Consider the following 72,089-nt stretch of genomic DNA (forward strand, 5'->3'; position numbering starts at 1 on the left):
GGGGTCTGGGAAGGCTTTCCTGCTCTTGGCTGGTTGATCCCTGTAGCATATGCCCCATCCTATTGAATCGTTAAAAACTGGCATAATCACGGACAAAGACCCTGTAACTAATTAAAGTTAGAAAGTGGTATGTTTATTCACTGGCAGGCAGCACGGGAGTCAGCTCCAAAAGGTGTGACTGCCCTGAACAAGGTTCTTTGCCATCTATTTATTCCCCAAGATCTTACATACAATACATATGCATAACCCCAGCACCTCCCATCCCCATCCAATATTAAAATGATCCCATTAGTCCTTCACGTGTGCGCAGTTCTTCTCTTGATTTGGGTCAGTGGTCTTGAAATGGGTCAGTGGTCTCGAAGGATGAAGTCAGGAGAGTCTTCATCAGGTCTCAGTGACCCTCTGGCACGATCCAAGGCCCCGTGCTTCATGATTAACAGTTTACTTATTTTGCGTTCTTCTATACGTATGTTCATAATGGCAGATAATTATACCAATTAGCTCTAGACTAAGCATCTAGTAATTATTAAACTACCATTTACCTACCTAACTTACATCTTGGTCATGGAAACTACTTCTACCCTTAGCAAAAATCTTAACTCTTTAAAACCATGATTCACTATTGCTGCACAGAAATGAGGGTCTCAACAGTTACAGCCCTGTAAGGAGGCTGGGTGAGAGCTGGATTTATGGGTGCACCTTCACAGTGAAGCAGGGATGTGCTGGTATGAAGGGGTGGTGGGAGATCTGTTTGTGTCTGGCACGTGTCTTGCCTGCTGGGACACAGAAATCCCTGTGACTGGAGCGTGCATCACTTGGTAGAAACATTGTAGTAGCTGTTTTACCTCAGCTTTAGCTGACCAGTGAATGTTTTTGTAGCACACTGATCATTGTGTTTGCCTGAGCCCTGTGGGAGCTCCTGGTGAGCAGACTCCCATCCCACCTGTCTCACTGAAGCATTTGTCAGTCCTGGGAAGGTTACTTCAGAATGATCCATGAAAGAGATTGGTGTTTGTGCTCTAGGTGGATTCTTCATCATGGTCCATTACATGAGAGCAGAGGGTAAAGATAAGTTCATGCTTTATCTTCCCTTTGTCTTTTGGGACAAAAACTTGATTTCAGTTGGAATAACACCATTTAGATGTTCCTGCTCCCCCTACTCTCCTTTCTCATGCTGCAGAGCACCATCAAAATAACAAAATGCAACCACACTGGGATTATTTTAGGGCTGCACTGGAGAGTTTAGGAGATGGTATATGAGAAATTTTAGCAATGCATCTTTATGGAAAGAGTAGCATCTTTCAATAAACAGCATAAAGACACTTGCAATTCAGGTAATCTTGCTAGCAAGGGCTGAGAATCTGGCCCAGAATCTGACCAGAGGGTTCACTTGTGCCTCATACCCCTCACTTCAAGGAGATCTGTGTGGAAATGTGCAGATCTTTATTTTAGCAAAACCCTACCACCTTCTTCCTCAGGCAGCACATCCCTGGAGGATATTGCTCTCACCTGTGCTGAGCTGTGTTCAGAGCCTGGTTGTTGCTACAGAGCCCTTACTGAGCTTTTTGAGGCTCCTTCAGAAAAGTAACTGCAGTAGCTGCCAGATGGAGTAGAATTCAGGTGTGATAGCGTGAATATATAGCAGATCTTCTGGGACAGCAAGGGATTCTTTTGCTGTGCTGTGCACTGTGGGATCAGTGAAGATGACCTCTGGTTTTGTTGCTTGACCATGCCAAAATGGTGCCTCATTAGAAACAGGAATTCAAGGAAGAAACCAAGGTAATTCTTAGGCTGAAGGAATAAAGCTCTTTTTGATTTTGAGTACAGCAGAGATCTTGAGCTGCCAACCCCTGAATGATCTTTAGACAGCAAATCTCCCTCTCTCTGTGATATGACAAACATAACTTTCTCCTGCTATGCTGAAAGCTCCAGGTTAAGAGGTGGAATGTGGTTTTAAGTTGTAGTCTTGGTTTTTCTGTTTAATTCCCATAGAAAAAGGGCAAACAGTTTTTGTGATAGGAAACAAAATGCTGTTCAACTGGTGCTGGGAGTGAGGGTCTGCAATGTTTGTGTGTGAGGTGGACAGTGAAGGGTCAGAAGATCTCAAAGGCCAGAAGTCTGATGCTTTAGAGATTGATTTTCTGTTTCTTGGTCAGCTGAGACCTCTTACAGCAGATCCTGCTACAGATGCTCTGGGGGAGCCTCTGTACTAGGTGAAGGCAAAGGCTGGCTTGTTTGCTATGGTGAGCCTGGGGGAGCCCCTTCAGATATGCCCAAGGCCATAAGGAGCCTGGTGAATTTGGTTAAGAGGATCGTGGCTATTATGGGATGAGTTTCAAATACAAGCGCTTGAACTAGCACTATGCCTGTTTTTAATCTGCTGAGACTTTCATAAGATAACAGACCAAGAAGCTTGATGGCAGGAATTTGGGTTTTACTCATGCTTTTGTTGTGTGATTGCAGTGAAACAGAGCTGAGCAAGTGGACTTTTTTTGTGAATGCTGCTGCTGAATGGAGTTTTGTAAGCTTCTCCTCAATGTATGGCTCTTCTGATACCTCATGGGAATCATGGGGGTCAGATTAATTTGAAGAGCTGCTGGTGTGAGGAGGAAAAAAAAAGTTCCTGTATTTGTATAGTGATACTATTTATTGTTTATGTGGAAGTAAAATGCAGGAATGATGGTGTCTTAGATGAATTGTTTCTAAAACAGCATAATTTGAATCCTGATTAGGGGAGTGGCAGCCAAAGCTGTGATGAACACCTTGGCCTTCTCTCTTTTCTTTTTTCCCCTCTCCAAATCAGGGTGCAATAGAAATGGGCTGAAAGTGCAGTACATTTAATGTGTTCTACCCCATCTTGTGTGCTTGCTGGTTCATGTTCAGCTGTGATAAGCCTCCCTGTGTGAGCAGGTCTCAGACTTGTTCTCTGTTGCTGGGATAGCAGGTGAGAGTTTTGCTGCACAAGAAGAAAACAAGAGACTCTCCCTTTGCTGCTAGGTCTTCGCTGCTCTGAGGTGTTGGTCATCTGTGCACCAGGGATTCTTTGGCTGCTCAGGAATTTGTTTGAGCTGCAGAATGTGGGTGTGTAGGATGGAGGCCATATGTCAGAACTCTTGGGTGGCCAGATGTGAGCCACAGCTGCCCTGGCTGTGTATGCTGAACCTCTCCAACATGAGGCATGCAGCCCAGTGCTTGTGACCAGCTTTTGTAAACTTGTGCTCAGCTCCAGGAGCCTCCTGTGTCACTGATTCCTGATACTTTTTCAAATCATAACTCAATCCTACCCCAGGGCGGGATCCCAAACAGGTCTCTACACTCTCCAACCCAAGATCCTAATCCCATGTGCTGCCCTATGCTTGGTTATCTATCTACCCATCAGCTATGCCAGCTACAAAGGCTCCTGGAATGAGATGGTTTGTGGATGTGCTGCACTTGGAATAAAATTTGTGTTACTTCTCCTGGGGCTCCAAAGCAAGGAACAGTTTGTCCTCTGAATATAAAATATGTGTAAACATGACTGATAGTTCATATTTAAAATGTGCTCTTTGAACTTGTTTCCCTCATCAACCCCTTCCCCACTTAAACTTTGGAGAGATCCTAGAATCATGACAAAAAATGAGAAAAAACAGTCTTTTGTTATGAATTTATTGAGAAGCAAGAAGAGCACATAGCCTAGGTACAGAATGATTCACACATCACTTAAAAGACATTACAGAACAAAAAATTCCATGTAGACTCTAGAAGACTAGAATGATATGAGTGCAGTGACAGGACATCGATCACTGGAAAAAAGGCATGTTCATCCTACTTGCTTTTGTTCTGTGGTTATAACAAAAGCTGTGCTAGTGGAATCTCCAGACAGGCTCCAGAGAAGATTTAAGATGTTGAGTTCTGTAACTGCATAATATGTAATATATGTGAAAGTCATCTTCTAGCCTGTTAGAAATGGATACCTCGATAACTTACTGCAGAAAAAAGTGTTTAGGCTCTCGCCTGTTCTGCTTCATGCTATTTTCATCCTAAAATGAGAGTGTTGGTATTGGATACTTTCTTCTTACAGCTGTGTATATTAGAAGTAAAAAGTAGGCTACAGTGTGCATTTAGAGATAAAATTACCACTCCAGGATCTAGTAACTTCTTGAAAATAGGAAATCATAAGGAGGAACAGCATCAGAATCACCATGTGAGGACTATTTTCTTCAGAATCATTGTAGCATGCAAGCAGCCTACTTGACTTGAATAGTTTTGGTAGTCTGTAGCTTTCATGAAATTGGTTTGTTGCTAATAATAGTCTAAATTATTTTTCACAGTAAAATCGGCACAAGCGACAGTGACGTGATCTTGATTAGTCAGCTTTGCTGAAATAGTGTAATCTCCCTGTATGAGAAAAATGCAAAGCAAGAGATTAGCCCCTCAGTACTATATACTGCTTAAGTTTCTGAGTCCTCTTTCTAGAAACAGAACAATGCTTTTCCCATCAAGCTCCTCCAAAACCTTCCTGGTCCAAATGTTTCAGAGGTGGTAAAGGACGTACCCATATTTTCTGCCAAAATACTCTCCTCAGGGATATCAATGCTGACAGCACAAATTGAAAATAAAACAATGCAAGGGGAATGAAATATTTTGCTGCATAAAAAAATCCCTTCATATCTATGTAAATTCTCATGATTCTTATAAGCAAGCACAATATGGTCTGTGCTGTTTAGTAACTGGAAAAAGAGATGCTTAGTTCTCTGGCACTTCTCTTACATGGAACTTGTTGTTCACTGTTATTGATATGAATTTTTATAACAGAGCACACTGAGGGAAGTGTGTGTAAAGATGACTCAATTTATAATAAATTCCTATGTAATAAAACAAGAAGAAGTCTAATTTCCGATTGTGTAGTTGAAGTTATGAATTGCGGCTTTGGGGAGAACTTATATCATTACAGTGCAAAAAAAAAAAAAAAAAAATCAGAACCTTAAAGAAGCCATGGTTATCTTGTATTGGTCAAAATGGCTCTCTCCAGACACTTGGAGAAGCACTGTACAGGGAGGTGATCAAGGCAGCTTTAACAGATTTGGAAGAAGAGGTGAACTAGATTTTATTCACTGTATATTGCTGGCACTGCAGTAATTATTTCTGGTTTTTTTGCTGGAGCACAGAGGGGAGCAAAATGTGGGGTAGGAGAGGTTGGCAGCAGTGACCTCCTCGCTTTGAACCACAGAATGCTTTTGCCTTGTTTAGAGCCCTTCTGGTTGTGGAGTAGAAGGAGGCTTGACTAGAATGAGTCAGGCTTCTTGGCATTTGCCTTTTACAATGGGATATTTAAAGCAATATCTGGCTTGTGTCCTCACAGAGAGGTTCAAGTTAAGAGTAAAATCTAAATTTAGGGAGAGGCCCAATGACAATATGCTCTTGAGAATAGAGCCTGGTTGTAATTCCTGTGTGGAGCATGCAAACATCCCTCAGGCTTCTCAGATGAGGCTGTTCTTTGCAATGAACAGAAGATGATTGTTGTATGGAATCATTCTTTTTTATTAGCATGGGAGGATGGTGCTATTTGCCTGATTGATCAATTAACAAAAGAGGCTTCCTATTCCTTTTCTCACAATCACATTAACTCTCTAAAAGCTTATAGTTTAATTCATGGAAGAGACTTCTTAATAACTAATTTCCATTGCTTATTAGTGATAAGATTTCTTTTTTCTCCTTCAGAATAATGTTTTGCTTATGGTGATAAATGTTATTAGAGTCTTGTGATCAGTCTTGGAGTTTCTGGCTCCAGAAACTAGCTGAAAATTCAGCAAATTTGCCCAGAACTGGAGTTTTACTAGTCTGTGAGTGTGTTTCTATGGCTTCTTCTTGGTTTAAAGACCTATTCTTCAGTTTGTCTTGAGGCTTTACTATGTAAGTATGTTAGTAAAGCTGCTCCTGGAGCAGGATGCTGATTGATGTGAGCTCAGGCATGCCTGTGTGAGACATCAAAAAGCAATGCTCAACATGGCCTCTGTAGATATAGCTTTTAGGGAAGCAGGCTAGTTAGGGTGGGATAACAGCCTGCATAAAGGGGGTCCAGCTCCCTGCATGAAAACCCTGGGAAAACCAACGTCCTGGTTTCTGCTGTGACCAAAGGAAGATTGAGACATATGAGATGCTAGCACTTAGCACTTAGGCTCGATCCTCCCAGAAGCCAGCTATCCTTGTTATCACCTCTGCAGGTCTTGGCAAGCCTGGTTCTTTGGGACTTATCTTTGTTCTGTATTTCTGTTCTGATCCTGTTTTCTTTTCCTGCCTGGAGCAATCCAGTGCTGAGCAGATCCCAGACCTCATTTTTGAGCCTCTGACATACATTTTATGTCTGCTGCTGAAGAACTGAGAGCTCATGCTGTGCCTCTCTGAGTAAATCTAAGGAGTATTTGACTGACCACCTGAACTCAATGCTTTTGCAGTGGTGACTGTGATCCTTTCTTTGCCACATTCTCAACAAGATGCCTTGATAATCAAAGACTTTGCCTTCTTCCCTTCAATCCAATATCTTAGTTGTATATCTCTAAAAAATCCTTTGTGATGTACTGATCAAATATATCTTCATGCTGTGCCTAGTTAAGAGACTGTTGCATTCAGCGTTTGAGCTCTATCTTTTCTTGCAGTGTGACTAGGTTGAACTTCGAGGAGGAGACTTAGCTGTGTGCGGAGAAGGCTGCCAGTAAAAAGCATCTGTAATGGATGACCAGGAAATTCAGAGCAGTGCCTAGAGTACTGCCTGTTTTCTCACCTTCCTAGGAAATGATTTTCTTATTTTAAGGCTCCATAAATCCAGAGAAAGTGTTGACCTAATAACTTGTACCTTCAGTTGCCACCTAGAAGACCTTGGTCTCTGCCTGACACTATGTATGTACAATGGAATGCGTTCAGTTGTAATAGCTATCTAAATTGCCTTTATAGCAATGAGCTTCTCCAAATGGCTCAGTTCCCTAAGGATTGAGCAAGATTGCAGCCTTTGTCTCTTGGGAGTCCCCTGGAACTGCTTCTTTTCTTGCTATTTTAAGAGTATGAGAGAGGGAGCCTACTAAAGAACTCTATGTCTGTCTGACTTAATGCTGGTACAGAGATCTGCTATCCTGAAAAAAAACTTTGTTTGTGGATAGTAGTGCCTCTATAACTCTTTATAAGAAAAGTCACTTAATTTCATATTGAAAAGGATTATTCATATGAAACACTATCAGATCCAGTGTGCCATCTGGGGAAGCCTGGAATATGCTGGTGTGATTGCTGGTAGTCCTCTGACCATATCTCATCCGGAAAGCCCTTCTCCTTGGGAACACAGCTATGACCAACTTACCTGAGGGATTTCTTTCATTCCCAGTGTGACTGGTCCCTCATAATACAGATGTTCTGGAAAGCAACAATGGTGATGGATGGTTAGGCATGCAGCACATGAAGGAAAAAAGTCAGCTGATCATAGATGCTTTTTTTTGTAATGGCATTTCAAAGCCTCCAGTGACAAGTGTTATGGAACTGCAAAATGCTCCATACACAGTCCTGCAGCAACCCTCTTGAGGGAAATATCAGGATATATACTGCATTATGGGGAAAGCAAGGCAGAGCTTGGGCTCCAGGAGCATCTGCAGCCCTTGTGAATGGAAAAGGGGGGCATGTCTTTGCACAGCCAGGTGGGTGTTCCTATGCCATCACACATCCTGAAAATGAAAGGGGTGGGGGACTGCCAGACTCAAGTCCTTTAGCATGAACTATTAAACACCTGCAGCTGCAATAGTTGAACTGTACTCTTTTGGTAACTTTAAGAAAAACCAATCTGAGCTGAGTGTTTGTGTAGGTGTGGACTTCTGACTGCTTGCTGAGCATGACTTTAAAGCAGTAAGAACATGTCTATCTCTCTGCTGAGGGAGCGTTCATCAAGAAGTTACATGAGGTATTAAAGTCATCACAACTGTGTTGATGACTGGAATAGAGACTGGGAGTTCCACCTTCCAATCCTCATCTCCCTAACCGTACGAGGCATGCCTGCTCTTGGCTGTTGAAGAAAGGGCAACTTTGGCATTAATGGAGAGAATTAGCAAGCTGTTCTGCAGTTCCTCCTACTTTTTCATAGCTTACTGGGCCAAACTGTGCAGACTTGACTGAAAATAAAACTTGTTTCAGTATTTCAGAATATTTCTTGCACAACTTGCCCCACACAAATCATGGAAAAGTCTAAGAACTGTTTAAAGATTCTTTTTTGTAGGTGTCATGAAATAGTCCTTACTTTGACAGTGACAGAGGAGTAAGTGTTTCATCATGTTTATATGAGTATGTGCTGGCATTTTGATGCTTGTCACTTCTAGAGAGTCGTTTTAGTCTAGTCTCACTGTTGGTTTAAACTGCTTCTTGTGAAAGATTGGATAAAAGCTTTGTAACGTCTTTAGATCGTATGGTCCATCTCACCATGCATGGACTTTGAAGACAGTCCACAAGTGATATGAAATGTTAGTCTTGTAACAAAATTTTGTGAACGAATCATGACAATAAGATAAACTAGGAAAAGGAGAAACCTGAGATCTCACCAATGTTCTACACCTTTGCATTTATGAGAAGTTTGTATAATGCAATGCTCTGATGATCCTGGGAGGTGGAGAAGATGTAAAAGAACTCAGTGTTGCCCTGAAAAACCTAATCCCAAAATAGAGAACAGAATAAGTATGTCTTAGCTTGTCAATCTCAAACTGATCAACTATGCTACAGAAATTGTGCTGTGCTCATTCCCCTCTGCATCTCTGGCTAATTCATGTGGACAGCAAGAAGTCTTGTTGATTTCAGACAACAGTCACCATTGTCACTCACTTCTGTGCATGAAGCAAGAGCCCAGGAGTCTGACACATCTCCACTGCAGAGAGCGGTGACTCAAAAATTTTAAAAATACAGTACAGCCCACCTCTTGGTTCACAGCTTTAATAGACTCTAAATGGGAATTAAAAGCACTGAAGTCTGCATAACTTAGGTGATGAGTGACTCCCCTGGGACTTGAGCTGTGTGTGTCGGTGTGATCCTAAGGCATATTGGGAGCTGCCTCCTCAGGGTGGTGTGGACCACGCAGGGGTGGGGGCTCGTGCTTTGCATGTCCTTTTGTTCAGTAGAGAGCCTTGCAGCACTACCTTCATTCAACTCACAGCCTAGCAAATCTTGGATGACAACAGAGGAGAGTGGAGAGGAAACTGGGCTGCGGGAAATCACCCAAAGTCCTTCTGCACAGGGACATGGAAGCTTCTATTGAATCATGTGTCTTGTTAGGATCTCATCTAGGCTCTCAGAAAGCCATCCAGAATCTAAAAACATAGATGCAGCATTCAAGCTTTGCAAAGCCTGTATTTTAAAATGAAGTAGGTGTCATCAGGCCATAAATTTGCTTCTGAAATGATGGCAATGCTAATCTCTCATCTAGTGTAGGTAGAAGCTATTTTTCCCCATACACTTCACTGTGATAAAGTAACTAGATGAATGCAGTCTCAGGGTTCTGCCTCAGCCCACTCTGAGAAGATTTCCTTGATTGCTCTGATGTGTTGTAGCTATGCCTTTGCTCAGTTATCAAAGAAATTACTGCCATGGGCTGTATTATCTTTTAGGGAACCTTCAAATATGGAGTAGCAGCTGCTGTTTGTTCAGCTTGAGGTTCACATTTAGTGCTTTATGCTTCAGTTTTACCCTTATTTAGCTCTTTTTAACCAGGGGTCTTGCAGTGGTCCACAGCTGAAACATATGGAACTAGTGGTAAAGGCCACCGATATAATTAAGGGACTAGAACACATCTCTTCAATGAGGAGATAGAAAGAGCTGTGACCGTTCAGCCCAGAGAACAAAATCATTAGGGGACAGCACATCAATATGTACAAATACCCGAAATGGGACTGTAAAAGAGGATAGAGCCAGGTCTCTCTACTGGTGCCTAGTGGCAGGGCAAAGAGGCAGTGGGCACAAACTAAAACACAGGAACATCAGGAAAGACGTTTTTTACTGTGAGGGTGACTGAGCACTGGCAGAGGTTGCCCAGAGAGGTTGTAGAGCATCCATCCTTTGATATATCTAAAAGCCCTGCCCTGGACATTGTCCTGGGCAGCTGGCTGTCAGATGGCCCTGTTGGAAGTAGGTGGAACTGGATTAAATGAACTTCAAATGCCCTATCCAACCTCAAAAATTCTGTGGTTCTGTAACCAGCCCTTTGGAAAACTCCTGTGAGCTTCCTTGCTTCAGTGGGAAGGGGGAAACTATGGTGCTTTGAAAGTATGCCCTTATAGGAAAGCAAGGGCAGTTGTCATTTTCAGCTAGTTGAGACCTATCAAAATACTATGGATTCGTAAATTTGCTGAATTTTATCACTCATATTCGCTTTGGACCATTGAAACCTCCTCAATGGATCAGGCTTTTCAAAGACCATTCAGTATTTCAGTTGCATGGAGAATTTCTGCTACAATTCCAAAAGTGTAAACATCCTCCAAGGCTTGAAGGACTGTAGTTTATCACAGAATCCTTAATATGCATTTTTTCTCCACATATTCATACGTTTTTACATTCCTACATTGAAAGAGGATGAACACATCTGCTGCAGTAAGTCTAACTGTCACAAACACTGAGCCTCATTTCATTGAAAGATTTCTGTGGTCTTCCTAGAGAAAAGCCCAATTGTGGTTGCAAAAAATGCTCACACATTTGGAAGAGAATAAACCATGAGTGCATTTTCCCAACTAAATATTCCCTTTTTTCTTTTTGGTCTGCTGGTAATTTATGGTACCTGTCAAAAATGCTGTCATCAGTGATGTGCTTTCAGCCCTTTTTCTTATAGATTTTTCTGAAAGTGGTTTCTGTAGAGCTGCCTAGAAAGTATTTCTAATGTACCACTGAATCAAGGTGATACTACTGTATTTTTGTAGCAGCTTTTCACTGTTGTTTCTACCAAAAGTGACTTAGTCCTTTTCATTGCTAGTGAGCATGTCTTTAGGAGCTTCCAGTCTGAGGCAGATCTTTGAAATGTGTAAGAACTTCCTGAGGATTACTTCAAATTGCTAGTTATCGTTTGTCATGAAGATGCCTCTCCTTCCTGACTAAACACCTATAATGAAGTTCTCACTCCTCTTTCTCAAATCTTCCTTTCACTGAAAATCTTTATGTGTTCTCACACTCTTGTACTATATAAAGGCCCTGTACATCTGCACCCACCTCTTCCTTTTTCTAGGTTTTAAATATTTTTAGAATTTCAGTGCTCCGTGTTGGAGTTCTTCTAGGACAAATCTTGCACCCGTGCAACTGACACACAGCTTCTGTGGGTGCTATGGATGTAGGAACGATGTGAATAACTGCCAGCTATAGATATAGAGTTGAGTGGGAAAAAACACATGTAAATACATGGCCAGATGAGAAAAATTCGTGCTTTTACCTTTTCCTGCAAGGTGAGATGAAGGGGCTAAGCAAGATGGTGTTGTGTGTCAGCCCAAAGACCTAGCTTTGTGGGGCAGCTGCTTTCTCAGAAACAGCTATCTACATTCTCAATGTGATAGCCAGTCTTTTAATTCATGTTATATTCTCTACTTTTATTCACAAATACTATTTTAGAAACTTGCTCACTGTAACACCTACTGAAAGGGACAATAATATAAAAGAATGGAGGTCTGAAGCAAGGTGGGGGTTTCTCTGTGGTTTGGGGAGCGTGCACTAGGAATTGTGCAAGTGCTCTGATGGTGCCTCTGTCAGTTGAGCCCGAAAGAAAACTTGCAGAGGGTACAGCTCTCTTTTTGTCAGGTAGATTTGCTTAAGCCTGCAAGCTGTAGTTGACACATTGCTTAATATTACCCTGGTAGATCTTCCACTCTGATTTTAGTGATTGCATTGGGAAATCTGTTAAATCTTATGTAACCGTTTTCTTGGAGGAAATGGGGAATAACCAGCACTTTCTACTCAAAAAGAGGAAGCCTGAGTTCATGTTATGCCACAAAGAATTTAGCAATTTTGTTGCTATTGTTCTTAAGTAGACAATGGCAAATTTCCTTGTAAACTTTGAGCTAACAACTTCACAACATTCATATAGCTCAAAGAAAAAGATCTTGGAATCTTATTTATGAGTCTGAGTGAGCAATGCCAGACATGACCTTTGGTTAACAAAAATAGTAAATACTATGTGATTATGATGAACATGAAATCTCCAGCTATATTAAGTCTTTCCAGCACAGAGAGTATGTCTAGTCATGAAAAAACTGTAGCATTATAGGACAGCAAATATAAATAAAGAAGAAAAGACTTCCCTCAAATAACTAAGACTTTGCCACATCCGTCTCTTAAAAGTCTCTTTTTCTTCTGCTCTGCTTTTCCCACAAATAAGTGGATCAACAAAACCTGTAGAAGTTCTGTCTAATTTTGGGAGAGGGAGGAGCAGGCAATTTTTGGCCTCCTTGTGAAAGGCAAGCAAATTCTGTGTGAAACTATATTTAAACTCAGGTCAGGTCTGGCCAGATGTTGGAAATGTTGCCCATACAACAGGGAAAAAGAGGCTCTCCATGAAAAGCTTTAGTTGTAAGGGCTCTCTGCTCTCCTATGTCTTAGTAGTCTGCATACTTGGCCATTCACAAGTTGTCCTTCCTGTGCAGGCATTAGGTCAGATTTACAGCTGTGCTAATATGGTAAATTATGCCTGAACTGCCTTAAATTGGTCTTCAGCTCAATCCTCTGTCCTAAAACATGGGGTAGATTCAACTGTCAACTAATTAAGAAATACCCCATTTTCAGTTTGAACCTGTCTGAGAAAGTTCACTTCTTTCCCACTGTGACTTAATTTCTACATAAAAACAGCTACTGAATGAGAGGGTGTGAATTAAAAAGTGCATGGCAGATGTCTTCACATTAAAGTAGGGATACTTCTAAATGAAGATATCTAGATTTATTTAAACAACCAACTCTGTGTTTATATCATAATGTGCTTCAATTAGCATAAACAATCACCTGTCAGTTTAAGATTAAGAGACATGGAAACCCCAGGAGGTTTTGGTTTTGTAGCTTAATATGTGAATAGCAGTTTATGCTCAGTCTAGGACTGACTCTACTTCTTCTGAATGTATTCACTAAAGGATGTTATTGAGTACTTCATCAGAATAAGACAGTTTTTCAGTAAGTCTGTGGGTGGGTTTTCTCCTCTTGTAATTCAATACACAATTGAAGAAACTTCTGAATTTAATTTTTTGTCTATCTGGCTTACAGGATTTACATAATTGGTTCCTCATGCAGCATTTCTCTATTATTCTTTGTGATAGTTTTGTGCAGTGTGAAATGTCTTAGTAATTTTCCAGGGGCTGTCTTAGCAGTAGTGCTGTGCATGGTCTTTAAACTCATGGCCTTTGCATATGAGTTATTGCAGCGTTATCAGCTTGAAGTGAGTGAATGGAAGGAAAGCAGAGCTTCTGTAACTAACTGGTGCTCTGACAACTCAAACTTCTCTGTGGCTCTACCTTTTTTTTGTAAAATCAGCCGAAATAGATGATGATGATGTAAGAGGGGTTTAAAAATTACTGGATATGTGGTTACTGCAGTCCAGAAGCATGACCATAGCTCTACCAGTCATGGCACAGCTACCTCGGCCCTACCTGGCCTGGGTTGTGGCAGAAGGGGCCTTGAGGTGCCCAGGCTCACCTGGCCCAAAGATGCCTGTTTTCTGGGGGCAAGTAGTAGCACTCTAAACTGGAGCAAGTCTTCACCAGTTGGCAGTGTGACTGCCATGAGCTGAATTCATCTGACTGCTGCATAGGCACATGTTGAACCGAAACAAGATGATGGTAGCAAATAGTATCTTCTTCCAAATATTCTTATTCAAGCCTATTTCCTTTTATAGTGAAGAACATGTTCAGAATGGTTGTTTGTTTGCTCAGCCATTTCTTTTGCAGAACTAGCCTTTATTTTTACCATACTTCTTTCTCACATAACAAGCACGTGCCTCTAAATAGGGCTTATGAACCTCTCTGCTGGTGGATGGGGGTCACATAACCACAGTTATTTTTAATGGACTTGAAATCCCATGTGTGTGCAATATTCTGTGATTAAAAGTAAAGCAAACAAACAGGCTGGGGGGAAAAGCAGGCCTTTAAATTTAAATGTCTCTGTCCTACTGTGTTCCTGTCACCCATTAACATGCTGGTGAAGTAAACAGAACATTACGATGTATTGGTGCAGTCAACAGCACAGCGGGTGCATCCTGCTTGGAGTATTCAGTAGCCATCAAACACTTAGAGTGCTACCTAAATTACCTCCTTTCTTCTTTCCACAGAAAATCAACTTGGAATGACCAGGCCCACAAAGTGTCTCCGAGTAGGTTAAGACAGTCTTTCCATTTATGATCATGTCCAGCTTGGCATAGAGTTCCTCGATGCTGTGTCCTGCACAAAAAGTAGAAAGAGAGCTCAGAGAAAGTGAAAGGATAAGCAGGTTTATTATTTTATTTTTAAAAAGATTCTACTTTTTCCTCCCTGTTGTTTGAGCCATTAGAAGCTTTCTCTTCTTGGAGGACTCCTGATACATAGAAATCTGTGTTCTTAGCAAAGGGATCATATCCAATGGGCCCCTGGGAGCAACCTGTGACCTGTAACTGCTGCCTGGGAAAACAGTAACTGGCCTGAGCCAAACATGTGCCAGGGACCAGCACAGCAGCTTGGCAGTGCTAGGAGGTTGCCTGCTTATGCCTGGCTTGCTGACACAGGCAGAGCCAGTGAGGCTACTGGATTTAGACAGAGGTCCTGTACTCTGACTTGTGGGAAAGTATTTGCAAATGTCTGTAGTGTGATTTTTTTTCAGGCTTGTTTACCTTTACAGCCACCTGAAAACTATGCTTCCTGGACAAATAGGCTGCATGTCTCACAGGAAGGGAGACCTTTTGGATGCAAGGAAGCATTCCCAGGTGCTAAAAGACACTTGGAACACAAATTTATTTTCAGCACCAAGAGCATACAGCAGCACTTTCATATTTATGCTCTGGTAATACAGGATCTAGATCAGCTTGAGGCTCAGGTTTGCAAGAGATGGCTTTCCTGTGAAATAATCACAAAGCAAGCTATGGCTAATATGAAATTTTGCACCCAGTTTTTACCTTTTTTTACTGATCAGTCAAGTGCCGAAGGGTATAATTTCAGCTAGTGCAGGTGGCAAACTGATGGCATGGCTGTTGCCTCAGGCCAGCATTTTCCCAGCACACTTCTCTGTATGCCCAGGAGGGACACAGGGGTGTCCCTATGTTGCTCCGTGGGAGTCCATTCAGTCCCCTACCTGCAAGCATCGCAGCCGTAGAAATTTGCTGAGGTACTGACACAAGAGTGTGGTGCTGTAGCTGTCTCGTTCAACAAGACTCTTCCTAGAAGACGATGATGAGCTCTAGAGCAGCCCCCCACCTTGGCTCTCCATGTGTACAAATGAAGAGCAGGAGCAGAATAGGGGCTGAAGGCTGGTATGATCTGTTTAGGGTGACATATGTAGTCTGAGGCTGAGCTGATAACAGAACTAACATTTTTGTAACCCTGCACATGTTTTGAGATTTCTAAGAAATGAAGCTCATTCATATTTTATAGGAGATTGTCACCCTTGCTTTCTTCTTAATATCAGCACTCACACATTAATTACCTGTGTATGGCGTGAGAAAATAGGAATTCACTTACTTAGGACGATTGCAGCTCTGATGTTAAAGGTATGGGTTGCAATATCAGAACAATGATCAATGCTGAGAGCAAAATCTTGCTGGGGATCTGTTTGAAGACACAAAGCAGTGGGTTACAAGTTGTATCTTTAATGAGATACTGACTGTATAGAAGAAAATAAAATATAGACGTGTAATAAAAAACAAATTACATATTCTTTAAAAGTTCTCCAAGAGATACTCTGCCTTCAATAGCTACTTCTGTCCTTCCTGCCCCTTCAGTCTGAAGCACATTCCGATGATAACCTGTGTAAGGCTAGAATCTACTGTGTAGGAAAATTAACCAAATTCAAAGAAAGCAAGTTCTCCACAATGGTGGGTAGCCAATACTTGTTCAATGATGAAGTCTCAGCATAACTACTCTTCCCAGAGAGCTCTGCACATTGCCATTCCTTCCTCAGCACCAATGAGCAATCGGTTATGAAGATGTTTATTAATTAACTTGTATCACAAGACAGCTTGGTGAAGCTGATTAGCAAACTGAATTCTGGAGTGGGATGGAAAGTCCATAACTGAAATAAAATTGTTTTAACTGAGATACTGCAACACTTTTTTCTGGGTCTACCATCCTGTGATATTTCTAAGCCAGGAAATATTCTACATTTCTCCTTTTCTGGGAGACTTTAGCAGAGATATGGGGCCAAAGGGAGCCCTTTGACTGGTAATTGTCATGAACATGATTCTTTCCAATTCCTGTAGTATCCCTTTCTCTGCAAAAATTCTAAAACTCTTGTAAAAACATAAGTGTTTTTCCTGCCACTTCCACCTTCCTCCTTGCTAGCCTCCATGAGACTTGATGCTGTGCCTGAAGGCTTGCTGACATGTCACTCTCTGGTGACAGGCAGCAGCAACCACTGACAGCTCAGCTGCCACAACCAATAGAATGTGCAATTGTTTTCCAAAGCTGTGGTAGGAGGGGAAAGATTTGGCCAATTTGGAAAAATACCTTGAGCCTCAAACTTGCTTTAGGCATAGTTTTGTTCCTTATTATGGCTTCCCACCCAGCCTGTATATCCAACATTGTTCTCTGTGGAAAAAAGGGAAGCGAATGTGGCATGTGCAGAAGCAGCCATAGGCTCCTTGGTTTACACAGATCTGATAGTGACAAATATAGATTTAGGAACTGACTTCTGTTTATAAGTTATTGTTGCTTGAGCTAATCTTCTCAATGAGTTGAAAATAACAGGTTGGGAGAATTTTCTTTGACGTTGTGGTGAAACTTGAGTCACAAGTGTTCTCTGTGAGGCTGAGCCAGCATCCCCGTAGTCTAACCCTTTTTTTTCAAGTAGTGCCCCATAGGATGTAGCAGCTGGCAGTCAGCAAGCCTGTGTGACCAATCCCTGATTCTTAGCGGGGAATCACAGAATAAATGAAAGTGTTGAGAAGACCTGGAGGGCTTTAACAAGTCAGGCTTTGTGAGCCCACAGATTATCTGTGTAGTCTAACAGGAGTACCTGAGCCCTAAATTCTGGTAAATTAAAATGACTACTCAAAGGAAGGAAATAAAAAGCACCGGTATTTCCAAAGCTGTGTCCCTGTGCTGGATTTTGTCCTCCACACCACTAAAGAAGTCTCTGCAGTTGCATAATCTGCTTGGGACAAAAAGTTAGTGCCTGGAGTTGTTTATCAAGAGTGACCACAGTCAGAGGGTTGTCTTTCCTCTTTTTTCTTATTCCTGTCAGTTCCAGCTTTGTTTTTGCAGCTTCAGAAGCTGTTGGAATCGGTTAGGAGAGCAGTTTCCTGCTCCAGCTGGAAAGCATGTCAAACTTCTCTTTTCTCCAGGACAGTTACTCCTGCTTCCCCTCTGGTTTCTACCATCTCTCAGGGCTTGGTTTCCTCTTTCCTCTGGACTTCTGCTCGAGCCCCTCTTGTTTCTGTTTTGTGTATGGTGTGATGATCAGGTTCAGGAAGCAGCTGCTCAGATTCAGAGCAATTTGGGCATTGATGCCTACAAATAGTGCTGGTTGTCAAGTTACTAAAATTGTTGGTTCTGCAGTTTCAAGAGAGAGTTATGGTCAAACATGGCAGTAGAACATACATGATGGTCTTCTCTTTTAAAAAGACTAGGCTGTACTTTAATGAAAAAAATATATTGTGGTGTTAGGGCTAAAATTTGAACTTTTAGTTTAAAATTTCTCATAGTTAACCAAGTTTTTTTGGAAAGCTTGGGCTTCTTACACTGACCTTGATCTCAGGGTTGTTTTAGTTTGGATGTCTGTGTACTTCTATGGGTTGAGCTCTAACAGATGACACGTTTCATAATTCATTGTAGCCATAGATGTCTTTTACTGCACTGCTAGTGATGCAGTATAGGATCCTGATATATCCAGGAGGTGGAAGCGCTCACATGAAAAATACCAGAAAAAAATGTGAATTGGAGCACTTTGATTTTGTGTTGTTACTCTGTTGCTGAGAAATATAAAATTTTCCACTGCCAAAAGCACCCCAATTAATTATCTGACCATCCCTGTGGAAATTTCTGCTCAGATTTAGCAATCCAACTTTGCAATCTTAGATATTGTGGAATACATGGATTTCAGCCTCCTGCTGAAATCAATTGAAAGAATGGCTGTGTTGCTAAAGCTATGGTGCCCAGGAGTCTGGATTCCCAAACATGTAGGGAGAGTCATTGCTACTGTAACAAAATTAATGAAACTAACGGGGTTTCGCCACATGATAAGTGAAGGAGTCAATAAATTCAGCTGGGCTTTATGCACTAAGGGGATTGTGCTGTACCCCTCTTTCTTTAAATTGTGAGGAGTCCCTCCTGTGGCCAAGGCAATTGCCATTTTTGTTTTTCTTCTCAGAGGTACAACTGTGAGTCACTGTGTATCTCTTATGGAGGTTTAATACTTATTCTTCCTTGTTTGCCTCAATCTGAAGTGAGCTCGTTAGACTGAAAAAAATACATGTTATGTCTTTCACATGTGCAGAGCAATAACATTTACTGTTAGATCTCTAAAATACGTGGGGCTGCCCTTCAGCCTTCCACTTCCCTGCAACATTTCATGGTGCACAGTACTGTATGTTCCCAGACTTCCCTCCACCTACTCCCTTCAATCTGCTCCCTCTCCCATAATTAAAGCTAGAAACTCTTTAACTGGTTGCAGAATTTTGCTTTTCCAGTTCAGCTTTGATATATCACCAACACTCATAATGTTGTTGGAAATTTTGCAAACACATTGAAGTTTATCAGTGCAAATCTGCTTACTGAGGGGGAAAAGGGCATTTTTTGTGTATCTAGTGAGAAGGACTTGGGCTGCAACATATTTACAGCTAGTATGAAAGGTGTCTGGAAGCAGAATTTTGACTGAAGTTTCTCTCCAGGCAGTACTAAATTTTGGGCAACTGCTCTGCAAAACGGGAAAGTCTTTGGCTTTTGTAAACAATCAATGCACTCCAAGAACTTTCAGACTTGTTATTTGAACCTGATGCTGTGGCTGATGCTGAACTCTCAACTGTATCTAGCATTGCATGTCCAGCTTTCACTGAAGACTGACTTCTGTAGTACAATCCTGCTTTGTGAGAGGTGAATTTGAGATGTACCTCGCATCTTGCTACTGATCACCCCTTACATGGCTTAGTGTTAGCTGAGCCCATGCATCCCCACCTCCCATTTCACCCTTACCTAAGTACCCTTGTGGAGATTTGTTCCTGTATTGACTTGGGATGTGGTTTTCCATGTGCACTGGCACTACAGTGCAAGATTCCAGCCTGACTTACTATTTCGAGGTGTTCACAGTGATGAGTTTGGCTGGGCTTTTCTTAGAAGACTGAGCAGGTGTGTGTAGCACAGCCTAGAAGCTCAGATGAGTTCCTGAATGTTTCTTTCTAGAGTTTTTTCCCCCTGCTTTTGTTCTTGGCTGAAGGGTCATAGGTAAATTAGCTGAGACATATTTACAGCAGTGTGGCCTCAGTGACAAGGACAACAGATGGGAGCTCCTTTTTGTGCCCTGGTTACTGCAGCTGTGGGGCCAGCGGCTCCTGCCCCTGCTGAACATGGGTGTGCACAAAGGCACCGGGCTGCGAGCTGGGGCTGCCTTTACAGCCTCCTGGGAGGGGATCTCCAGAGCACAGGATGAAGTGGACAGCTGGGAATGATAATGTGCTAACCCACTCTGGCAATGTCCCTCAGAGCCCGAGCTGCTAGATGGCTAAGCGGGCATTACAGAAACGGCATGGCCAGATGGGAAGCACCTGCTCTAGGAATTTTGCTGTGTGATGTACAACACCCTCTGTCTTTTATTCTTCCCTCTCCCTTCCTCCCTCCCTCTCCCTCCAATCTTTTTAACTATCCTGTACTGGCTTCCCTCTCTTCTGAATCTGCTCTAAAATCACATTGTTTCCATATGAGCATGAAAATCAGCGGTATGAGTGAATAGCAGCAGCAAGCAGATGAGCTTTGCTTGTAAAAGTCCACATCTGTGAGCCTTGGAGTGGTAAGAAGACCCTTCAAACTGGTAAGCTTTGAGTGCTTTAAAATAATACTTTTAGGAGCAGATAAGCTACAGAATGGACTGAAATGGCACAACTGCACTGGACTAGGGTCATGTAAGGATAAGCTGGTGCTAGAGGAGATGGAAATTAGCACAGGGAAGAAACATTTAGCAATTACCCAATACTCCTCACCTTCAAAGCTCTTAATAAAATTAAATCATTAGTCTTTACAACATTCAAGGTGATGAAAGGAGAGGGAAAGAATGAGGAACTGTTTGGGATTTCAGACTTTATGTGTTCGTTCAACAATTTCCCTTTAATGTCTATTTAAATAAATTAACCCGAATGCTCAAGGTTATATTTGACACTGGAATCTACTTACAAGCTACTGAGGAAGAAGCATCAGGTGAATTAACAGCTCTCCGGTTATGCATCTGCATTTCCCCAAGCACCTTCAGCTTAACAAACTTCTTTTGGGCCTGCCTTCACTGCATGCCACTGCCACATCCAGACATGTCTGGGAGGGGCAGAGTGACCCTCTCTTCAGAGGACAGAAGAATAAACTGTGGGACTCACACTGGCTGTGTCTACTTTATTGTGAGAATGCTTCATCCTGAGACATTTGCCTTAGCTATGACTAGCTCCAGGCTTTTGCCTAATTCAGACTGGAACTCTGGCCTCATTTGCAGAAGTCAGTGTATGTTTAAACTTTTTTGGCTTGCTAAGGCAACGTAGAGGAGAAGGAATTGGAAAGATTAGAGTTCGTATATCCTTAATGTCCTGGGGTTAGAGATCGTGGGAGTTCCCTTTTGCAAACAGTGCTATCAACTTGTGGTCTCTGAGGTTGCTTAAACCCAAACCTCCAAAGCTTTTGGAGATGTCCAATGGAGAGAATGACTCTGCTTCCTTTCTGATAAAACTTACATGGCTGTAGAAGAAAGCCTGAAGATTTGGTTTCAGTATAATCTATAAACTAAAAAAGCCCAGGACACTTGCAAAAGAAACTTAAAATATGACTTTAAAAAAATGCATGCAAGTTACATAATTCCAGCCCTCTCCAAAGAATACTGAACACTGGTGGTAATGCATAGAGCAATTATATATGTATAAATATATATATATTTATATATTTATATATTTATATCTTGGTTAGATTAAGGCACAGGCATTACTGGCTGGTGCTTATGGCCTTAGTTTTGGAGTAAGGTGATTTCAGTGTCTTACAAAATTAATTTAAATAAAGGACAAAGATTTTGTCTCTTGCTATTTCAAATAAAACTCATTGCAGAGTATAACTGATGTCCAAATGTGCAAATATTAAGAAACAGTAACTCAGAAGGCTTCCCCAAATGTCAGGTGGAGAAGAGAGGAAGAGATTTTCTGTCACGAGGCTGATGTGATGAGGTGGAGGGAAGCCCCTGTGCAGACAGAAGGTGTGAGGGGCTCTCTGCAGCTGCAGGCCTGTTTTTGGGGATGGAGGTGTCATTAGCATGCATAAAACAGCCTTGTCAAAGATGTGCCCCGAGTCTCCCTGCCTTTTCCTGTATGAACCACCTTTCCTGAGAGCAGGCTTGTTAGAGATGTTTGGAGTCTTTCCTTGCTTTTCCCAGAGGAGGTATTTGGAAAGGGGGGTTTCTGTGCTTTGTGTGGTGTGACAAAGCTTTATCCAAGCCTGTTTAAGAGGACAAAACTGAAAGATGCATGTTTTGAGAGATAGCACATATAGATTTGTACTTGATAATTCTGATTTTTCCTAGTTAGCTTGAGAGAGTAAGGCAAACAAGGCAGGCTTCAACTACAGCAGTGTAACAAGAAAATACTGCATTAATTTGGGCCCAGCAGGGACTGTATTAGAGAGAGAAAGTCTTTGTTCTTCTGTTGGTAAGAAAACACCATGCACTGGATGAATAAGATGCTTACAGTAACTGCCTGTATTCCTAACCAGAGCTGTCTCTTCCCTCTTCAGTGTGTTTTTTTTGTTGTTGTTTTTGTGGGTATTTTTTAATAATTTTTTCATAGTGCCCTACTTGAGACTGAGATCTCTGGACATCAGTGCTTGCCAGAATGACTGGGGATTCACAACAGACTTTCAGACTTGTGTCAGAAATAGTACCAAACATGGCTGGAAACTGCCCTGCTGTCAGACACATGCCATGCTCTGGCATAGCAGCTATACCACTGATTATACAGAATAGTAATCAGCAGCATATAAATGGGATAAATGCTCTCATTTTCCCATGATGGGTTTAAATCCAGTACAGGAGCATGGCAGTAAGCTACAGCTGGAATGGCATGCTCCCTCTTCTGAGGAAACTAGCTGGGTTCCCACCTGTCTGATCACTGCTGGATCATCTGACAGAAGCAATCCATCTTCAGGTGAAGAGGAAACTGAAGCATTGAATTAATTTCTGGTAGTTTTTAAAATGCTAGCTTTTGGCAACTAGAAGCTCTCCTGAGTCAAAAAGCAGCATCCGGAGCAGATCAAAGGGTTTTGATTCGGTACATGGTGAATCTGTAAAGGGCATTTGGACATCTTGTCCCTGATGGCCACTGTTTCTCCCTAGGTTTAGATTGCCTCCTTAAAATTGGTTCAGTGGCATCAACACACAATAATACTGTAGTTTTTTTTCATTTAGAGGTGTTAATTTTTCTTAGAATACTTTGGTTGTTTTTCCTGATGGATTTTAAATTGCTGCGAGCGTCTGATCTCCTGCCTCTGTTTTCTTTGCTAAGCTCTAAGCATAGTAGGGTCCAGAGATATTTTGAGGCCTTGATGACAGCTCTAGATGAGATGATGTGGCATTGTCAAGAAAGTGTAGCAATGCTTTATTGCTTAGAGGAGAAAGCTTTGCATAGGAGCACTTATCATCAGTTGTGGTTTGTTCTTGCTCCTGACTTTATTCAGTTAATGTGCCTTTTGATAATTTCTGCTTTATGTAATACAGGACCTAATCTCAAATTGTTATCAAATTGTTGAAATGGCTGTGACTCACCTGTTTAGTGTATTAGAGTGCTCCCTCCGTAGGCTCAGATTCAGTATCCAATAGCAAGTGACAGTATTGCCTTGCCCACAGTATTTCTTGACTGTAATGTAATATACCATTTTTTAGGTATGTCTCTCCTATATGTTTCCAAAGGGGAGAACATATTTTTCTATATTTTTGCCTTCTGAACTGTTACCAATCATCCTTACATTTACCTTAATGACTCAGTGGCTACAGCAACCAAAGATGAGGCAAAACTGAGTAGGTGAAAAACATGCCAAACAGATTTATCAGCTGCAGATAAACAGGAGAGGCTGTCACACGTAAACAACCCTCTTTTGCAGTCCATGGTGCAGGACCTTAATTGATTTGGTGAAGAATTTGGCTCTGTGAGGAAACCACTGAGAACTAAATTAGATGGGAAAATTTAAAGCCTGGTGGGAGAAGTTCAGCTGAGGTTAATTCTCTCCACTACTAGTCTCACTGAAAGCATTAATATTGATTTTACTGAAAGATTTAAAGTCTAGGTACCAAATCTAATGTTTTTGCCAGAGTACCTTGGAGGTATGAAATTGTCTCCTGCTCCTCTCTATCATTTACATTTTAAAACTTACTAAGTACTCTCTCTCCCCGAAAGAAGGGTAAAATGATGTTCAGAATCACCTCAAGAGTTCACACAGAAAAAAGAAAGTTTAAATCCTCTAATGAGATGTGGAGAATGAAATAGGTGGTATAATTTTAATTCACAGAGGGAGCAAAATTTTAAAAGAAGATTTGCATGTGTACTCATAACTATGCTACCTTGATTCTGATGATAGTTTCAGTTTGTTAGGATCTGGTGCCAGAAATATACATGTACACATCTGGTCTTCCCCTTGGAATAAGTAAGTTATACCAGATGAGTACAACAGCAAAGCTATGACAGTAAGATGGCTTGGACAGAGTAAACAAACAAAAAATTGTTTTCAAGTGGAATTCTTAAGTTCTTTGATTGTTTGCCCATTAGCAATCTATGCAACAAAAGATCAGAGAAGAGTTGGTGTCGTGTGGCTTTAAATAATTTAGAAGCAGAAGCAATTGCTGAAGACTGTTTGAGGGAAATAAATAAATAAGTCCAAGAGAAGCATCTGGCTCAATCTGTCTGCCAAAAACCCAAAGAATAATGGAAAAAAAAATCCTCTTTTTACCAAGTGTCTAGAAGAATTTTTGCCCTGAAGAGGCATGAGTGAGAAGCTTTTCACAGACCTTTCTTTCCTAGCTGAAGCTATCAGATTACTTATATCCTTTAAGTAAAGAATGTAAGTGTGTGGTTAGGGAGGAAAAAGCCCTAGTTACATTGGTTGACATAGAGAACAGAAGGTGATATGCTGTAAAATTAGTGCTGCAGTGATGCCAATTTAACAGTACTGTTTACAAGTTGGTATTGCTGATTGAGCAGGGCTGCATGCGACAGGTGTATTTTTACAAAAGGAACAAGTCGAATTTAAGAAAAATAGTATCTTTGATCTCTCAGTATGTAGGAGAAAGTATAATGAGTGCATGAGGGGGACCCTACTAAGCCTGAAACTCTTCAGAAAGGAAAGACAAATCATCAGGAAATTGTGAGGTAATTGGTCTCTGTCTCTTCTTGTATTTTAAGCACTAAAAAGTTCCCTCAATACAGAGTTTAACAGGAGCATGTCTACAGTGCACTATCTGACCAGAGTGGGTTCTACACCCTATTGAGTTCAAGGGGCCATTTTACAAGAGATCCAAATCTGAGCTAACACATTTAAAGAAAAGCCATACACATGAGAGTTTCTCTATCTATGAATGCAATTTAATGCAAGTCTGTACTGAAGTAGGCAGTGCTACTCTCTCCTATTGTGCCAGTGGAGGCCAGGAAAAAGATTTATAGAGAGAACACTGCTTCATGTGTGACACAGAACTGTGCAAGCAAACATGGAGCTCATTGGACATAAGTTCAGCATGACTTTCCTCTGTTTTGGAAGAGGTATTGCCATGTAAAAATAATTTTATAGAAGACCAGATTGTCCTGGTTCTTTGTCTAGCAGAAGACATGAATTATAGCAAATGTTTGCCCATAGCCCCATATATGTTTTATTATTTTAAAATTTGTAGATATACAGATATAAAACTTATGAAGGGTGAAGTCAATTTCATATTTAATTCAGAAGGTTGAAATGAATACTGATTGTTTGCTCCTTCTCCTGAAACTTTAATGGCTATTAACCTTGCTTCAGACGAAAAACAGAAGGAAAAAAATCAGATATGAATTGGGAATATAAGTTTGTCTGTATTTAAAAATCTCATGTGGTCTGAGCAATGTTTTATATAGTCTTGGGAGTATTTCTGAAGATGTCATCTTTGAATACTACTACTTTGACTCTTCTGAAGATCTACATGAAATTCCCCATTATTTGCTCCAGTGCACAGATAACAAAGGCCTAATCAACCTAATGGTTGATGGTGTCCATACCCTTTTTTAGAACCTTCTGCCTTATCACTGTTTGTTTCTGCACTGTAAAGAAACCTACACAGGCAGTGGGGAGCTCTGAAATCTTCCAGGTCCTAATCTAAATAACTTAATTAAATAATCAGGAAGCTTGCAGGTCAAAACAAAAGCAGGCATTCTGAAGCACTAAAGTGTTAATACAGGCCCACCTAACATTTCAAGAAAGAGCTGTAAAAATAGTTGGAAAATATTTTTCATGTGTCTGCAGGAGCAATCACCTGCTTTCCCCTATGAAGGGGGTCCCATTTGAACACTACATAGTAAGAATGTTTTCATGGCTAATTAAGACAATTAGGCTTTACATGAATGATCTAGAAGCAGGTGCTGGTAGATGCGTTTGGGAATTATGTTCTCTGCATTGCACTTTGCACTTTCAAGTGGATGCCTATTACTCAAATAACACTGGAATCTGCCCAGGGCACTTTGTTACCATTGCCTACCTGCCCTTCCCTTCCCAGACAATTGCCTTTTAAAATGTAGCTGGAAAGATCAAAAGCATTATTACAGTGAAATTAAAAGGGCTAGAAATTGACCATTTATGTAGCAGGTTCTTTTCATGTCTGTGCATAGACTTGCCAATTACGGTTCTCTTTTCTCAGTCAGAGATGTTAACCTCTGCTGCTTTTATCTCGGGATCTCTGCCCAGGTTTCTAAAGTGATTTGTGGTCATTTGAGATCTTCCTTCATTTTTGTCACTTGTTCCTGGGAGGAAGAGTGGCCCTAATAGGAAATGTCTTGCTATTTATAGACTGTCTCAGTGTTATGTCTCCTGCGGTTACATAAAGGAGGCAGCGCACTGTCTATTTACTCTACTTTTAGACTACCTGTCTCTCAGCTTGATTTTCTTACCATGGACTTGCTGCTGGCAATTTTTGTCTGATTTCTTTTAGACTACTTCTTTACAGTTGCATTATACTGATCATGTCTAGCCTTTCTTTTGATGCATGGCTTGGAGTCCTGGTTCCAGAACATTTAGTCTGATGTGGCTGAGTGTGAATGGGGATGCTTTCTATAGGATCCAGAGCTTGAGCTGAGGCTGGGGGCATGATGCAAGCCGGTATCTTATGTGCTATAGGAGCAGGATGCAGCTAGAACAAATGCTTGTGACCAGCAATTGCAACTTAATCCTGGGTACAGGAGATGGCTACACTTTCTCAGTTATCCACCTAAAATTCTCTGTTGCATTAATCACAGTTATATTAGCCCATATTTTTTACTTTAGTCAGATTTTTACTGCATTATAGGAGAGGATCTGATAAATAGCAAAGCAAAAAGGGGTGCTTGGCTCCTCTTTAAATACTCAAACTGAATTCTAATAATTTGTTGAGAGAGGACATTAAGCTCCAGAAGCAAGTTGTGAATTACTTGGTTAAAATTCTTTTAACATCCTTATATTTTACTTGATTCAATCCTAATTCACTGATAACATCCTAGAGTCTATAGTAACAACATTAGAGGTGAAATCCTCACCCTCTTGAAGCCAACAGGCAATCCTTTACCCAAGATTTTGTACTTGTTACCTCACTGTGGCTCCTGTTATCTCCCAAATGGAACATCCTCTGATATCTTCAGTGGAGCAGGAAATACCAAAAGGATTTCTCAGACTGGAGGGACATATGGGGCAGTATTCCTCTGAAATAGCTGAAGACTATGGGCAGTTGCCTAATATCAACTCTATGTTTGCTGCCATTATAAATTTGTAATTAAAAGGTTTGTTGGGAATGGGTCTTGTCAAACGACAAGTCTGTGTCCTCCTGGGTGACAAAGTTGGCAGGACACAGATGAAAAATGGAATTATGTTCTGCCCATCTATTTATGGTTTACAGTGAAATTAAGTAGGGACAAAGCTCCTATTCTCCTGAAAAGGTGATCAGCACCTTGGGAACCACTGTGAGCTTGCCAGTGAGCTCAGTAAGGACAGAGTCCTTTCTGAAGCAGATGTGGACTTAGAGTACTTGGATTGATCCTATAGATTTTGGGACTCAACCCCAAACACCTTAAATTCTTCTCCTTTATGCAAACTGCCGGATTATGAACAGCATCAGCAGCAATGCAGGTGGTGTATCCTGTGCTGATGCTACACTTGTGGTAGCCTCTGGTAAAAGGCAAGGCAGGACATTGTGATGGCAGTTGTGAGTTGTCTCAACTGTAATCTGACAGAGCAGTAAGGGAGAAAGGAGCTTGACTTTAAACAAAGAAACTTATTTAACTCTTGCATTGTTTCCACATGTGTGTAATCTTTTCATCTCCCATAGCTGTGCCCAGGAAAACAGAAGAACACTCTAAGTGTTGGGACCTGACCTTTATGATCTCTGGCTCGTGCTTCTCAAGCTGTGAATTCCCCCTGAATGAATATACCTCTGATCTTTCTGTTCATGGCAAACCAAAGGAAGTGACAGAAACAAATGACTCTAAACAAATGCATATTGTTAGCGAGGCCAGTGATGTGCACAGTAAGAAGCAGCATTTAACTGTCACATGCCAGCAGACAAATTCATCATACTTTGAATTCACTCAGACTGTAGCCTGTGTCTCTGTGTTAAGGCATCTCATGCTGACTGAGACCTGTTGAGGGACCAGAATTCACTTATGCCATAAATTCTTACTAAAATGAAAGCAATACCAAAGTCTGTATTCAATATATAATTAAATATTTTCTTAATGCGTTATACCCATTTATAGAATGTGAAGCTTGACTTTAGTCCCCTGGGAGCAGGCCAGTAAAGAACAGCATTACAAATATTTATTTACTTCTCTTGTCCCTCACTGGCTTTATTTTAATGGGTGTGCAAAAACGCATGAAAGCTACAGGCGAGGAAAAGCCCCCAGGAAAACCCTTTGTAACTGGATGAATTGGAAAAACAAACTCTAGGGTGCTCATTTGCCATGAATCCCTTTTCAAATCACATGCGGAAAATGAATGAGGCGTCTGTGAATCTAATTCCCTTTGTCCCGGTTGTAAAGCCGATCAGCACAATAGGCGAGGCACACGGCCAGCAAAGCAAGAGGTGGAAAGCAGGCACCATTCAGTGAATTCATTTTCAGTCAATTCCAGTGTAGCTTGCTCCTTTTCTTCTCTACAGAATTTAAAGAACAAACAAAACCCTGTGGTCCCTGGGAAATGCCTCTAGTAAGGGCTGCTGATGAAGTCTCGCTAAGCACAGTGGCAATGGCAGAGAACCTGAATCCTTCACACTGGGTCCCTTGTCATTCCAAGTGGGAGGACAGAAAGCACATCACCACAGTCTCATCTCACATTAGGAAAGCAGCAGATCAGTGCATTGAAGAGCCTGTTTCATCCCAGGGGGGAAAAGTTAAAGACCTAGGGTCTTCCTATTTTTTTTAACCTTCTTACTTCAAGATAATAATCTTAGTCAACTCTTTCATGCTAAACTGGGTTTTTTACAGCACTTTATTATTCTAAGTTAAGTTACACTATTTCCTCTTTGTTATCTTCTAAATACAGTTAGATTTGTGTGTGTGTGAACCAAAACCATCTGTACTTGAAACACGTAAAATATTTTACATGTGAAACCCAGTGCAGGTTTGGGAGTGAAACCTTTCCATTCACTGCCTGGTTTATAAGCATCACTCACTGCATAAGAACAACTCTGTTGAGCAGCTAAAAAGAAAAATGAAAATGTAAAAAAGTCTCACCACAGCTTTTGTAATATATTTCCAAGTTGTCCTCTTTGCAGACTGTGTGTGTAGGCCATTCTGTGCTGTCATTGATGTAAAGAAGGACTAAGATGAGAAGAAGAGTATTTGATGTCTTCATGGTGGTGGTGGTAGTTTGCAGGATCACTTCTGTCTCTTGCTAATACTCTGGAGGGAGGTGTTCCTTCCTTTCTCCGAGGGACACAGGACTTACAACATTCGTGCCTGCAGAAGGGTTAAGTGAGCCAGTGCAGCCTCAGCTTCCCACAATGTGATATAAACAAGAGGCTAATCAGAATTGGAGGGTGTTATTTCCGTGTACTTAGACTTCTGCTTTCTGCTTGGTGTTAAACTAATGACAAATGAGCTAATCACACCTACTCACTGCCCGGCACAGGCCTGCTTTGGTGCCTGCTGGAACAATGCAGCAACGTGTTTATTTCTCCTCTTGCTGCCAGTTTCTTCTCTTGAAGCCAAAGCATCTGGGACAAGACTTCAGACAGGCTTATTTTGCAGCCTTCTGGCTGAAAAAGTTGCAATCCAAATTGCCCCATCTTAATCACACAAAGCCCAAATTTTGGAAGATGAACAGTTTGGTCTCTGTTTTTCCTAGTAACAAATCTGTCGTCTAGAGGGAAAGGAGGTGCGTCTGATAAAGCTGACACCACATAAGCAAGTCTTGAAACTTTTGGGAACGAATTCTTTCTGCTTGACGATGCTAAATCCCTCATTTACATTGATTTTGTTCAGTGGTTTTTGGGAATATACAATTTAGCAGAATACCCAGTCGGGTAAACCTAGACTTAATTTTTTTCCTCCTGTCTTCCTGGTTACTTAATGGCCCTCTAGAAAAATGTGCATTTGTTATTTGCACTAGCTCTTTTAAAGCTGTGCTTTATGCAGAAATTAGTGGCTGGTGCAGATGGCAGGGATTGATCAGTAAGGGAAGGAGGGAGAGTTCCTTCATCTCCAGTAAAATTCTCTGATTCAGTTTAAGATCCAGGGCTGGAATAGAATTTCAAACTGCAGTTGCCAGAAAGGTCTTTTTCTGGACAGAGTATCAACTGGAAAAATGCTACAAGCTGAATTCAACCCTAAAGCAAATGTCTGCAATAGTCTTCTCTGAGCTCAAGACCAGGAGAAATTGGCTCTGTAGCATAACAGAGTTGCGTAAAAGATCACTTTGGCCATCTCAATCTTTCTTGCTCTGAAGGCTGCAAGTAGCATTTGCTGTACCACTGAGTAAAGCTGAACAGGGGAAAACTTATGTTGTTTAGTAAACAGGAAAACACCTAACAAGATAATTATGAAATAATGCTAAATGGTGGGGCTTGTCTTCAGGCAAAATCCTGGCCTCAATGAAGGTAATAAAAGTAATCCCACAGATTAAAGAGGCAGCCAAGATTTCAACCACGATGTATTGAATTTAAAAGCCATTTCAGTGCAATCCAAGAGACCTTGCTTGAAATAATGAGGCTCAGGCTTTCTTCATATTTTTGGATGCTATCATAATGGTAAATTTTATGTCCAGGGCCAGAGTGAGAATCCAGGCAACTGTCCTTAGGCATGGAACATATATGAGTCACATAATGAGATCTGAATTACAGATCTAGTTTGACTGGACTTGGGTTATACCCTGAAGATAGTTGACAAAAGCATGAGCAATTGAAAAGAGAACAGTAGGGAGAGATAATGTCTAGGATTTAAACTAATATCACATAAAATAAAAGTCTCTTCCCCCAAAGCTCTACAAAGATAGTGAAAATTGTATATAGCAATATATTACAAAACACAAAGTACTTCAGATCAGGACCTTGAGAATGTAACTTCCAGATTTTTAATTTCTTTTTTTTTAGGAGAGATATCATCATGGTCTTTCACTTAATATGTTAAGCTAATGCTCAATAGCAATGAACAAAGCAAATGAAAAGATAGGATAAATGCTTCAAAGAGAGATCCACTGGGGATCATTCAATAAACAAACTAAATCAGGATCAGGACTTTTCCTTAGATGAAAACCATTGGAAGCTGCAAAAATACATGGGAGAAAGCAAAACTGCTTGGCCTGCTTTTACTCTTCTCTGCATGCCTGCTTGTCCATATTGCTGGGACCAAGTTACTGGGTTAAATGGAACTTTGACCTGGACTGGAATGGTTTTCCTGGACAATGGGCATTTCTTTACCAGCTTTCCCTCTGCCTGTCCCACCTGATTAGATCAGTGTTGACACTGGTTGTGGCTTTTGAAGCCTGACTCCAAGCAGTCCTCTTGGCAGAAAGCTGCTTCTCTGCAGATGTCTCAGTGTCTTTGCCTTGCCTCGTAGAGATTTTGGTATAAGAACAAGTAGACAGCCTAGCAACATGGAACAACACTGGACTTGTGAGATACAAGTCTTCCTGCTTCACTGGAAGTAGGATGCCAGGGGTAGATCTAGCAGAAACCAAATATGACTTTGTAGCTGAGCTTGGGAGCTCTAATATACACAGGCACTGTTTCCCCGTCTGGTGCATAGACTCTCTCTTGCTCTTTTAAGACAGCTTTTTCATTCCTTTTTTTGGCAGTGCTTCTGACACTGACTCAAAATGACAAGTCACAAGATTTTTTTTTTCTGAGTGCAAGGTTGGAATGTGTCTCAAGCAGGTTTTGGGTAGCCAATGTTCTGAGGGGAAACAGCCATGATATAGGTAATGTTTTGGAAAGCCATGCTGTCACTTCCACTTTGTCCCACCATGTTGTTCTTTCTCAGTGGGAAGGGAATTTTACTTGGAGTGGTTCAAGTTTTACAGCGTGTATTGCAGACACTGTTTCACCATTTCATTCCCTGTGTAATCCTTGTATCTCCTAGAAAGAGCTTTATTACCAACTCCATATGTTCTGAGAACTACTTTCCCTTCAAACAGCCGAAGCCTGTGGGATGAGAAACTACATCTACATGAAGTGGTATCTGTTCTGGCAGAGGGAATTCTGTTTTGGCACATTACTTATCTGGCCAACAAGCGTGTTTCTTTATCTGCCTGACTGAAGGTTTTGAGCGTGGAGATAAACAGCTCAAAAATGTCTGCAGAGAAAGTTATTTACCTAGAGGGGTAGTGGCTTCATATATCTAGAGGACCCTTGACCTTGATCTGATGTTATTGACATATTAAAGAGTGAAAAAATCTCTTGTTCCCTATCAAGAAGATTATTTCATCTGTAATGTAATTGGGAAGAGTAAAGAGATACAAGGCACACTGTTAAACAGATAATGTTACATTAATGTCTGTAACTTCCTGGAATGTCTGAAACAAGATTGCTGATATAGCAAATCACCCCCCCCCCCCCACCACCTCCAAAAGGATGGTTTGTGCTCACACAGCATCCTTGCCCTTGAATTGTTTAATTATTCTCTGGGTTCCCTGCAGAGGCTTAGCTAGTCATGGGGCTTGGTGGTCTAGAGGAGCCTCTTGCTTGCACTCATACGGCTGCACCTACACTGTGACTTTTGCCAAGATAGTCATAGATATGTTGTTTTCCCTATCCTCCCAGCCAAGTACTTGTGTTTGGAAAACTTTTTCAAATGTAAACCTGGATAGTGCTTCACACTTCAGCAATGGGGTTTCCTCTTAAAAGCGTGTTTATTTAAGGGGTTTTTTTTCTCTATTGAGCAAGTCCAGTATCAGGTGAGTCCTAACCAAAGTTTAATTCTTTCTTTCAAGCCAAAATCTTTTTTTTCTTGCCTTTGGCATTTTTGCATACCTGTATCATACAATGAAATGTTGCCAGAGGGAAAAATTCATATTGAAAGCTTTGCTGATTTATCTTCCTTTCTCTTGCAATTCACTCTGAACAAAAGCTTTCTGCTTCATATTTCTCAGCATGGATCTCCTTCTAGTCAAAGACAATGAGTGAAAATTTCTCAGCAAACATACAAGACTTTCCAAAAGTGATACCTTTTCTCTCCATAAAAGTAAAATTGTCCTACTGTGCCTGTAATAGTGTATTTAATATTTTAGTTCAAAAAGAACAGGACCCAGAAAGGCAATATAAGCTAATGTGCCACCCCCCCACCCCCTTTCCAGCTGTACCTGAGAGAAGGTGAGTTTTGTTTTCTGAGATTTCCAGTACTGGGGATGTTTGAGGTGCAACGCCCTCAGCAGGATGCCTGATGGGAGCTCATGCACCTTGTGAGCCCTGCCAGGAGCAGAGACCAGTGGAGCCTGAGGCCCTCAAGGCTTTTTCCTTCCGTAGGGCATGAAAGTTTCTGGGACCCACCAGCCCTTAGCTGCCAAACTAGCACCTGGGGTGGGAACCCAACTACTCCAGTTACCCCTTGTCTTTTCAAGTGCTCCAAAACCAAACCAAGGGGCTGAGAGAGTTGTAAAATGACAAAATTTGATGCAACCAGGACTTGCAGATGGGGCTGATGTTTTGTGATTTTTGTAACCATTGTAAAGCTGAGCTTTGCTGAGTCCTGTCATGCTCTCAGCACAAGCTCTTAGTGGCTACCTGGGGCTGAACTGCTTTTAGAACTGTCTGCTCTTCATGGAACACTGGTGCTGTTTGGAATATATAGCATAAGACTACGTGATTTAATACAGGCCAGGTTTTAATTTCACTTTGACACCTTATATAGTAGTAGACTACTCTGTTAGCTACCCTTTTAACTTTAACAGCTCATTTTTAAATTAAAGCTTTAAGGAAAATGGAATAGTCAGTAGTATGGAGAAAAAGAAAGAACTTTCTTCTCTCTATCATTTATATTAAATGTTCAGAAAACTAAGTTTGCGTGTTGTTACAACTTTTCAGGACTCCATCTGGAGTCTACAGCCTGTGTGACAGACTAAAGTTTCCTGGCTCATCTGCTGCCAAATGGAGAGGGTGTGTGCTTGCACCAACATACACACCTTAGTCTGTGCAGCTGTAATAGATATGTGCAGTGTAAAGCCTTTCCCTCTCGTTAAAAACTAGTCTTTCCTGGAGTAAACTGGTGGGCAGTCATGGAAAAATGGTGAAATTAGGCTGCTGTCATGAAGCAGTTATGTTCCTCATGTTCAGAGGAGGGCCACAGAAATGATTAGAGGAATAGAACACCTCTCCTGTGAGGAGGCTGACAGAGCTGGGACTTTTCAGTCTGGAGAAAACAAAGTTCCAGGGACATCTTATTGCAGCCTTTCAATAGTTAAAGAGGGCTTACAAAACATAGGGGGCAGGATTTTTAATTATGTCTGTAGGAATGAGAGTTTTTGCTTTGAAACTATAAGAGTAAATTTGGATAAAGTACAAGGAAGAAGTTTTTTTCTGATGAGGTTGATGAAACACTGGAGCCTGGAAACATTCAAGGCCAGGTTAGATCTGGCTCTGAGCAACCTGATCCTGTTGGAAATGTACCTGCTTATTGCAAGGGGTTGGGTTGGACTGGATGACTTTAAACTTTCCCCAAACCATTCTGTGATCCTAGAGCAGGAAGGTGAATCTTATATATGATCCCTCTGCCATTTGTTTTCAGGCAAAGAGAAGATGTGAGATAAGTTTGTTCTAGTGCTGTCTGAAGAGAATAGCCTTGCTTGTGATGCACCTAAGGTGATATATGTCCATGAAAAGTGAGACTGACTGAGAGTTTGGGATGTTATTCTTGGACTAGTGTTGTCATGTTTGTCAACTTGTCCTTAGTGTGCACCTTTGCATAAGGAAATGGGAAGGAGGAAGGAAGACTTAGTAGCACAGAGCAGAGACAATGACACATGCATACGTTTATTTGGGGTTTACATTGCATGTTCATGATGCAAATGTATGTGGTCTAAGGCTGAAAAGGAATTCAGGCCTTGGAGTCATGTGGGCTCCAAAATCATAGTCAGGATAAAAGTGGCAGAAACAGCTTTGGTGCAAAGAAAAAAATATTCATTTACTTCTGCCTCTCCTCTCCTCATTTCCACCAACCAGTCTCAGTAGCTGTGCAGAATTATTGCTGCAGCAGTTAGGTTTTGAGGTGGGTGGGAATTTTCTAGTGGATACTGTTCTCCTTAGAAAATACCACTTCACTGAATTCAAAGCTTCTTATGAAAGTGCTGGTACAATATTGTGGAAATGTGCCTTATCAGAAGAGGAATTTTCTCAGCACCAGGACCAAGCACTGCAATTAGAAGAAAGCTCAACTTCCAGAATAGCCTGTATAGGCTAAGAGACTTTTTTACTTCTTGAGAGCTGGAGCTCAAAACATGGAGGCTTCTCCCAGGCTAAGAGCTCTGACCTGCTGTAGAGGTCGCATCTTGTTCAGATGAAGCTCAGAATGGGAGAAGCTTTGAAACCTCAACTTCAAAGGAGTGAGAAAAGGTGTTTCACATTGCTGTATTCTCCCTTCTGTGAACTGCCTCTCAGTGCATGGCTTTGGTGAGGCACCTTCAATTAGGTATGGAAACAGCCTTGGGTTTAGCATGAACTTGGCAGGTGTCATTATGTCAGAAGTCAGTCTCTCATGTGTTACCTCATGACAGTTCTCGTGAGTGGGTCTTCAGCCAGGCAATGTGTTTAAATTGGTGTTGAATCAGGATCACAGTGGATCAATGGCCTCTGTCAAAAACCAGTGGCCCTCTGGACAGACTGAATTTGTTTGGCAACACTGAGGTGCTGGAGTGTAATTTTGGATCAGTGCAGATCAGTGCACGTTAGGCAGTAAGGGACGGCACACCAGGACAGTTGCTTTGAGTCATGTGGTATCCGTCCATTTTTGCAACTCTGGTGGAAGTGTTTCTCCATTCCTGGAAATGTTTCTCCGTCTTGGCTAATGCAGTTTCCTCTGTGTTCATGGGGAAGTGACTCTGTAGAATAAGCTCAGTTTCCTGACTAGGAAATGCTCAGCAGTGTCCAGGCACTCCTTTCATAATATGCCCTGGGACCTTGTGACAGAGCATACTCAGCCAAGGCCTAGTTAATGTTTGACCTAAGGAGCAGAGTTCCTGGCTCTACAGACAAATTCTGTTTGCAGGTGACTCAACAGGGCAGGAAGTGAGATCTATGGGTATCAAGTATCTACAGCCAATGCACACAGTGCAGTGGCATGGAATTTCGTAGTCGTACTAGTATTATGTTGGGGAACTTGGCAACTCAGCAGGGTTTTGGTTTGAACAGGCATCTGCAAGCAGGGATAAATCTCTAAAATAGCTGCCCTTGTGCTTCTGGATCACCTGGCACTGATAGTCTTCCTTCCCTAAAATGATCCAGTTGATTTCCACATAGGCTTGATGTGAACTCTTTAAAAATGGTCTCATAATCATGTGCTGGGAGATAGGTAAAGAAGCATTAGTTCAGAGAGACAACTGTAAAAAAGGAGAGCAACTGAAAGTGGAATTCTCTTACCAGCAAAAGACATTGTGAGCAAGCAGCTCGGCCCTTCTAGGCAAGAAAGCAGGGCTTAAATTAGGCAATAATTTGGGATTTTATTGACCTGCTATGCCATTTGTTCCCTTTTGGTACCTGAGTGTTCCTTAACCTGTGTTTCTCCTCTCCTTTCTGACTGATGGGTGGGGATGTTGGATTTGTTTGGATGCACACTAAAAAAGGAGGCAGAGGAACTACAGCTGAAGAAAGACTAAGTTTCAAATGGATTCTCATGGATTTAAGGAGTGAATTTCAGACTGGTCAGCCTACTGCCGGAAAGTTGTGAGTCTGATGCAAATGAATTTCATAGCTTCTGCTGACACTCTCCCAGCTACATTCCTCCAGAAGTATGCTAAGGGAGTTTGCACTTGCTTTCAGCAAAGCTATTCCTGAGTTTATCCTGCTGTTCTCTGACTGTAGAAACACAGGTTTTCTGAATGTCCCCTAGCAATCAGCACAATGACAACAGGGAGGTTGCTTTCTCAGCAACTTGTGCTGTTTCAAATGCTGCTTCAGTGGAAGTCATCACTCCCTCCATGTTGAGCATTTTTATAATTGTGCACAAAGAGCTTGGCTGCTGCAACTGCATCTAAGACAGAAAGGAGTGGGGGAGTGAGAGAGAGTGGAGGACGACATTCTACATCCATCCCTTCCTTGGGCCCTCAGGAACAGATACAGGAGTGGCTTCAGATGAGATGCAGGGTTCAGACTTGCTGGAGTCTGAGTTCTGTGTCTCCCAAGAGCGCCAATGCAGTGAGCTATTCTCCATCCTGCTACCTCAGCCAGGCGCTCCAGCAGGCACAGGTTGCTGTGGATTGCATCTGATGTGAGGGTGGGATAGAACTGAGTGCAATCTGTGACAGGAATTTGCCAACAAGGCAGCAATTATAGATATGGGATTATATGTGTGATGGACCATTGCCACTTCTGTAATGCCTCTAGAGAGAATGACAGGAGCCATTTTTGGATGAGGCTGCAACTCCCTGCTCTGTGTCAGGCATCCTTCCATATCTATACAAGAAGATTAAGAAGTCCAGAAGCAGACAGCTGTAATCTGTGCATTACTCCTGGTTCCTGCTGAGACAAAACAGTGAGAAAAGCATCTTCTCTCAGTGGTGCCAAGCAGTAGGACAGAGGCAATGGGCAGAAACTGATGTATAGAAAGTTTCACCTGAACATGAATAAGAGCTTCTTTACTTTTCAAGTGACTTGGCACTAGAACAGATTGCCCAGAGAAGCTGAGGAGTCTCTTTCTCTGTAGACACTTAAAAGCCATCTGGACAGAATCCTGAGTAATTTGCTGTAGGGAGTCATGCTTGACCAGGCAGGCTGGACTAGATAACCTTCAGTGGTACCTGCCAGCCTTAACCATTCTGTGACTGTGATGTTTGGTCCAGGTCGTGGTCTGATATCCCATTACAATGGTAACACCACTATTGTGCCTCTTCAGACAGCCAAACTAATTTTTCTTTAATGAGAGTTTCTTAGGGATGGGGCAAGCTGCTTTTTCTCAATGGATATTTGAGATTGTCATCTGGGAGAGTTTCCAGCTCATTCTAGCTTTTGTTGCCTTAAGTCAGTATGGATCCTAGCCATAAGGTATTTCTGGTATGCAGATTGCCAGATATCTAAAATTATATTAATTGGGACCTTCTTGTCCCAAGACATCAGTGAACCTATGGATAGCTTTCTTCAGAAAAGCCTATCTGCCTTTGTGTGATATCTTGCCCCTCCAAATAGGCAAATATAGGCTTTCTGAGTTAGCAAGGACATGGACAGTTTGGACTAGCTAAGCCAGATTTGGATGCTGCCAAGATGAAAAAGTGGGATTTTTTTTTTTTTTTAGAGTTTCCTCTGGCAGAGAAAAGTTTCACTAGCATTCTTGGTCAAAGCCTGTCTGAATCTGTTTCCTAGCAGAAAACGTGCTCATCTTTCCTCCCACTTCTGTCACAGTCTTTTCCAGAGGATTATGGTAGTGGGAAGGAGCAATTGCATTGGTTTTGAGGACTCAGTTTGCTGTGAGCACCCCAGCCTGCACTCCATGCTGTCTGGAAAGAATGACGTGAGGAAATAGGATCTCAGAGTCTGGGGAGAAGCTTTGCAGACCACCTGGCTTTCAAATTCCTGGCACTGCTCAAACTTGTCTCTGTAGGAAATCCATGTTCTAAGTCAAGCTCAGGTCACATGAGAAAATGAATTTGGCAGGAATATTATGATTCCCTACTGATCTGCCAACAAATCCACCCCAGGCATCTTGCTCCATGGCTCTACAAGAATAGAGCAGCACAACTGACAGCCCAATGTAGAAAAGAGGTACTTATGGAAGTGCCTGGAGGTGCTTTGTGCAGGCTCTCCCATGATCCAGTGCTGCTGCAAGCTGACTTCCCCTACCACTGCATTCTCCTTTTACAGAAAAATAAAAGGCAAGGGCTGAGGAAGAGCTTGAAAGCAAAGAGGATTAAGGTGGCAGGAAAAAAGACATTCCTGTGTCTTAGTGTTCTGTGTTCTGCTGTCCTAGGAAGACCTCTCATCTCCTGGGTGCTATTTAGCCACTCAAAAAGTGTACAAATGGAGGGACAATTCATACTTCTGTGTCTACCTGACCTCCTCTGACATCATGAGTAGCAACTGGTGAGATGTTGCCATTGCATTTAAGTACTGTCTTGTGCATTGTTTTTCCCCAAATATCTCTGCTTCAGAGCAAGGTGCATAAAGAAAATGAAATTCAAAATGACTTTGGCACAATTATAGTAGAAATAAGCAGCTATTGAGCTTAATGCAGATGCCATGATGGGAAATATAATCTCATTTCCTCTTCTTTTTTTGTCTTTTGTGATAGGTGCTCTATTATCAACTTTATATGGGTTGTTCAAAAATTTTATTGCATTGAGCATATTTGGGAATTGGGAGGTCTCTTTATTACAGAGGCAGAGGTTTTTGAGATGGGCTGTCAACAACTTGCAATGCTTTGACATCCCTTCAAGGTGACTGGATGATATGCTTTGTACAGAAGTGCCCCTGGGGGCAGTATGACTGGAAACATTGTATTGTCTCTTCAGGCCACAAATTTTTGAAAATTAGAGGCCTGAAATTAGATATGTAAATCAGTCCTTCTGTATGCATGAGCACAAACATAACAATGGAAGGTCCTGATTTTCAGAGCTATTGCTCTAAGGTCTAACTGTGGGCACTCAAGGCTGAAACTGAACTGAGGTGTTTCCTAGAGGAACTGAGTAACCACACTTTTGAATAATTTTCCTTTAGGTTTGCGAATGTGACTGTGTACGTGTTTCTGTGCCTATTGATTTCCATATCTTATATAAATGTAAACCATACATATATTTTCTTACAGAAGACATGTATGTATAAGCAAATAAATATACAAACAACTAAACATATTGTTTATATGCATTTATATTTAAATTTCCTTAGTTCTGCTAGGAGACATTTAGAAATATCTAATTATTCACTGAAGTGAAGAACAGCCTGAAGAAAAATCTTTTAAAATCCAGGTATGAGAAAAGCAGCTGACACTGATGGCATAGGTCCCTCCTCTGTTAATCATGGAAATAGAGTGGGTATGGCTGTAGTCACTGCAGCACTGTGGGTGCAACAGCATTTTGCCTTCCTTCAGATTGTCTTATCTAGTGCTCTCCTCTCTTTAGAGGGGTAGGTAAAGGTGACAAGCAGGAACCTGAGAGCAGAGTTTGTGAAATGGCTGAGGTCTGAATTCTAGAAGCTGAACCTATTGTCTTTATGTGTGCTATATCTGCTCTGTGACTCTCAGGGGGTTGAAGCTGCTCTGGTTAGTTAGTGGGAAAGGCTTCTGCTCCCGCTTTGCACTGACCAAGTATGTGAGCAGCAGGAGAAGGCAGCGAATAGGCTGCAGTTATTTCAAAGCCCGTCTTTGGTGAAAGGGCACCTGCCTGAGGCTGAACGAGGCATCTTCTCCTTCTCTATGCAGGTGCAGGGATCTGGATGCCATCAGTGCCCCAAAGGGTGGTTGTACACCAGGAATCATTTTCAAGGTGAAAACATCGATTTGCCAGTGCCCTCAAAAACTGAAGAGGCTAAGGGAGGGAATGAAGCCTTGTACCATGCTCAGATGGGTGCTCTGGATGCCTGGTAGCCTGTTAAGGAGTCAATTTAACCATGTAGTTAGAGCTGGGATACACACAGCTGACAGCAACGGAAAGGACAAAATGTAAAAGACTTGAATGCCAGGGGGAAAGGAAGCAGATCCAAAGTTTTCCATTAACACTTTTTCTGATGTGTCTTGCTGCCATTCTATCTTTCTCTAACAATTTCGGACTTGGATTTTGCCAGGAGGGGCTGTGGGGCCTGCATGCTGGGAGGGCTGGAAGAGGAGAGTGGAGGGGTGGCCAGGTCTGCCTGGAGATGTCCTGGGTGCTTCCACACATCTATTTCCCGGAGAGCCACCTGATGGTGCTGTTTGTTCAAGTTCCCGGCCGCCGAGACCCCTCCGAGCCTGCAGAGCTGTGTGCGGACCTGCATGTAGATCTGCCTTATCACGGGGCGTTTAATTAATAAATAAATGATTTAAAAAGGGCTACATCGCCCACCTGGCTCTGGCAGTGGGAGCTCACCTCTCTGTGAGGCCCTGGGGCAACAACAGATGGGTTTTTAAGCTTAATTTCAAGAAACTACCTTGGAAAAGGTCTAGGGGAGGCCAGCCCTGGGTGTCTCTGCATTTTGTAAAGGCTGACGATGGCTTGCTAGGTTTTCCTAATTTATTTTGCATTCTCCTCACAGTTTCCATTGTGGAGCTTTCCCGTACAAGGATTAACCATCACAAGCGGTGCAGTGCAGCTCTGGCAACCTCCCTGGAAAACACGCATCCTGAATAATGATGACTGCTGAAAGCAGGACAGAAATTCCACCCTTCTGCTTCTTAAATCAGCGCTGGCTAGGAGCACCCCAGACAAAGAGCAGTGCTGGGTGGTACCCCCATTCCCACAGCCTGTCCCCCTTGCAAACCTGGCTTGCTCTCTGCAGGGGCTCCCATCAAAGCACTCAAGCAAGGCAAGAAATGCAAACTGTAGGGATGCTCCTGCCCAGCATCACTTAACTATTTGGGGGGGGGGGGGGGGGGGGGGCAGGCTGCCCAGTTCCTCTGGAGGGTATAAGCTTGTGTTTTCCATTTTAGGGACCAAGACCTGCAGTTAAGGACTAGCAGTGTTTGAGGTGATGAACAAGCAGGGCCAGTGTGTGGGGAGAACAAGCAGCTCAACCTCCTGCCTTGCCTGGTTCACTTTCTGCTTGTGACAGAGGGCAGGAATTAAAACTCAGCCCAGGATGCCCTACTCACTCCTGCCACAGGCAGCACCACCAGTGGCTCTTGCTGAAGTGAACAGGCTGTCTTCTCATTTGTTTCTTGCTGTCAAGATGATGATGAGTCCAACTAGATTTCTTTCTGTTTGTGTTTGTTGCTTGTTTGTGCTGACAAAATACATGTATAGTTTGTAGTTCCCTCATTTCAGCTGGTTGCTGTTCCATTTTAATGTGAGGCACTTCGTCAGAGGTCATTTACTCAGTATGTTGCTGGGCCATTTACAAATATGAACTGATGAATATTTCATCATTGTTCACCAGGAATTCTGTTGAAGTGTAGAGCTTCATGGCAGTGAGTCAGTATGTGATGCACTCAACCTGAAGTCGTTTCTTTGCAGCATCTCTCATCAGGCATGCTAACTGCTGATGTTTGGAAGAGGGAGGAATACATATATGTATTAATACAATACTCTTTATCTCACCTTGATTCTACTTAAATATCTGTGGAATCAGTTTTGCTTGTGGAAGGGGCTCTTTCAATGGAATAACAAGAGCAGCCATCTAATCCCATTCACTGTAAGTGCAATACCCAGTCTTTCCTTCCCGCAGTGCCACACCTCCGGGAGGGAGGCTCTGCTGGAATTAGAGACTCCCTCTTTAGAATAGGCACTTGCAGCAGAGGAGGTGGTGAGACCAATTTATCTTGCTGCAAAACATTCTAATGGAAGCAGAGCACGGTGTGCAGGGGGCACATGCTCATGTTAATGCCTGCTTGAGACTGCAAAGAGCCTTGAGCAATCATTCTGCAGAGGGATATTTGTCTCAGAGACCAATGATGATTCAGACACCTGCATCATTAGGTGTTTTATTGCTTAACCAACTGAAAAAATCAGTCTGGGATAGAGTACCGAGGTTGATAGTGGGGCCTGCAGAGGTAGTTTACCCTGCAGCGAGAGGGAGGATGTTGCTCTGTTGATGGTGGAATGGCAGCAGAATGTCCCAGCTGCATGATGCAGATGTGCTGGTGGCAGTGCCTCCCTCCTCACCTGCTGACTGAGGAAAAGCCAGTGGGAAGTCGTCCTCTGTAGTGGTGGTGTTTACAACAGTGTAAAACAGAATTGCACTCCTGGATTTTCTGGATTGTGTGGCTTTCATGGTGATTGAAGTCTCACACTGAAAACCAGGGCTGTGAAGCATTGTGTTTCACTAGTAAGAAAATAATCCCGCCAACAGGGCTCTGTGAACATCCATGCTTATTTAGACCTCTCCTTTGGTGCTGTTGGTGGGGACTCTGGGGGCCTGAAGGAACAAAGGTTACTGTGACCGTGTCAGATACAGCAGGGGGAAGGGAGGCCATGCGTACCTGGAAGCCATCTCCATCCCTGTACACTCAGAAACCTCTCTCTGGTGCCCAGACCCCAGGGATGGGCTGCCAAATCTGCTTGGTCTTTATTTAATGCTGGATGGTTTTCTGCTGCTTCTGAGCTCTAGTGAAGGAGAGAAGTTGTGAATAGACAAAATTTGATAGCTGTGTGGGAAGTAGGGGGTCATCTTGACATATGCAGAGGATAAAAGCTGGTAGTTTGGAACCAAGCTCTACAATTCCTCTGAGTGAAAAAATGAGATTGACTCCTCATCTTTTCACTCTTTCATCTCAGCTTGTCAATCTTAATATATCAATATTGATGTTAACATATCAGTATTGCAGTTTGCCTGGCACTGTGTGTGCCTATGCAACAGGCCACCTGATGCTGCACTGCAGCAGCCAGGTCCTACAAACCTGAATGCTCCGCTTTGAGAGAAGCTCTTGCCATACACCGTGCAGAACAGAGGTGGGAAATTTTTGAGACTGAGCAAGTTTTATGCTGGTGACACTGTCTAGACTCTGCTATCCAAAAAGGTCTACTATGTACTCTTGGTATATGAACTAGCTCACAGCACCAAACTACCTGGAACTAGCTTTAATTTTAATGATCTGTAGGGTTTTTGCTTTAGGGTTTCTTTTTTGTTCTTTTCTTTTTAAGATTTTGTGAAGTCTGTAGAGACTGGAAGTCTTTAGAGCATGGACAGCCCACCACTGTGCTATTCATATCTGCTTGTGTATGTATAGTTGTACAGTATGCCTTCTGTATTTGCATGTTTTGGAAGAACCCCCAGAGAGGTCTTGTTCTCCCAGGTACAATGTCATAGCTGTCCTTTGGTTCCTTCTCCTTGAAAAGGCCCAAACACTGTGAAGGCATTTGCTGAAAAAATAGGGTTAGGTGGGATGTACTTTTTGTGACTGCAAACTTTAATCACCATTCTGCCAGAAGCTTCATTAATATGTCTGGGAAAATAAATCTTTTTGACTTCTTTAAACCCCTCTGTGCTTCATCTCTACTTTTTACGAGTATGTTTTGGAAGGTTTTTGTTTGTGTTTTATTCTCTTTAAACTTGACTTATCTCTTCACATTTTTTCAGGCTCATACTCTACAATACAAAGTGCTCAGTGAAAGCCAGCTTGTAAAAGGAGGATAATGTCTGGAAGGTAGATGTATGGGAACTTGATGCCAATATTCATGATATGCAATGAAAGCAGGCAGTGTGGAAAAGAATGTGAGGGTGTCCTAGACTTCATCATAATCTTTATTGGGCTTCCTAGTAGATTTTTAAAAATATACTTGGATTTTTAATTTGACAAAATGTAATGACAGAATGAAACTGATTCTGTAGTCAGTTTTCCCAAAACAGCTCAATTAACCTGTCGATCTTTAAAATACAATTAATAACTTTTTGTAGAGTGAGACTTCTTTTCTGTGGGGGTGCACACGTGTGGGTGGTTGCTGAGAATACATGGTACTCTAATCTCTTCTCACTGTCTCTCTTCCATTCTCTATGTTTTAGGCACACAGATATTATGGGCCAGAATTTGCCACTTCTGTCAACCCAGAAATAAACAGGACTAGTCATAGGGCAAAACATGACTTGCTACAAATGCAAGTGACAGAAATTGTACCTGAATGGTAATTTTTAGTAACACTTGGTTAGTTTCCAAAGTGGAGAGCAAATTAATGAACTTGTATTAGGATCTAGGAGAACAAAGAATAATGATTGCAATTCTAGAGCAACTTGGTGAAGGGAGGGCAATTACAATGGAAATTGCTATTTAAGGCAGTGTCTAAATTTTGGTTCAGAGTAGGTTTTCTCAGCAGCATAGCTGACATTTCCCAGTCTTTCACACTATGATTTTACAGTACTTCAGCCATGAGTTAAGTAAGTTCAGACTTTGCATGAAAGAATAAATATAGCAGATTTCACTTTTTTACTTAAAAAGTAGATGCTGCACCTCTCTGTGTCACCCATTAGTCACTTTTGTCACCAGACATGTGTACTGTATGTTCTGCTAGCTGATGTATTTGCTTGTCCATCTCTTAAGGAAGCTCGGACTGTGATAACCATCAAATATTGTTTAGATTTCGGTGTAGCAGAGAGAGGACAAGAGGCAGCAGGCACAAGTCACAGCATGAGAAGTTACAGCTGGATGTAAGGAAGAAAATTTTCACAGGTAAGATGGCCAAACATTGGAAGAAGTTGTTCAGAAACACTGTGATATCTCATCTTTGGAAGTGGGACTAGATGACCTCCAGGTGTTCTTCTGTGCTTGTTATTCTGTGGCTCCATGATTTTGTGCAAGAGTTTGAACAAGTGTCTTACACAGTCCATACTGCCTCTGTAAGGCTCCAGAAAGACTCCCAAGCAAATGTCTTTGTACCCCTTTCAGAAACAAAACTCCCTCAAGACTCACCTTGCTGTGATCAATTTTCCACAGCTTTCCAGGCTGCCACCCCTCACCCCATGCACAATTAACTTTGCTTTTGTCTTTATCTTCCTGTATGTGTAAATGGCTTTTATACCCATTTCTGGCTGAAAACATCTGCTTTAATGAAGAAACTGAAATCTAAATAAAAACACACAAAAAAATTTAGGCTTACTTCCGCCAAAGAGCTTTCCAGCTATCTCCCTGTGCTCCTCAACAGATTCCCATGGAAAGCTTCTTCCTCTGGCAAGTGTTGCTAAGGGGAATTTCTCTTTTCACCAACTGATGTAGTTGATGAACTCTTTCCTCTTTTTCCCCCCTAAAGTTTCAGGCCACGAGGCCTAAACAGACTGAAAATAAGCACTACATCAACACTCAAAATGAAACAGAGAAATTGGCTTAGGTTTCAAGAGGTTGAAATGAGGATCAGTGCTTTGGATCAGCCAAATGTTGTTTAGTCCATACCAGCAATTCTGAGTAAGAAGGCAAACAGGAATTTTTTCTGTAAGTTAAGTTCAGAAAAAAAATTTCATCTCTTACTCTGTGTAAGAAAAAAAAATTGCAGAAGACTCTTTATCCACATGTTTTCTGTTTTTCCAGGATTGCAGGACAGTTGGAATTGAACTTGGGGAATCTGTAGTTCCACCTCTTACTGAAAGTAGGATAAGCAGTGAGGTTAGATCAGGTTACTAAGGATTTTAGTCAGGTCCTTAAATCCTCAAGGACAAAAACTTCACAACCCCCTTGGGCTATGACTCTTCTAAAGGGTCAGTTGTTCCAAATTTTCTGGGAAAACATTGGTAAGCTGAAGCCCTAGTTCAAAGGAGTGTGTTGCATTGTCAGCAGAGAACAACCTGACTACAGCCTGAATAAGTCATTAAGATGTCCTCCAGCCTTCCCTTAGTAAAGTGGATCTGGTAGCACTGGAGGTGCCAGAAAGGCTGTATCCTAGTTCGAGTTGCAGCTGAGCTTCAATGCCATCACTAGTGCTGGCACCCTCCTTACCTTCAGCCCTGGAGCTCATCCAGTTCTGGACAAAGTCACACCGGCCTTAAAATCCAGTGCTGAGCTCTGGAAGAAACATGGGGGTTTTTGTTAATTTCGTGTGAATGAGAAAAACAATTGCTGAAGGGTACTCCTTTATTAGCTGTTAGCGAAGATCAGGATTTCTGAGTTCTGATTTTCCGAGATCTGATGCAAATATATTTTACTTTTGAATCTTCTTTGCAGAAGCAGCTATAACCTGGGTAAATGGCAGTGTATGCCAGCTGAGCAGAGAGATGGCATAGGTTACTGAGTATGACTGAGGAATTCCTGTTTGAGAGATTATGGCCAGAACTCTGTGGGAAGACAGAAAACTGTAAGGTGTAGGACCAGCGAAGTTCCCGAGCAATTGGAAAGTCCCTTCTGCCAGATGTTGTGGTCTCAATATTCAGGCCACTTTCATGAGTTCTCATGAGTGATCTATGAGGGTAAAACAGAAAAGTTTCTTGCTTCATTGTGTCTGTTTCCTTTTCCATAGGACTTGAACTTGATGAAACACCTTTTCTAGGTCAGCTTCAACAGAACAGATGAATTTCTGGCATTTATCTTGATACCCAATGCCAGGAAAAAAAAAATCAATATTTAATAATTCCTTCTTAATAGACTTCCTGTTTCCCTGCTCAGAATATCCAAGGTCACCAAGAGCTGCACAAAGGCATGGGAGCAGTAAAAGCTGTTCTCTGAATGCTATCACATGCTGTCTGTTGTTAGGTTCATAGGTTGCTTTCAAGGACTTCCCATGGCAGTGTTTAATAGTAATCTTAACTTGACATACTCAAATGACTTCTTTGTTAACTAAGCAGGGACAAGAAACAGCTTGCTTGAAGTGATGCGTGTTTCCTTTTGATAATGATGCCCTCCATCAGCCTATTCATGGTAGAAGCAGTGCCTAATTAACAGCTTTCCTATGGTCCCTTGTCTCCTTCTGGTCTGGCTCAGAGCTCAGTCATGGTGGCTTTCTCACATTTGTACACTGCCACAGAGGTCTCTGTCTTTGTCCTGCTAGAGAAGGATGGCAAGCTATGGCTTGTATTTTGGGATCATTGCAGAGAGAAACATGTAAGACAGGGCCTGACATGCTGAGGTTACTTCACTCAAAGGAAATGAAGGAGTAAAAATCATCTAAAGTGTACAAGTAACACAAGCTTCAAACTCAAGGAAGTTAGGGCACCCAGAAGCCTAAATTTTACTCATAGTTAATTGAATCTACACTTCCAGGTTTTCTTCAGGATGTTGTGCCCAAATATATGCATTTTCTTCACACTTTAGCCACAGGACAATTCAGATAAGTTGAGACTTGTTTTCCACAAGGCAGAAAGTTCTTTTCAGCAGTCTTTTAATTTTGTGGGCTATACTAGACATTCTGTAGGGTTTTTTTTTTCTGCTTTTCCCCTTTCAAACTGTGCTGCTATATATCCTTTACAACTCAATATGTTGTTGGGTGTAGGGACTGAATCCTTATGAGAGGAGCCCATCTACAGTCCTTGGGTAGCTCCTGTAAGATTCATGCAACTTAGTGCATATGTGGTCATATTTTACCTCCCATTCTATTCAACTTCCTGATTTTTTTTCTTTTTCCTTTCTGTCTTGTGCTTCGAGCTTCAGCAATATTTGCTGTTTGTATCTGTGCTGGCCCTACTTTTAACCAAAAAAGCAATAGGAAATTAGGTTGTCTTTTGCAACTGATCTGCTAGCCAGGCTGTACTTAATAATGAACAGGTAAACCCTCTAATTCTACTCAGTGGCCATAGGCCTCTATTAATGGTTTGATGTACAGAGAGCTGTGTTTTAGAGCCAGCAATTTCCAGGACAAGCAGCTTTTTCCTTGTTGACACTGCAAGTAACAACCGCAGAAGTTTGGAGGCCTCGTCTTTGCCTATAAATACTCCAAATGAATCTTTCTTGGCCTCTTATAAGGTCTTGTAACTTAAACTATGTGGTAAAATCCAACCACTGAGGATTTATGAAGCTTGGGTAATGACAATTTATTGACCTCTGTGTTCTTGCTCATTTACAAAGAGAGTCAGCTGAAGGAAAGGCATTCATACTTTATTACTCTTCCTTGAACAATGACATTTTTATTCCTCAAGAATTGTTTTTCTTTTTAATTTAGAGGCAAAACACAATTCCCCTTAATTTGACACATAACAGAAGATTGGCCTGAGATGCTTTGAATTCCTTTTCTAATAAATTCAAATTTCACTGTCCAATCTTACTTTCTAGTAACTGCAAGATTAAAGTTGAACAACAGACTGTTCAAGAGGAATAAAAGTGATTTCTGAGGAGTTGTAATTGCATTTTTTTCCTACAATAAAGCAGATATTTTTGACTGCTCCTTCACAAATCATCCTAATTTCCATTGATGCTCTGCTATTACAAATACCTCAACAAAATTATAGAAACTGTTATGACAATATCAGAAATAATTAAACATGGACACTTAAGAGTTGGTGTCCTAAACCATACACTACTGCAAAACTACCAGCTCTGGCAAGAGCAAATGCCAGCAATGCTACTCTGCCACCAAATGTGTACGGGTTTGTTGGCTGCCTCAGGCTTGCTAGAATATATAGTGGCTGAATTTTGCCTGCTTTCCCTTAATAGAAAGCACTAATTTTGGTCTTAATTCTCTCTCCAGCTGTCAGATCCCTGAAACTTATAAAAATATAATTATCTGTGATAGTCCAGCCCTTCTTTCAAATCTGGTTAAAATTAGCTAAGGAGAAAATTCACTAAAGGGTGCTGACAGACAGGAATCAGGCCAAAAATATATCAGCCATCGTGTCAGTTGCATGTTTCATGGATAGCTGCTAATTTAGTGCTGCATTTCTCCCAGACCAGCCCTTGGAGATAGCTACTCTGGTGTCCAGTAGTTGAGATTCTTTGGTGCCTGTTTCAGTGAAGAGCTACTTGGAAATATTTGAGTCTGTCCAAGCACCACTGAGTGCTGAGTGTTGCTGCATGCTGTCAGAGGGGCCTTGGCAGCCTGAGGATTTTTTGTTCCCTGTGGATTTGGGGGCAAACCAAACATCTGTACACAGGGCAGTGGGGCTGCCCCTATGGGCTTGTCTGTGGCTAAGGGCTGTAGGTAAAAGCAGCAATGAGGCTGTAACAGCATGGGACTCCTCTCTGCATAAAGACCTTGACCCTCAGTGAGTACCAACCTCTGCACAACTTCGTGTTGCTGTGTTGTTATGGGCAGAAAGAGCTTTAACTCTAGATCAGAGTTAAAGCAGAAAGTCTCCCTCTTGAGGGGCATTTTTGACTGGGCAAGACAGTCCAGCTGTTCTGAGCCTGTGTAGAGTAAGGTGCATTTAAGTGTGTGCTAAGTGCTGGGTCCAAGGTAAAACACTCATTTGTGTGTGGCACTGTCACCTCAATAGCACAGTGTCTTCTACAGGCTCTGCTGAAGGGCTGATTTTCACTGAGTAGGGTGGGGGTTACGGGTCTTGGACCCGACTGCTGCAGAAGACCCATATGCCTGGATTTGACTTTGTGCCTGAGAGCATTTCTGTTGAAATTTGTAGGCATGTTCATCTAGGCACATTTAAGCTACATGAGTTGTCCTGGCTGCAAAATATGTTTAACATGCTAAGTCTGCAAGGGTAGCACAACCCCTATTCTACTTGTGTAAAGGACACAGTATTGTGACACCTGGCTTTTCAAGGTGCCCTGCAGTGGTTAAGACTAAAAAAAAGTATTTCTCCATTGCACAGTGCAATTTGGTGAAGAGATTTCAGAGAGAGCCCTAAACTATTTAGCTGTGAGTACAGTAAGCAATATAGCTGCATTAGCACAGAGCTCAGCTAGGTAAATTAGCATTGTGCAGCACAGACATATCCTAAATTTCTGGTATAGTTTCCTCAGTGATGTTTTTTTCAAAACATGGCTTGAAAATAAAATATTGGGGTTTTTCACTCCTCCAAAACACTGTGCTAGGAAAGCTTGCATACATTTTCCTTTTTTATTATCTCACTATCATCTCTTTTAAAATAAATTCTAACCTGACTACCTAATTTTATTTAATTTTTTTTTTAAACTTTTATTGGTGGCATCCTCTCATTCATCAGAGCCTGGATCCCCTGTAACCAAAAGCTATTTCAGCTAAGGCACAGAAGATACTGCCTCTGTATTATAAAACCTATCATTTCAGTTCCCTCATGACCTCATGATAGAAGGCTAGACATGATCAGAAAAGGAATAGAGATGTAACATTATTATGTCCCTACATAAATCTACGCAGTTCTGATCACGCTATCTCAAATAGGATACAGTAGGGCTGGAAAATGCTCAGGAAAGGGCAAGGATGATAGATGTTGTGGATTATATAGCATAAGAGTAAGTCACGTTCTCCAGTCTGTGGGGAGACAGTGGAGGGCTGCCATGGAGGTCTGCTGTGAACAGCATGGAGAAGGCGAGTAAGGAACTGCTAAGGGCTGCTACAATGTTAGAATACGTGGTCAAATTCCCTGAAGGAATAGGTTTGGACTTCTTCAAGGAAGAAGTCTCCTCCCAGTGACTGATAAGCAGTGGAACTCACTGCCACAGTATATGGGTAACTACAAACATTTAAGAAGAGTTAAAATAAAGACATGGATTACTTTGATGGTTGTTCATCAATGATTAAGGGAAATCAGGAAATTAGGCTGGGTTATTCCTGTCAAAGCAAGAATAACAGATTATTATCCTTTGTGCTTCCAGGAGTGGTTGTGGCATCACTGGATGACCCACTAGGTTATTGTAGGTACTAAGATGTCTCTACCTGTGGTTGCAAATCTACCATTCTACAAGGGAGGAAGACCCAATATGCTACTGGTTGAGGTGTATTTTATCACAGAGCATCATCATAACTCTACCTGTTTGAAAAGACTGAGAAAATGAACACTGCCATGGTGTGTCAGAGGTTGATGCCTACCCTGACAAACTTCCCCTGCATTCTTTAAGTCAGGTGCTTTTGGAATTCCTGAGATTAAAGTTACACAAGTGTTGCTCTACTTAGTCAGGTACAGTGGCTATTTTAGAGCCCTGTAAATTGGAAATAAAAGCAGGGAAAAGATGAGATACAGACAAGATGGTAAGAATATATAGGAGGCCTCAGTTCTGTATAAGGTTAACCTTCAAGCAACATACTAAGGAGAAAGTGTGTTTGCAAGGAGATTCTTTGTTCAGTAGAGAATAAACTATACTTAATATCTGCTGAAGTCTTATATAGCTAACTTTTCTTAACAGGTTTTAGCTTTCCACGGCATTAGTTTAATGTCTGCATGGTAATTTTCTTCCTCCTGTCTCCACCATCCCAAGAATTTGATGAATGAATGGAATGAAGTCATTGACCATTGGCATTTTTCCATCCTCCAAAGTGATAAGATAAAAAATATTAAGCTTATATGGATTTTGGAACTGGTTTGATGTTTGTGGGAGTAAATACAAAGTTTCTGCATTCAGATTACCTCTGCCCATCTGGTGATTCATTCTAGGTCAGCAGGCTTACCAGAAATTAGACTCCAGGCAGAATAACACATGTATTACACAGAATAACACAGAATATGCTGGGTCTAGAGTTGGCTAAGATATCATGATTGGTCTCTGATCTTGGTTATGTGAGATAAGTCAAAAATAATATTTTTGCTAGAAGAGTTTGTTCTGTCTCTGCCTTTATACCTGGCAGAGAGGCAGTAATTCCAAGGCACAAATCAGAAACGCCCACACACAGCCCTTGATTGCTTCTTTTTCAACTCACCATGCAATTGCCATATGTGAATCTAGCAAGTGACACTTCCTAATCTGAAGCACTATCACTTTCCTAAAAGTACAAGCTTAAATAAACTGCATGATAGGGAAAATTAAATCAATACCAAGTCTAGAAAGTGAAGTAGGATGGACTTCCAATAGGATAAGTTCTCCCTGTTGATACTGGTGGCAAAATGTCTAGAAGTTTGATGTCTCAAAAACCTGTGTTCCTGTGAGCACATGAAATAAAACCTAGTGAATGCAGGGTATACTGAAACTCTGCTACAGTGGTCGAGTTGTCCCCATCCTTTTTTGTTTTCCTCCTCTACCTGTTTTTCTACTGAAATCATCAACAAATACCTTAGGGCAACACAACAGATAATCTCACCTCACCATTCACTTAGTTTATCTTTTCCAATATTTAAAGACCTATCTTTTGCAAATATTCTGAGCATCCCGCAAATAAAAACCCATAGAGGTTGTTTGCAGAGAGTAGAAGAAAAAAAAGTGAGGCAATCTGGGAAATGCCTGTCTTAGTCTCCTCCATGCTGAAACAAAAGTGCTTCCTTAGAAAAAATCCAGAGCCAGCACATGCAGGCACTGCAGGAGTAAAATGGATTTGAGTCTGGATCTCCAAAGCACTGACAGGTAAATTACAAAGGGCAGAATCTTCATTGCTGGTGATTTAGGAGGCATGAAGAGATGCAGCTTGATTTGTGGATCCCAAGTGGAGTTTTCAAGGCTGACAATTAATAATAGGAAATTGACTTGTAAACTGAATGAATCTGACACAGGGTCATGAGAGCAAATTACATTTGGAAGCTATAGTGCCATTTTTCTAGTTACTTGTGAGAATAGTGAACAGTGTGGAATTTTGTTTGCAGATACTTTTTGACTTTTCTCCTTCTGTGCTTTTCTCCTGCCATCCCCATCTCAAAATTCAAGTCTTTCTTTGGGGATTTACGTATTTAACTACTTAATCTTGTAATTTGAAGTAACAAGACAGTTTGGTGACATTTTACAAGACAAGAGCCATTGAGTCCACTTCTCATAACTACACAACTGTTAAAATCCTCATATGACTAATCTCTACTTCCCAGCAGTCTACTGCAAATAAAATCATACTTTGAACTGTGCTACTTTAGTATACCAAATAAAGCTCCCACACGACTTCCAGATCAGCTCAGAGTTTGGTTAGCCTAAAACCATGGTGATGTTTATACAGATCACAGACTGTATTAAATGAAAGTCTCCCTATAAACGTTTGTGGGAGATTATATTAAGCTCAACAGTCTATGAAATCTCCTTTAAAAATGCAGGGTGCTTGGCCTCCTGTGAAATGGTATTCAAGAAAATTAAGTCACAAAAGTGTATCCCTAGTCCTCCACAACTGAAGGACTATTCTGCCAAAAAGATTACTTTGCCTACACTGATTTTCAGCCCCATCCTCTCAAACTTGCATGCAAAGGGCCCTTTGGGGAACAGCCTGCTTGGACACAGATTCCCAGGCCCAGAAGATCTCTTTTACTCATATTCCTTTCCAACTGGCTGCTCACATGTGATGCTAGGTATGATATTTGCACATTTTCACTGTTTCTCCATTAGCTTTCAAAGTAATGGGATAATTTTTGAGTTGGAAACAAATGAAAAGATGGCAAGATTCAAACCTGTGCATTTACAAAAAAAAAAAAAAAAAAAAAAGACAGTCTGTGCCTAGTGATAATGCTATCCAATCTCCAGGTAGGCAAGAAGCTACTTCTGTGCTTCCAGGGAATTCAAATCATTGAAATGTAGCTCCTCTGCCCAGCACAGGAGCTGTCTTCTGTGAGGGAGAGCAAAGTATGGCTGCTGTCTGCTTTCAAAGGGGCACCTTGGGTGAGACCTGTGGCAGGGCTGGAGTCCTCCAGGCCCTTGGGTGCAGAGAGGTTTGGAGATGGATCCAGGCTTTCAGACATGGAGGTGTTTGAGGATGAGGTCCTGGCTGAGGAAGGCAGATCAAGCAATAGGCAATTGGTACATGATGAATGAAGATTTCACTTTATGGCTACATCTGCAAGTCTGACCCTTTCCTTTACCCACCTTTCAAAGAAGGGCAGGGGTATAGTGATGGTATATTCTAGATCTGTAATATATCCTGAGTTTTCAAAAATGGCTTATATCTTTGCTAGCAGATGTGTTAACTTAAGCTGCTGTTTCAATACTTTGTAAAAGAACTCGAGTGTTACCAATTACTGTGCCAAGGAAGCTTCAAACATGCAGTCAGATGACACAACCTTAGGCCTTGCCTGTTTCTCTTCACTTAGCAAATACTGTAACTTGGAGGATGACCTGTGCCACTATGGATTTTCATAGTATTTTTATTGTGAAACACACAAAAGGAGATTTCAGAAGTGCTGTGTGATGTACAGTCTGTGTGATTGCCATCAGCAATTTATTCCTAGTACCCAACATAGGAAAGGAAAATGCAAATGAAACATTTGTCTCCTTGGAAAAAAGGCTCTGAACTACTTGAATTGGAGGGACAGGCAGAGGCTGCTTTGCAGATCAGAGCTGTCCTCTACTCATGTAGCAGAGAGCAGAATCTGCCTTTGCCCTTCTTGACTGTTGGTACAAATTCACAGTGCCTGCTCACCAGCTGGTGACATGAGGTGGTGACTCCTGCTCCTCCCCAGGTGGGAGACCCTGAATAAAATTAATTGATGACTGTAAAACTTGGCATCTTTCAGCAAAGAAGCTAAAGCACTGGCTCTAAGTCTGACTCCCCCCTGCTGTGGTCCCTTTACATCAGGCTGGCACAGAGGGGACACACAGCACTGCCCACTGTGCCACAGCTGCTCCAACCTGCAGCAGCATGCTGCTTCAGGGCTGTCAGTCCAGCAGCTGTCACAATCCCGGCATGGATGCAGACTTTTAAACGGAGCTGCAAAATGTCAGGGATTTTATTTGTGTGACCTGCCCCCACTGCGCAGACCAGAGCTGATGCACAGCACAGGAAAGTGGTTAAGATTATGGAAATAAGCACACAGACACACACGAGAACTTCTGCTTTGTTTCATTATGACAGGGATTCATTTTTAGGACATATGTTCATTTCTGATGTCTATGCACATGCCTGCATGCAGTGGGCTTCCACCTCCTTCTGACACGAAAGGCCCCCTGATCTACCCAGGGTAACAGTACAGTTTCCATTCCCTCCTCTACTCTGGGCTGCTGTTTTGTTGTAGCATCCCTCCCACCTGGTTACAGTGCCCAGCTGGAATCACATTGGTTTTTTTGAGCTGTCTTGCCACCAGTGTTCTGTAGATGAACAAGGCAGGCAGCAGAACTACAGGCTGGTGCCCATTAAACCTGGAGAGTAGCATCTCTTGTCCCATCAGATGCAAAATTCTTAGGAATAATTTTTGCCATGACACCATTCTCTCACAGAACAGATCCCACCTTCATGGCAATTGCACTGAAATGCTGAGAAAATTGAGATGCACCTGCAGAAAGAAAGCCAAAACTTTGATGGCTGAAGCGACATAAGCATTTTGATTCTAGTCTTCTTTGTCTTTTCAGGTTTTTAATTTGTTTTTGTCATTCGCATTTTTTCCTGAGATCATTGAAAATGCCTGCCAGTGAAAATCTAACTTGATTTTTTCCTTGGAAGTAAATACAGCCTATTTTGAGTGACACTGGTCAAAAGTTTCTAGTTAGAAGTGGAAATGAAAAGGAAAACTTCTCTTTGTTTTATAAGTTTTGCTCTCCTCTGCCCTTTGGCTTTCTAGCAGCTAAAATAGTTTAGAGCAGGAATAAATGACTTGGCATAAATATATTCTTGGAAGAATACTACCCTGAGGTTTCCTCAGGTCTGAAGTTAGTTTTGTATAGTAGTTTTACTACGTGTGATTCTGCTGTGTATTGTGAGACATCAAGACTTAGGCCTGTGTGCACATTTCCACTTAGACTCAAAGAAGGCAATTAAAATTTTGTCCCTCACTTAGCGGCTTCTGGCTCTTGTTTTTGGTTTCATTGCAACTGAAATTTAGGGACTATGCATATTGTTTATTTACCTCATGCCACTGCTGTAAAAGGTGCAGCTCATCCTCCATGGGTTGCTCATGTGAAGTCACAGTTCTGCTCTTATCTGCTGGTTTCCCTACTCCTGAGGCCAGCAGTCTCTCACCCCACTGCTACCTCTTGTCCCTCCAATAAACAAGGACTGCCTTTGGCTAGTCCAGACTCTTTGCTCTAAATTGTATACAAAGTTTGTGAAGCTAACAAATTAAAAATGTATTTTGATTATATAGCATGGACTTCTAGAATCATATTATTTCATATGACCTTCACGTGTCTGTTTTTAAGATAGTAAGATGATGATGTTGGTGATCACATAGAAAAGTTTGAGAAGCAAAAATCATCAACATCAAAAATCTGAAGAAAAATGAGTAGAATTCATCCTTAGAATACATAATCGTTTAAAAAAACCTGCTTTATTTCTACAGCAGTCTGATGAGAATCTGAATCATTAATTTTGAATGCTAAGAGCAAGGGAGTACTGGTGAGAAGGCTGGGTATGTGCTTCAATGAACCAGACATGGCTGAGTTTAATACTGATAAGAGGATCTTGAAATCTTAAGGAAAGCAGCTGCACATTTGGGTTTTACTGTAGAAACCCCTGCCACTGCACTATTGAGAAGTTTTTCAGGTAATGATGTGCATGGGACATCTTCATGGCATCTAGCCAAATATGTAAAATACTGTATGAAGGAGGAAGGTAAAGATAGATAAAGACTGAGAAGTTGTTAGTTTTGTATCTACATTCCTAAACCAGCTAAAAGGCAGGTGGGAGATTTTTGTCCTTTTGTTCTGGCCTGTGACTAGGCATATGCCTAAACATGTCTCAGTTTCTGATATTTTTGAGCATTGCTTTTTAAAATTATTTTTACAGCTTGTATGTGCTTTTACCTGATTCTTTGCAAACAGAATGGGGCCTCAAAGAGATGTAAACTAAATATAAACTGATGTAAACTAAAGCACCTTCAAGTTCTTTATGTCTTTCATAATTTTTTCCTTTGAAACAACAACATAAAATACCACAAGAAAATTCCATCCTGCGAATTCTGCTTCAACTCGTGTGCTGATTTTTAACTCATTTGGTGAAGAACTACTGCAAAGGATCTGATCACACCAAAGTGTGTTTTCCAGCAATGTTCATGCAAAGGATCCCGAGCAAAGCTGTGTGTGCCTGATTTTCTGTGCCAAGATTAACAGTGTGGAATAACAGCCACTGCACAGTAAAAGATTCTTTTTGCATTTTTCCCCACATTATCCCACATGACTGAAATGTAGAAAGTCATACTTTTGAACATGTTGAGAGCCAATAAATGTTGTAACTGAAATGTTTGAGGTAATTGCTTTTAGAAGCAGTAACCTATCTGGGTATGAATGCAGGGCTTGAGGCACACAAAGCAATTATCCTAAATTTTAGGATACATTTTGTAGTATTGATGTAATATGGAGAACACATTATTCAGATTGATGCACTTAATACTATCTTTATCTTGCTCTCTGGACTAAGGTTTCAACTGAGGGCCTCCAAAATCTTCCAGCATGCAAACACTAGGTTAAGCATGGAGCAGAGACATGGAAAACCTGGAGGGAGATCCACTGTAGTAGGTCTGGCAGAATAAAAGCAGGGAAAAAAAAGTTTTTTGAGGTGGGGTGCTCCTAAGGAGTTCTGAGCATTATATAGATGTTATCTCCTACCTAAGTTCCCAGGCAGAAGGCTGAGCATGTGGTACTTTTTGCAATTTGCTCCTCTGCTTGAGAATGGTCTTGCAGAGATGCCATATGCACAGCATTGTATTATAAGTAAGTCTGATTATTTCCCATGGTAATAGCAGAGCAGTAGATGTGGCAGTGGGAAGAGAAACATTAAAAAGAGTGCAAATGGAAGCTCATTTCAGTGATTGTTCACATTCCACTGCTTATGCTGCTGCAAGAAAGGTGGCTGGGAGATAACACCAACAGTGCAGCAGCCTGACAGCTACCTTTCTTCATTAACTTAGACTGCAATAAAGCACAGTCTTTTTGAAACAAAGTTCAAGTACCCAGAGCCTCTCTGTGAAAATTAATTTCCTCTGGAAGCTAGTTCCACGTAACTCATCACCTACTTCACTGAACATTAGTCAGCCCTGTCGCTGGTGACAGAAGTGCTTGGCAGAGCTGCTGGAAAGTGGGTCATGTGGTGGATAAAACATAGCCTGCTTCTCTGGGCTGCTTTTAGTGTGGACCTCCTGAGACTGCAGTAAATAATAAATACCTGCAGGCCACTGTGGACACTTTGAATGCTGCTGCATAGCTCGTCTTTGGTCCATGAGAGGAGGAAATCATACAATGATGTAGTAGGTATGCAGAAAAACTTTTGGTTACCCATCTCTGTTTCTAACCTGCTATTGTGATGATTTTTCTCCTGAGTGTGGGGAGCCATATACTGTTGGATGATGCAATTTCTACCCTCATAGGCCTGCTTCCCAGACTGCAGGGCTCAGGACTTCACTGGTGTGATGGTAGCAGCTGTTTGTTGTTCATGCCTCACCAGTGGCACTGGTAAGAGGAGGCCTGGGGCACTGCCCCTGGGCAAGCACCCAGCTGTGCCTGGTTACAGGGGGAGATTTTTGGCTGTGAGAGCAGTGTTCACTGACACAACAGCCATTTCATGTTTCCCCCATAGGAAAAGACTGTGGGCCACATAGAATTTAATGTCTTTTAGAAGTCTTTATGAGAAGTACAAAGCTGTGCTGTTTCAGGTTTTTTAAAAGTCACATCTTTTATTTGAAAAGGAACCTGCAAAGAACTAAAAAAGAATGAGGTTTGTGATCTATTTTTGTACTGTATAATGATCTATTCCTTTCTCTTCCTTTTCCTTCTCCCCTTCCCTTTCTCTTTTCTATTCCTCGCTAGAAAGGTTAGGAGCTTTCCTAGCTACTGTTCAACAGCTTGTTACCCAGACTGTAAACACTGAATTTCAGTACTTACTATCACTGGAAGAATCAAGGCACTGAATCATTAACAAGGCAATAATTTGTGCCAAATGTTTGTTTATGATTAATGGTAAACAGATTTTTTAAAAAGAAAAAGAAAAGATTAAAATATTCTCTTTACTAAAATACTCACCCTTCAATTTTCTTCCACAAAAATGTTTGGACAACTCTATTCACACACATTTCTCTTTTTCTGTCAGAGTACTCCAAAGAATTTTTATCCCTCCTTTGTCACAACTCTGTTTGGATGCCTTTGTAGTGATGGGAGAAAACATCTATGTGATGCCAAAGGTGAAGTTCCATGTCTTATAAACAACTTAAACAACTTATATCTATTGAGTGGGAGAGATCCTCTTCCTCCTTGTTCTCCCTAGTCCTGCTCTTGGTTTTGGCTGTGCAGTCTCATGCTGAGTCTGCAGCTGGTAAAACTTTTTACTGAAGCCACTTTGTCTCTATCCTGGAAGAAAACAAGCTTGCTTTTTTCTGAAATTATTTGCTGCTGGATTTCTGGATTGTAGCAATTCCCAGGAGTTCCCAGCAAGCGTCAGAACTGGTGGTAGGTATGCAAGACAGTGTGTGTAGGAGTGATGTAGGGGCTATGGGACTTCCGTGTTTCGACAGTGGCAGAGAAATATTGGGTGGACTCAGTTGCCCTGTGCTGGTTCCTCCACCAAGATGGAGTCACTCATCACTTGAGCCACAATAACTCACCACGTGTGACCTCTCAGCCTGCCTGCAGAATGAAAGGTGGATGTGCTTGTATAAAAATCCTCTCCTGAATGTTCAGCTGAGATGAGTGTTCCCACTGTCTCTCAAGCCACATTTCACCAGAATGAGGACTGCCCTTACTACAACTACGCTCTAGCATTTATTCCCTTGTGTGGATCCCTCAGTGTATTCCCTTGCTGTAGATTGTATTCCTTCAGGGGATTCTCAGAATAAAAAGAGGTATGGATTTTGTCCTTCCAGAAGTTTTTTTATAGTGGTTGGTCCATGGTTAGCCTAGAGGTGATGCTAATCAGAGGAAAATTTGAAGAAGAGAGCTGCCCACACTGCAGGTGGAAAGTTGGATTAGTATATGCAAATTACAAAGGACTGAAGAGTTATGGAATACAATGCCAGTGGATCAGCTCCTATTATTTCTGCCAGGCTGTCAACACTTCATCCCCATGGCCTAGCAGTCACATCTGTGTGTCTCCCAGTTCCTTCAGTACAGGCAAGCAAGGAAACTGAGGTATCTCCTGGGAAACAACGCATTTGTTAGGCTTCTCAGTTGCTGCTACACAAAAAGAAAAAAGCAGAAAGAACTTTAATAGGAAAATAGAGAAGCACAACAGTCTGAGCAGTGTGAACATGACATTGCTAGATGGGCACTCTTGCCTTTAATAGGTTATCTTTTTCCATTAGAGGACTGTTTAAATTTTTAAGTGATGCACAAGCTCATAAGGGCTTTTACTGCGTGGGTTCACATTTTCATGTGGGTTTTGAATGTGTGGGAAAAGCTGATACATTAAGATCTATTTCCAGTCTTCCCCTTGGGAACTATTGGTGGTCATTTCATCTTTCTTACATGACTTTAAAGATCCTCAACACCCACTCCCCCCCAAAAAAAACCAAAATCCCAAAAACCCCCAAGAAACAAAAACAACAACAACAAAAAATGGAAATTATCTCCTGCTTGGATTCAACTAAACCCACAATCCTCAAAATTCATTTTGACATAAGTTTCAAATAAAGTTAAAGCTCTTGTAGGGTAAAGGGGAAAAAAACTCAGAAATAAATGATGATTTTTCAATCATGATTTGGATTAAGAATACTTAAATAGTTGTGGTGATGTACAATATCTCTAGCAATATCACTGACTTCCAGATAGGAGGGGGGAACTATAATAATGAATTATGGGTCTGATGAAAGGTCATTTTTCTTCTGTCACATAGACTTCAAATCAGTCACTGTGTCTCCCTTGCTCTTTCTTCTAATTAGAATGCTGCATAATCCAAAATGTCTTTTCCCTGGTGTTTTGCTGATAAAGTAATTTCTAATTTGCTTTAAAATTACAGGTATGAAGAGAAGCTTAGTTGTACAGAGGAAGTGCTCCTTACTTTGAAGAACTCGTTTGAAGGGCCAATGGAGAAATGCCCTGAAATTAAAAATATTTCAGAGAAAAAAGGAGGGAAGCACACAGACACAAGAAAGAAAGGTAAGCAACTTGTCTATTGGAGAAATTGCCTTCAAGTAAGAGAATTTATTTCCCCAGGGATAATTTGGTCCTAGGAGTCAAATTGTCACTAAACAAAAAGCCAAATCAAGAGCAGCAAATTGATTTTGCTTCCAGTGTCTTTCTTCTAATTTTTCCCTAATTAAAAAGAGAAGAAGGATGTGATAAATCCAGCTATTTTTTAGCTCACTGTGGCACTCATCCCTGAAGAACCTCTTCCCTGCATGTATTTTATTGGTGGGGAATGGAATGAAAGCCTCTAGGTTAAATTTTCAGAGATGAGCACTTACATTCAGTTTAACTGGAAAAGAATGGTTACAAATAGTGAATATCTACTGCCTATCTTCAGGGAAAGTCGTATGTCCAACATCCATGAGAAAAGGCTCACTTATATAAATGTGAGGTGTAAGCATTCAGGTCTGGTTTTGAACTGAGTGATCCGGTCAAGCGCATAGAAAAACTCATGGTGGGGAGGGGAAATGAAAAGTTATATATAAAAAATAAAAAAAAAAATCGAGGAGTTCAAGTTGTTCTATTTGACAAATGTTTGTGTCTTTGGCAATCATCTGTTTCCTCTCCCAATACACGGACATGGTAGAGAACACATGTTTCTTCCTGCTTTTTAGTCTTGCACAACTTTCATTGACCACTCCCAGGCACTCAAAGTATCTTGCACAATACTTCCCTTTTGGCTTCTCATTTGCTCATATGTGATGCCAGCATTTCTCACCCAGTTCCTTCTCTCTGTTCAATTGTTAAATAAACCTTTGTGCCCCGAGATTTTTTTTCCTTTTCCTGGAGAATGGATAGCAGGGATGCACAAAACACACCCAAGCAGTGCTTGCAGGTTTGGAGACTAGAAAAGCAAGGTGCCAGCACTAGGTGAAAGCTCAGGGTTTGTGCTGTGTAATTTATATTTAATGCTACAGCAGAATCTGGTTTTTGTGCCTGCTTCTTCAAAGACGTAACGTTTCATGTTTTGCAGCTCCTCTTGTGCATGAGAGTAAAGGACATTTTGACTCGCTTGAGATCCCTAGAAATGTTAGAAAAGAAAGGGAAGAAAATAGTACAAGAAAAGACACTTATGGAACTGCTGAGGTAATATAACCAGGTGTCTTTTCATGTGTATCCTTTATTTTTTCCTTCTATCTCATCAAATTTAAACAACCTAATCCGATGAAGGATTAAAGCTGTGATGTTTTCTTGCCATGTTTCTGTGTTCTGGGATTTTCTCGTGAGTTAGCATTTAAGCTCTAATGAGCCTGGAGGTTCAGTGAAAGCACAGGCAGCAACTATTTACACATTAAATTGTTGGAGGCAGTGCCTTTTCCTTGGCAAAGGGATGTTATTCTTCCTTTCAGCCACAATGAAATCTCTTCAGTCAATCATATGGTCCCTTAAAGCACCTGGGAAATGGGATATTTGATTTGGGTTCACTGAGACCTCGTTTGCTCTTTCTGTGTGGGGATAAGTAGAGCTGATGCTGGAGGAGAAATGCACAGGCACACTCCTGTTTAGGGTGCCAATTCTGCTCTGCAGAAGCAACCTCTGCACCTCTGTGTGGTGGCAGGCAGAGCCCAAGGGTTGCTTCTTTATGAATGCCGAGGGGCTGGCACATCTGGGGCCTGCTGCTACTGTTGCTATCAAAAAGGTTGGGTTTTACGTTCAGCGGGGCAAAAAACAGCCTGGAGAGAAGAGGGGAGTTATACAGAAAATTAGCGGCTGATTCAAAACATAGAGAACATTATGCAGTGACCTACTTTGGGAGAGAGCAGAAGAAACTTGTGCAGATACAATAACAACCACGAGTCCTGTTTCCCCACAATGAAAAGAGAGTAAGAACAGTACTGGGTGGAAAAGCAATTGCATCTGTGTTTTCTGGATATGCAAAGCAGCTTGCTGCAAGACTTATTGAGGAAGCTGGCATCTTCCACTGACATCAGAGTTGGGAAGCTTTATATTGTAGCCTTCCTCTTACTGCCTGATGGGCTTCATAGTGTTTGCTTAAGTCTGGCACACCTGGCAAAACAAATGTGCAATCTCTGTGTGGAAGATCTGGGGCTTTTTTGGCATCCCTGCCAGACAGATCTGATCTCTGCCCCACTGGTTGCCCAGATGCTCCTTGGTTCAGCTGTGCTGGGTGCCTGGGTATGGAGCAGTCCTGATTGTCCAAGCTTATAGCAGGGTGGTGACCGTGGCTGTCTGCCTGCTGCCAAGGCCAATGCATCTCACCAGTAGTTTCCATCTGAGTTGTTTCCAGGTACACCATGCCAGTAGGAGAAGAAGTCAGGGAATGTGTGTTTGTCTGCTGAAGGTTCATGTTTCTATAAGCACCTTGGCCTCCATCCAAATCACACTGAAGTCTGCAGCATTCTTTTGAGTCTGTGAAGTTGGACCTGGCTTGTTTACAATCAATAAGAAAACCCAAGAAAGAGCAAAATTCAGGGTGAGTCTCCCTTGAATTCTAATACTTACTCCCATTAAGAATTTCATACAGTATGTCTCTTCTTACAGCCATGGTAATTTGGCCTATGATCCCTGCGTGGAGCCCTTTGCAATACAATATTGATTTGTTAGTTTCCTACTGTGACTAATACTTCAAACACAACACCCAGTGGCTTAACCCATCCTCTGTTCTACACTCTGTTGGGTTTATTCCCCTTGAGATTGTCCTGAGTGTGAAAGGTCACGAGGCATCTGAACAGTTCTCCATGAGAGACAGTTGATTACCTCCTGCTCCATATGTTACATGCTCACATACAAGACTGCTGGAACTGAAATCCTGTCTACCTGCAAGTGCACAGGACAGACCCTGGTATCCAAGACGTTGATACCAGGTGGGGAGAGAAGTTCTTTCCTTGCTCATGGCCCTTGAAGCAACTTTTTAGAAGTGTCAGTGAGTTCCAGCTGTAAGGTACTCACGTCTGCTGTGGGAAGGACTGGCTCCTGAAACTGGCTTTCAAAGGTCTTTCTCACTCTGATCTGACCTTACTAGTTATTTGCAAGCACAGTTTGACATTTGGATAATTAAGCATATAATTTATGACTGAAAAGGGAGAGCATTTTTTTCACTGGTATCTGACCCAAGATGTGGAGAGGTCACACTATTAGGAGTCCTTATATTTAATTTCTGACTTCAGTAAACTCACCCTGAATAAGGTTATAAAACTTACATTGATAAGTCTTGCCTTTGAGAGATATCAGCTATGGACAATGTTTACTGCAGTGAAGTGATGCTGCTGTAGCTGGTGTGGTTCAGGATAGTCTCGTAGGGGTCCCTGCTATCCATCCTTCTACATGAAGAAAATGCTTGTATTAAATATTTATGTGGGCGGAAATATTTTCTTTGTGGTTGGCACTGTGGTTACACTATAGCAAGATAACCCACGCAGTTCCTGTGAAACCACCCGTCTATCTAAAAGGCACAATATCCGCAGGGGTGAATAATAAGGATAGTATGAACCTGAAATGGCTTGACAGGCCTTATTTTATTGGTCATGGCATGACCACACAGCTGGGATGGAGGGGGATGGGATCATGAGGATGCAATGGGAATACAACAGCACAAGCAAACAATCACCTCTGTTGTCATGAGAAATCAGGTTTCTGGAGAGAGATTTACACTTACAGAAAGCCACCTTTTGCTGTGTTTCTTGTTTTCACATTCTCTGTAAGTTCAAGAAGTGTACACATGCAAAGACAGACTCAGACCTTGCTGTTGCGTTGTGGAGACAGAGAAAGCTTTCATGAATGATGAGCTGCCTTGCACACAACTCAGCCCAGCAGCTGTGGCTGTATGTGCACTTACTATTTTGTGCTGGCACAGCAGTCCATAATTGCTGTCTGGTGCTTGGCTGTGAGTGACAAGGGCAGGAATTTTGTCTCTGAGCACCCTCAGTGGGCACAAGGGGCTGGTAGCCCTTGTCCTGCTGGAGCTGGATATAGTACGTTTAAAAAGGATATGTCAGCATTACACTCGTCCAGAAAAAGCTTTCTTGCTTATGCTGGGGGGTTTTGTGTGTGTGTTGAATCCTCTTTATTTTAGTTTAGATACAGTTGTACTGCTCCCCCATTGTACAGGTGTACCTCTGTTGGTGAAGGGGGGGATGAGGGATTAGAGATTGATCCTAAACCGGACCTTTGAATACAACCAACCCCCCATGAAACTTTGGAAATGTCTGAGTCTCACATTGAGCTATAGAGCTCTGGGTCTTGGGAGCTCTAATGCTGGCTGCAGGAGAGACCCACAAAACTAACCGTGCAGTGTGACAGTAGCTAATGCCTAAGACAGGCCTCTCAGACCATCTCTACAAGCAATTTGCTTGTGAAAAGCAAATCATAGCTAGATCTTCCACTGGAAATGCTTCATAGAGCTTGTAATAGCAGGGCGTGTTGGGTATGACTTTCTGCTTTTTACAGCCAAGTTTTCCGAACCTCACATCTACTGAGTAAAAGGTGTAGATGTGTTTGTACAGCCAGTCCATGGGTGCCCACCCTGTGCCTAGAGCTCAACACCATGTTTCTCTCACCATTTTAAATACAGTAACTCTGTTTTACCTGGGACCCTATAAACTTCCTGCAAGGGCATCTAGGAAGATTTCTTGGTTTTCATCAGATTAATAGCCCTCAAATATCCAATGTTCTATTTTGGGATATAGCTTTAGGTTGCTGTTATTTTGCAGGTCCAATGGTTCAACCAGTTCCTCTTTCTGTCTGTTACAGTGAGGAACCACCCTTGTAACATCTGCCAGCACAGTATCTGATTTTTCACTAGAATCTTTTCAAGTGAAGGGGAAAATGAGCTGGTTTAGGAGTATATGGGTTTTCTATGCCACTCTAGTGGCAGGAAAACTCCTGCCTTTCATAAGTGATATTTTTTGGTAAGGGGTTTGAAATCTCCTCTGCCTTGACTTGTCAGTGCAGAAGGGTTCAAATGGAAAGAAAAGGTGATGAGAATGAACCTTCTTGGCAGTATCCATTAAAGCTATGCCCAGGCCTTCTTGCTGCTCTATGCTTTGATCTATGGGAGCTTTACTGACCTGCCAAACAAAGATGATGAGGTCAGATGAAGATCAGACTACAACTCTTCAAAGGGCCATTTGTTTTACAGGGACACTGAATGTTTAGGCTATTTTGCAGCACACTGGTGGGAAGAAAGCACAAAACTTTCTCTTTTTCTGTTTTTTTTCTGCTTTTTTGGGATATCTTCATTTTCTCATCACCCCAAAAATGTGCTACTAAGTGAATAGTATTGAATGGGTTTTGGTCTCTAGAACTGAAAACACTCTCTGTAACTGATGTTTTGTTTTAAGACCACAAGAAACTACCTGTCACAATCCATTAATCCATTAATGAGCATTTGGCTAGCTGTTCGTTATCTTAAGAAAAAATAGATGATGAAGCAGAAAACTCCACCATCCAGAGTCTACTGTTTTATCCCTCCATCAAACTAATACCGAACTAATTTTCTGCACAAAACACCATTTTCATTATCTGTGCTCACTATTTTTTTTCTGATCCTCATTAAAATCTACCAGAATAAGAAAGAATGAGCTAAATCCACCTTGAGCTCATTCTGTCTGGGAAGTGTGAGAAGCTGTTGCTCCTCCCAGTGATGGTCAAGTCAAGGCTGGACCCTATTCATTCAATGGGGGAAATAATTGCACTGGAACATCAGTAGGTGCAGGATGGGCTATTCCTCACACTTTATACGGGAAAAAGCAGTAGAAAAGACAGAGAGGCCAAGACACTGACCCATGTTCCCAAGCTGAGCACACAGGCTACAGAGCAGCAATCTCATCCCCACCCAACAGGCACGTCTGGCTGCAACAGTTATATAAATAATTTAACAGTGGGATTTATGGGCTTCTTTCTCACTGTGGTGTCTAAGATTGCATTTAGTCACATTTACCAGGATAATTGCCCTGAACTTGTGTTCTGATGGCATGGTAATGTGTAAGAGAAGAGCTGACATCTTCAGGTCACCGATTAAAAGGGGAAAACATCTCTTTTTCTCTCTCAAAACAAAGCGTGAAAGACTATTTTTCTGCCTTTTTTTTAATTTTATTTTTTGGCAAGTTTTCAAAGACACGATGGAGTATCTCTCTACAGGTTAGATTGAATTCAAGGCTCTTTGGCTGTAAAAGCTCATTGCTTTGCTCATTCTCACAGTAATCAAACCAATGTGTCAGACTTGATAGTTATATTCCATACAGAAAAGGATATGGCAATTGTTTTGTGAGGGGGGAAATGGAGCTATCACTTGCAGATAACCTATTTATTTTAAAAATTGCAAAAATTTCACTTTTGTTTATTTTCTGCTCTGAATAATTGAAGTATTTCTGTTTTCCACAGCCATTTTCTGACACGCAAATAGCAATTTATTTTTATGTGTGATAAATCCTTCCTGTGTGCTTTCCGCTCTGTGAAACAGGGTTGGGGGAAATATGCCTTTTTCCATGAAAATACTAATGACTGAATTAAAGCATGACTCAAGTGGGCACTGTTCTAAGCAATAATATCAAAGTTGTCACAATTGTGTGTGGGATTTAATGTTCCTGGATGATACTTGCACTTAGTCTGCAGATCCATGAGTCAAGGCAAAAATGTTAAAATCTCTTCAAACCTTAGGTGGGGCCCAAATGACTTATTTTGAGGTGTTAATAGAGTCATTTGAAGACAACAGAGACCTGACTTCAAAACAGGGCCAGCTGGGAGCATAGGTGATGTGGGCTGTTGCCTTGGGCAGCAGCAGCCTGCCAAAGGCACAGCAAAATGGTCAAGTCTTCATCACTTGCCCTGCCTCTGCCAGTGCCTGGGGAAATCAGGTTTGCTGCCGCTGCCAGGGCAGGGATCAGGGTGAGTGTGTGCAGATTGGGGCCAGCTGCTTTCAGCGGTCACAGCCCCTGCCTGGCGAGCTCCCTTCTGACAGCAGGAGCTGCCTGTCATGGGCTGTATCACGGTTTAAGGACATGCTTTTGCCTGGTGAACATGCACAAAATGTGGTGGCTTTTTCAAATCCTGCAAGATTTGTGCCCTGTGTGAGCAAGGGTAGAGTCTCTGCTGTGTCCCTGCTACCAGTCTGTGGTGCAGCCTGGCTCCCCATCCTCCTCTGTTCTCTCGGCTGGATTTTCATTGGATGCCTGGTGTTCCCATGATGGCAAGTGATGATGGAGTTTGGAGCTCTGACAGCTCTGCAGTGAATACAGGGTGGTTATGTTTTCCAGAAGAAGATGTTGTTTGAACATTTTTTGGTACAGTTCAAAGTAAAAGTAAAAACAGTAAAGTAAATTTTATTACAGTACATAGAATTTATGTCATGAGGAAAAAAATCTTCATTAAAAGTTCAATGCCCAGAGATATGAGCCTGATGTTCTGGGGTCAGTGCTGCTTGTGGCTGACAGGCTCCTTTTTTCTTTGACTCTCTTTGTCCGTGCAGATCAATCTTGATTATGAACTATTTGGTTCTCCTTTACAAAATGGTTGTGTCTTCCATGATATTCCACAATGCTGGAACTGCACAGCAAACTACAGTTAGGGAAACCTCTGGATACAGAACTCTCTGCACAACACAAACATCAGTTGAGACTGGCTTTCTAAAAGATGTGTTCAAATTTCATTACTTCTTTCTTCAGTAAGGATTCATAATGAAGTAGAAATATGGACCCAGCATTGCACTCAGCAGAAAACTAAACAGTTTTCCCGTCAAAAAATGTTATGTTCCAGCTGGAAAGGGGTCATTTTCTGGTAACCCTCACCCAATGCCTATACACGCTCTTCATGAAGTTGTGTTAGAAGCATTTGTGTGTACTGTAGTATTGACTGGTTTCAGGAACAGAATGGAAAGTATTTCCTTTGAGAGTTTGAAAGTCAGGAATAATTTTGCAGTTGGCTGTAGGACAGATACCATTACTTCTGAAAGCAGCAGCACAGGGCAGTATGACTGGCTTGGAAGAAACATCCCAAGCAGTGCTTACTTAGGTGGAGATATTTCTAAGTACTTCATTCCTCTTTCTTACATATTCGTAGAGGTATTTGTATGGGAGAACAGGGTGACCATTTTTAACACAGATTCCACTAAATAATGTCCTAACAGTCATCTAACACGGACAAAAAGTGGTGGCAGGGCACCAGAGACTGGCAAATACACAGTGATAAGTGAATTTCTTCTAGTGGTTATAAAAGGTAAAAGTTTCTCCTTTGTTGTTCGAAAAGCCAGCATTAAAGCCAGCATGGACCTTATCAATCTTAGCATCTGTTTTAACAGATATTTCTGTAAAGCTGGAAATTGCTAGTTCAGTGTGGTTGACCCAGAGAACTCTCATCAGTCAGCTAATGTGTGGCTGCTGAACACATACTTTCTTGTAACCTGTCCCAACAGCTCAGGAAGACACATTAGTGTAAACTGCTCCCTGATTTTCTTCTGTGTAATAAACCATATATGTGGAATAACATCAGCTAAGAGAAAAATCCAGGTCAGTAGAACTCTGTGGTTGTTTGTGGTAAGATTTCAGAGGCAACGGCTTCCAGTCACTTGTATTAAGTGCCTGAAATAAGATCTTGTTCAGTTTTCAACTGAAATAAAACTCCCTACTTTTGTGTATGATTGAGCAAGACCAACAGAAGGAAAAAAAAAAGTGAGACTCTCTGGAGAATATATCTATGTAGAATATCTGAAACTTGGCAGAAATGTTTCCAGTCTTTCCAGTTACATGATTAGCTCCATGTTCAGGACAAAATCAGTATCTCCCATTGCTATTGTATAAAATGTGTGTGCATTTACTGGTACTTCAGCAGTGAGTGAGGCAGTATATGTTATTATCTACAATCATTTTGGGTTTATCTCTGGACATGCTCCAGCACCTCAGTGTCTTTCTTGTAGTGAGAGCCCCAAACTTGAGCACAGGATTGAAGGTGTGGCCTCAGCAGTGCTGAGTTCACAGGGATGATCACTGCCCTAGTCCTGCTGGCCACAATATATCCTGGTCCTTTCCTGGCTACACAGGCCAGGAAGCCAGGACTGGCATTCTTGTTGACCTTCTGTTAAGCAGCACCCCCAGGTCTTTTTCCATTGGGCAGCCTTCCAGCCATTATTCCCCAAGCCTGTAGCATGGGATGGGATTGTTGTGACCCACATGCAGGAATAGGAATTTCACCTTGTTGAACCTCATACAACTGACCTCTGCCCATCCACCCACTGAACTTGACCAGTCCTAGGAATGAACCAGATGACTATTCAGCATCAAAGAGGCTTCAGTACCTGATGATGAACTTTAGGTCACAGTGCTGCTTGAAGGGAAAATCAAGTCATTTTCAAAATGCTTATTCTTGCTAAATAGGTTGCATTATTGCAGAGGTGGATACTCTAAGCAATCCTAAGGCAGTTATTGCTGTTATCTAAGCCCTGGTACTGCCACGGAATTGCCTTATGGCAGCAGGAGCAAACTACCAAATGTTGAATATTTAATGGAAAGGTTGACGTTTATCTATGGTGAATCATTGGCTATAGAATTGTAAATAAAACAGTGTTTTAAATTCACTGCCTAGAGCTGTTTAAGTATACCACGTATGAGTTATGTCCACAGGGGAAAGGAGCTAAGGCTAGAGTAGCCCTGGCTGAAAATTTGCAAACATATAAATATATATATTTTTTGATAGTGGTAGGAGTTGTCTGAATCAGTTTTCAGTATAGGTGTGTGTATGTTTATATGTCTTCTTAATACCAAATGCTAAATGTTTAAATGTGCCTGGTTTAAATTCAATTGTCCAAACCCCTGGTTTGTCTCCCCATCCTTTTCCTCTGCTGTGTGTGTGTGTGTTTGCATTAAACCAGTCTTGGTGTAGGTGGTCATACTGTATTTTCTCTCTTTGGACTTCTCACCTCTGTCCAGGCAGATTGTGCTTTTTCATTTCCTTTTATTCTCCTTCACACTGCTTCATACACACCCTCTGAACCCTGCACTGAATACGGGCCTTCCTCAGGGGACTGGAAGTGCTCTGATCATAGTTTGTAAGCTGTTAATGGACACAAGTGGATTTCTGCCCACAGCTAGCTCTCCACTGATGTGAGGTGTCCTCGTTCGTGAGCCAGAGATGCAGATGTTATAGCTGTTACTGCCTGATGTGGCCACTGATCTTCGATTCTGTATCTGGGATATGAGGAACCAAGGTACTTGTAATTTTTTTATCTTCTTGCATTCACATTAAAACACAGCTCACATTGACCTTCAGTGGGAGGTGGGAATTCCTGTGTGTTATTCATGTACCAAATGTCCCAAAATGGACACCTGGAAAATGAACCACAAGTACATTGAGGATGCTGGATTAGAAGAAGTTTTGGGCA

General features: G+C 41.7%; 1 protein-coding gene across 1 annotated transcript; it reads right to left on the bottom strand.

Annotated features, from left to right (window-relative positions):
- Window positions 1-3,631: 3,631 nt before the first annotated feature.
- LY86 (lymphocyte antigen 86) lies at window positions 3,632-29,644 on the bottom strand. The gene is made up of 5 exons (XM_014885852.2): window positions 29,291-29,644; window positions 15,660-15,746; window positions 14,262-14,390; window positions 7,328-7,380; window positions 3,632-4,377 (listed from the first exon to the last, which is right to left on the bottom strand). The coding sequence occupies exons 1-5, from the start codon at window positions 29,409-29,411 to the stop codon at window positions 4,282-4,284; spliced, it is 486 nt and encodes a 161-aa protein (XP_014741338.1). The 5' UTR covers window positions 29,412-29,644; the 3' UTR covers window positions 3,632-4,281.
- Between the last annotated feature and the right edge of the window lie 42,445 nt (window positions 29,645-72,089).

This window comes from Sturnus vulgaris, chromosome 1 (assembly GCF_052056855.1).
Source record: "Sturnus vulgaris isolate bStuVul1 chromosome 1, bStuVul1.hap1, whole genome shotgun sequence".
Classification (NCBI taxonomy): domain Eukaryota; kingdom Metazoa; phylum Chordata; class Aves; order Passeriformes; family Sturnidae; genus Sturnus; species Sturnus vulgaris.

What these genes read in the sequence shown, in the direction of transcription:
- LY86 (XM_014885852.2), bottom strand. Translation starts at nt 29,411, where the DNA reads ATGAAGACATCAAATACTCTTCTTCTCATCTTAGTCCTTCTTTACATC. An exon ending in AATATATTACAAAAGCTGTG is followed by an intron (nt 15,747 to 29,290) that starts GTGAGACTTTTT and finishes GTCTTCAAACAG; the next exon opens with ATCCCCAGCAAGATTTTGCT. An exon ending in CTGTGGAAAGAAGAAAGGAG is followed by an intron (nt 7,381 to 14,261) that starts GTAATTTAGGTA and finishes GTTGCTTTCCAG; the next exon opens with AACATCTGTATTATGAGGGA.